This window comes from Rhyacophila brunnea, unplaced genomic scaffold, assembly GCF_057557595.1.
Source record: "Rhyacophila brunnea isolate RB1 unplaced genomic scaffold, BYU_Rbru_1.0 scaffold_18, whole genome shotgun sequence".
In the NCBI taxonomy this organism is placed as follows: Eukaryota; Metazoa; Arthropoda; class Insecta; order Trichoptera; family Rhyacophilidae; genus Rhyacophila; species Rhyacophila brunnea.
Window position 1 is genome coordinate 38,740,259 of NW_028232837.1, and position 60,948 is coordinate 38,801,206.

The window sequence follows — 60,948 nt, forward strand, 5'->3', positions numbered from 1 at the left end:
ATTTATCTTGGACGAATTCTAGGTACCCACTACTTACTAGACATACATACCACTAGTTATATTTTGGTGTCCAGTAACTTGATCCATAATAATAATCAATAATCTTACAATTTAAAAGTACCTATATGTAAATTTTTATTCTCGATTAATCTATCATGGCTTTTAGAATCGTCCATGACGGCCCAATAAGCTCATAACTTTGGAGGCCCACTTGAGCTTTAAACAATATTATATAACTATAAAGATGTTGATAGATAGGATAATTAAAATTATTTCCTATTGTGTGAAAATTTTTAATCTTTGATTTTGTTTTCGTAGAAACGAAATCGTTATTGTTGACCTGTACAGTTGAGGGTCGGACCGACTTGATAATCCCTCTCTTTTTAACTGACATATTGTGGCCATACTCCGATAAAATGTGATCGATACCATGCAGTAAGTGATAGCAAGTAGTTAACTACTTACACTAAGTTATGTACTAACTTAAAATTGTGCACTGACATTTGCTTACGAGGCTAGTGATAGTAAATAATAACGATCTTTAACGAATTGCCTAAACATTTACAGACTCTTGTTGCCAGTATAACAGAATGAGTTAATAAAAATGATACAAGATAACACAAGGCCCAAACGTTGGATCTAACAACGTAAAAAATCTTGTCATTATTGATAGTGTTAACATTTTGTATCTAACAAGAAATCGGGGTCATCAGTTATTTATTCCCCCAGGGTACAGGCAGAGCTAGCATGCCATCGGTGATTACAATTGGAAGAGCATTATATAGTTTTAACAACACTTCTTCGTATATCGATATTATTTTTTTACTTGAGTAAGGTAAGTTTAGATGAACGTTATTTTATAACCTCTCATTATAATGTATATCTTACTACGTCGGTATATTGTATTTTATCACCCTGGTTTAATTTGTTATTTATTTACAAATTGTTTCGTAATAAGTAGGGCCCGGATTTATATGCTAGTGCATGTTTTGTTAGGGTGTAAGCAGTATGCACAGCTATGAGAGTTGCACAGAAATCTGTTTTGAAAGCCACAGAATCCAAAAATAAAATTTTATTGTGCACATAAATGCATATTTGAGACGTTAGAGCATATTTGAGACATTAGTATATATTGCATAAATAAATGCAAATTTTAGAGCTTTTGAATTTATAATTTTAGTTTTTTTTAATTATTTTATCTAAACATAACTAAGTTAGAAAGATGGTTTAGATGCACTTGCATATTTAATGCCATCTCCGAGCTGTGGAGTCAACTCAGGCACTTTTATTTAAAGTTTGCTCAATCACCTCTGTGGACGTTGAGAGGTTGTTTTCCGCATATAAACAAAATACTGACAGATACCTATGCGGAAAAATTTAATGCCAGAGAGCATAATATTGAAAAAAATATTGTTAAAAAAAAAAAATTCGGGCAAAAAACAGAAAATAATATTTACGATTAGTTAAGTGTGTCGTTTTTGTTTTATTTTAAGTTATGTTTGGTTTACATTGCATTTATTATTCAATTATTTGTACTTGTGAAAAAACTATTTTGAAAATTGTAATTGATTAACTTTATATTCATTGTTTGTGTTTTTTTGTTCTGCTATCGTATTATGTTGAAAAAGTACTAACTAGTTATTCGATTTTTTGTCAGTAGTATTGGGTAAAGTGGGTATTTACATTTTTTCCACAAAAAATGTGATTTTAAGTGCATACGTGCATGCATATAATCATGTTTTTTGTTGCATATAAATCCGCTCCCTAGTAATAAGTAATATTATGTAGGAATTGTATTATAATTGTCGTTCATTTTCTTCTTATATGTTATAAGCGTTACAAAATTTCAATGTTCAATGTTCGCTCATATAAATAAACTAATTATTGGAAATATCTATCAAAAAATACACCTATTCGTTTAAATATAAACGTGTTATTCCTATTTTATCACTTTCAATGAATATTGATGTTTCTGGCATCATGTTATTATAATGTCTACATATTAATAAATAAATTCATTGCATTGACCGCCAGTGGTAGGTTGTGCAAATAGTTCCGCGGCCAGTGAAAAGAAAACAAGAAACATCTCTGATTGCATGTGTCGTCCCGGGGGAACTAATCAATTCTCCTCCATGTTCATGCCTTCGTTCAATAAGGCTAAATTACCTATTTACTCCATTTTGCAGAGCAATACGATTGCATCACTTTTATAATACGATCCAGATTGCTTTTTTATTCACGTAACTCCCATTTTATTTTCATCACATTTTCTTATATACGAGTACGCTTGTATAAGAATGTGCTAGGAAGTTTCTTTGGAAGCGTGATTTCCTTTTCATATACATGCATACATAATATCATCATCAATTATCTCCACTACTGAATGGAGGCCTCTGCCTGCTGTATACACATTTCGTTCCTTCTCTTGTATCGCCATGTATCTACTACTGGTCGCTTTAATTATCGCATCTTACTTCTTCTGACACGTCTTCGTCGCCTTTTAAATTCTGATCAAATTGAGGTGCATGTCGCCTACTGTCACGCTGTCGCGGCGACAAATTTAGTCTATGGTTTCGTCATTTTGCAGAATATTTTGAACGATCACTATCTCTGTATATTCACTGAAGAATGACACTGATGAAGAGTGCCAACTATAATGTATTAGTAATTTGAATTATTATTAATTATTCATGCTAATTTCAATTAATTTTAACAGTTTCTACGTGTGCGTACGTTAAAATTACTTGCGAAATGACGTTCATAGATAATATTTTGAACAGAACCCATATAGATTATGCAAAATACATAGTGCCAACCGCTAAAAACAAAAAAACGTGATTTTTACTGATAGTCGAAAAGTGTAGGCATGTAGAAGATGATAAAAACGTTCATTGAGTCATACAGGTGTCGATGCAGTGCAGTTCAACGTGAGGTGGCCTCATTGTTGTTCTGGTGATTTCGGCAGATTTTTCCAACTGAAAATGTTAGTTTAAATGTTAAAATGTGCTACGGGATGGGAGCATCATTTTAAACAAAAAAAAAACGATATTACACACTTTCTTCCCGTAGCGGCAGCTTACTGAGACGTCACGTGATAGTCAGCGACATGCACCATAATATAATTCGTGCTTAAGATATCTCTCTTTGCTGCCATTGGATGACTACAGATTGTCTAGTTTGCTACTACTGATGTGTCTTACGTATAGTATCAATTAATAATATGTCTACCAACTTTGTTTGATCGTTATGCACAACATGTGTCTCTACACGGTACATTACGTAACACCTAATATAAATCTCCACTCTGTGGAGGCCCATAATATGATCTTATTAGGATCGGACATGGTCATAAAAAAGCATTTGAACCTCATTTAAAATTGAAGGTTTTCAATTCTAACCAGCAAGTACTAGAAGAATATAGAAACAATAAAATATGTCATTCATATTATTATAAATGTTATTACTTATACGCTTTTTTGTGTACTTTTCTTGTAAGTGTACAAAAAACTTTAAATTCGATACACAGGTGCTCTAAGCATGGGATCCCCATGCAACCTTATTTTTATTTTTTTAAGTGTTTTATGAGCTTTCTTTTGTAGTGTCCGACGTGAAAGACATGCGCCTAGACTCTTCTCGTCGTTTGGCTTTAAGCATATCATCGATGGTGCAGCTGGATGCGACTATCGAATAGATTTTTACATGTTCCGTAGTTTCCTCAGCGCCACATTCGCAGTTTGAAGGATTATCGATGTATCCCCATTTCATCATAATGTTTATAGTTACGCCATCAATTTTAAGAATTCTTCATGATCGCTTTCACGTATATGTATCCTTTTTTAGGCTGATGCCATGGCATAACGTTCAAGAAGCGTCCTCCAAGGAACACAATCTGAGAAATGAGTAAAGCGATCAAAACGTTCGGTTTATCCATCTACTTTGAACGCTTACTTTTGATCAAAAACGGCATCATATGCAAAAATGGACAATCTGAATAATGTATTCAAAATTAATATAATATTGAATAATGTGGGTTAGTATTTTAAAGGGCACCCACCTACGTACAATCGTTTAATAATTAACATACCCGCCGGTCGATAACACCAACCCTATCCATTTTCATCCATCTAGTATTCAGGTAGTAAAAATTATTCAAGCATTAAGGAATAAATAAAAAGTTTTAAAGAGGTTTTGGTGACGAGAAGGCTTCTAGTTGATAATCGGGCTCAGTGAAAATTTATATTTAACGACTTTAATTTCCCTCGCCGAGCCGAAGGAAAATAAGTCCCGGGGAAATCCCGGTCGGAGGGATGTGTTTAAGCCGATAATTGCCTTTGAGATGCGAATTTGTAAATTTCAAACCTTTTTTGAGAATGAAACTTATTTGCCTGAGGGTGAAATAAAAGTGACATACTTATGCGGATTAGCTGGGCTATCTATGTTAAGTGTGGCCGCTTCAAAAAAAGGTCAACGGTTATTTTACTTAAGGTTCTCATTTCCACCGGTAGAGTTTTAGGAAAACAGTCTCAGTAATATTAAATAAATGGCTTCGCGACTTAAAGGTTTTATTTGAAAATAACGGCCTTCGCGAAATTGCTATCATTCTAGGTACTCAAATACTCACCACATCTGAAATGAAATTTAATTATCTTTAAATGGCAGAAAAGGACTTTATTATAAGTGATATTATATCTTTTAATGTATGTTAATGTGTTCGTTAACATAGGCTAATTAATTATTGGTACACCTCTGCTTCCGTGACTTTCGTAAGGGTCACTTCCCAGTTGCAAGGAGTTGCTTTTCTAAAACCAATGTATCTTATGAAAGGTACCCTGAATAATCGCTAAAAGATATGTATGTCATTATGATCACTTATCTTTTATTATCGTGGCAATCAATATTAATTTACTGATCATATAAAATATTTATATACCGACTATAACAGATTGAAAAAATGCTATAACCATGGATATCTTATAAATAATATAAACCATAATGGCATATTTTCTCAAGTTGTACGATGTAGTAGGTACAATGAAATATGAAATAAATGATATTGATAATATGTGCAAGAGACTTTATCGATACTTAATTATATAGAAACGCTGCTATTAGTAGATATACTATACTATTTAGAGAAATTAATGAAGCCCTTACGTATAGAGTGGAAGAATTAGGTGTTAATAGTAATATCTATAATATTTAATAATATTCCACTGTTTATGTACCTATTATTGAAATCAAAGTTTAAAATTTCCACTAAACTACTTCTATTTTCACTATCAAATAACAAATCAAACTTGCTCCCATGATGAGAAGGACCGGACAGCTAGTGTATTATTAAAATCGTACCAAATCTGAATGATTTCGTATATTATGTTGATACTACGAAAATATATAATAAAAAACATATTATTATATTATTGTAAAACCAATTCAACGAGGATTCAAATCAATGCTTATCAGCTCGGAGTAAGGACAGATTTTTACACAATGCACAACAGCGGCCACTTGAGAATATCAAGATACGTCTGTTATATTTACCATAACTACATAAGTACTTAAGCCAAACTAGTAATTATTTTTGTATACTTCACATATAATACGTTTCTTGTGATACGAGAATGCAACAGCTGGATTTAGGGATAGGTAAAATGGAGAATATCGGACCTACGTGGTTAATGAAACCATTTAGAAAAAGTTTCGTACGAAAGATACTTCAAATCGTACTTTTGTGTTTCAAGCAAGTGGTTGGACATGTTGAGATATTCAATTTTAATATATAGGTACTGATGTTGTAATGTTTTTTTGACATTTTGATAGGCCATTTTCAAACACTTTATATCATCATGCAAAATATGTAAGTACCTATATGCGTTTTCTGTTAATTGCTACTCCCTAATACTATAAATTATATATCATAGTATTATTTCAATGAATTGTTTCGGAAGTTATCAAAATGATACAATCATAATTAGTCGACATTGACACATTGTGTATATATAGTACCTAATACCATTGATAATAAATTATTTTATCAAGAAATATTAGATATAAATAGGTATAACACAGTTGCAGTGCCTACCATTTCTTAACAAGTTGACCTTCCCTAATAGCTCATTGCTTTATCCAATCTGGGAGTTCACACATGAAACTATAATTTGATGTTATAGTAATATGGTAGAAAAAACAAAAAAAACTTAACCTGCGCGCTTGTTAACTGATCTACGTATTTTCTTAAAATCCGATATCACTTCAGTTTTGACGATTATGGATTATAGCTTAAAATTGTTGATTTGTTTTGTATTTAGTGAGTAGGTATATTTCGTGATATTTCACATTAGCTGGTTCCATTGTTTACGGGAAATGACGATTTAACGGGCTTACATATTGAATGTATTAATAGTATGTAAGATATTCATTACGGGTTTTCACAAACACTTCAGATAATCAAAATTTGTTTTTTACTTGATCCTTTACTAATAGGTAAGAAGGTTTTCACATTCTTTTATTATATTAAATTACTATATAAACGAAAATTAGATTTTTTCGATGTCAATGTGCATTTACGATCGGTGAGTGCGCATAGTGCACGAAGAAGGCATACGCCGGGTCGTAAATAATGACTTAAATAGAATACCTAGTACAAAACATAAATCAATTAGAATTTATTGATTAATGTTTTTGCCACTCGTACCCGTTAGATATAGGGACCAGTATACCACGTTTTCCTCTAGAAGGTATATAAGGTACTTTTAAACACTTTTGAACTGATTTTTTGTCCACAAAATCACTTTATATTGAGACGTCACACAACTATCACAACTTACGATGGTTATTGTACATTTTGCATTTTTGTTTATTGTTATTAAATCTTAGTTGATATTATTCTTTTGACTTATTAACTTAAAAATAACAATAATGGATGAAATATAATATTCCTAAAAATTATAATATGGCACATACAATATATAATTGTCAAGCCTCGATAGCGAAGGCTGCGTGACTATCAAATGCACTATGTAAACCTGCTATTAATATTGTTTTAAAAGCACATTGCATGGTTATTTTTTTAAGATTATCCTTTGCTTTGTAATTTTATTCTTGTAAATCCACGGTAAACATAAATTTATATACAATATTGGTATATACTACAGCTGATGATGATACATACTATCGTATGGAAAATAACTCATTTTTAAGTAGGGGACTTTTTGTATTCATCATGCGATTGAAAACAATAAAACCACATTCAAAATTTGTCATTGGTAGGGAACCTTTTTTAATATCTGAGGTAGGTGAATTTTAAACACAGAAAATTTTTCAGTGATGAATTTGCGCTATTTCATAATGTATATAAATCAGTCATTTAATAAATAAGGACAAATATCACCAACAAGTTAGTTCAAGTAAACAACGACTCCCACGTTATCTATACTTAATTAATTGACTTTTTATGCAATAATATGTACCTACCTATATTTTGTAATGTTATTCAATTGAAAATGTCCATTAGGATAAAATCGGTTAAATATCAAAATTATGAAATAAATGTGGAAAAAGTACGAAAGTACATATAAAGTGTTTTAATGAAATATGTATCTAAATAGGTACCAGTCGTTTTATGTGATGAATAGTTCTTTACACTTTATAATATGTAAGTATTTAAATCAAATACATAATATAATCATATATCAGATAATTACTTTTCAATTACAACATTTAAATATAAAAATATAATGCTAATTTTGTCGAATGGCCACCTAATCGGCGCGCCTTTAGCGTACAATGTATTAAATGGGACGGCAGGACTTTTTTAACGTTACACACCTACAAACTTAGCTGTAGAATGAACAAAAATGGAACTACGAACTACCATAGGACGCCATTTTGAAAATTTCATTCGAATGTCAGATTTTGTCCAGTTACGAATCTTGATTGGGTAGTTTTCGACAATGGCTCCATTTTTTTTGTAGTACTTATTCCACTTTTAATCAATAAATTAGGACCGGTTTCGTCCGCCTCAGAGGGACATTTTCAACTGAATCTTCCCTTGTTCAGTTGAAAATGTCCCTCTGATGCGAACGAAACCGGTCCTAATTTATTGATTAAAAGTGGAATAAGTACTACAAAAAAATGCGTTTTATTAAATTAAACAACAATAAATATTAACGTAATACAATGACTAAGTGAAAATCTGAAGCAATATTATATTGCAAAACCTTTAGAAGAATGCAATTACGGCTTACGCAATACATAATATTATAATAGTAGGTTCAAACGAATATTTTCAGGGATGTTTCGCATCTACAGATGTACGCCACTGGTATTTTGAAGATGAAATTTCTTACGATCGATTTGATGAAATTCTTCAATGTCAATAGTTTATAATCAAATAGACCAGTTTGGGCAGAGCATCCTCAAAATACTTAAATATCTAAAGAAATAAACAAGTAGGTATGTGATTTTTTTATCGATATGTAGGTACGGTATTGTTGCTTGGTAATACTAATAGGTATCAATATGATACACTTAGAACATAAAACGGGTCAGCGGACAAAATCTTTCAATATTTGTATTTATATTAGTGGTAGGTACGCAAAAGCTATTCGATATTTAATTATGAAAAAACATATTCTACACGCATTTTATAAAAATGGTTTACCATTACTTACCTGCAATAAAACAAACCATCAATTTTGTAATGCGACCTTTTAAATTACAGTTTGCGAATTTGAATTCGTTTGACGTCGCCCGCACGTCGCGTTAAATTATTGGCAAGACGATTATTTTAATTACAATAATTGCCATCGCACCTGAGCTGCCAGAAAAAACAACTGACTAATTGTAGAAATCCATACTAAGAATCATTTGGGCAAAAGTCTCCTTAGGATATTGGATTCGTCCACCATTTTAATGTGTTTTTTTATGGGTTGACGGTTAAAGACTTGAAAGATCCGGTCTTTAGTGATAACAAAATGTTGATTCGCATTATGAAAAAGGATCGGGCATCATAATGACATAGATATCTTTCCTACAAAGTCTATATATTGCTCACACTCTATATTTGGTATATTTAGAACACTTGAGCCCTAAGCGATAGCGCTCATAGAACGCGTCGAGCGGGCGAAGTCGGCGAATGCAGTGTTTATTCATAACCATAATCACACGTCTCTTCCCGCGCATTACCCTTCACCTATGTAATAAGCGGCCCAAGCAGCACAAAACAATTATTTTTAAAGCGTCTCTCATAACAAAGCAATAAAAATATTATATTATTTCGGGGCCTGTAATAAATATTTACGACGACATTATTCAACCAGCGATAAACTTGACACGCAGTAAAATTAAACAATGATTCTCTGTTATTAAATAATTGCTTTTCGCCCGTCGATCGACGAGGCCTCGAGCGGCGTAATTTTGGTAGCCGTGTTCAATGAATGGACTCCATTGTATTTTCTTTCATTCGTATCGCCGAGAAGCGGTGATTCGCGAAAAAACGATGATTCATGCGGCGGACGCGTATAATGCGTCGTGAAATCCAGTGGGCGCTGGCGTATTTGATTACGTTGTATTTTCGTTGATTTACGCGCCACTTGTAGAAATTTTGCGCGAGCGCCGCACTCGCTGCGTCAATGGGCTTTATGCCTAATAGCTAAATAAGACCGTTTTGATTTCTTTTTTTATTTACTTATATACCTACATAATATATTTTTGTACTACAGATTACAAAATAATTTTGAACGCGTTGTGTTTATTTATTTATAATTATCCGTTATTCACGTCGATGTTTATTAAAATTAATACATTAAGGGGGATGCTTATACTATCAGAGGCGAAAAGAGGCACCTAACGGAAAAATACGAAGCTTGCAATTTGAGACTTTTTTTTGATAATTTACAATTTCAACTGTAGTAATTAATAAATATGTATCTGAAAACACTAAAAAGATTTTTTATTTATTTTTTTAATTTAAAGATAAACTGGCAATTGTAAAAAATGTAATAAAATGTGAATTCGTTGGAGGGTCAAATCTTATTATTACATTATATTTTATGGCCATATTTATTATTAAAATTTAGTTTATTAAGTGTTAGATTTTTTGTCGTTTAGATTTTTGACTAATTCATCGTTTTAATATTTTTTATATTTATTTTAATTTTTATAAAAATATAAATGTGTATAACTTGAAATCCTTATTATTTATATCAAATCGAGCTTCAATATTGGGACCATGCCTAAAATAAAATTTGATATAAATAAAAACGATTTCAAGTTATACACATTTATATTTTTATAAAATCGATGTTTTTTAAAATATATATAAAAAATATTAAAACGATGAATTAGTCAAAAATCTAAACGACAAAAAATCTAAAACTTAATAAACTAAATTTTAATAATAAATATGGCCATAAAATATAATGTAATAATAAGATTTGACCCTGCAACGAATTCACATTTTATTACATTTTTTTTACAATTGCCAGTTTATCTTTAAATTAAAAAATAAATAAAAATCTTTTTAATGTTTTCAGATACATATTTATTAATTAGTACAATTGAAATTGTAAATTATCAAAAAAAAAAACTCAAATTGCAAGCTCCGTATTTTTCCGCTAGGTTCTCTGCTGGCGTACCTCTCCTCCTTAATAAATGATATTCTTTGAAACATATTGTTTTATATCGGCATGAAAATTATGTTATTTTAGGGAATTATAATTTTAATAAAATTTAGTATTTTGTTTCACAACGATATGTATAATATGACGAATAAATTGTAATAATTACAAGACAAAAAGAACTTTTTATATACCACGTTTTTAAATTTTCAACAAATAAGGCAATTGTCGACAAATCATTTTTTTGCTATTTTGCAACAAAGAAACAAATATAGAATACTGAAATGTCATTTTGATTACCATAGTAACGCACTTATATATTAAAAATTAAGTTGCTAGGACCACCCCCTTAGCAACCAATAATAGTGGATTGGATTACGGATTTCTTCCGAAATAACTTTTCATACAAAGCAGAATTAACTGAAAATGAACTCAATTCTACTTAAAGATGGCTAAAAGTATTAAAAGAATGCATTGGCATCGTGTTCTGATATATTATAAAAAAATCAAATGTCTATCTAGTCGGGAAGTTATTTTAAAATCGATTGCAAGATTTGTACTAGATAAACTACTACCGGACAAACAAGAATACGAGCTAAGAAAAACGTGGTAAAATCATCTAAATTATTGAATGTACTAAACATACCAGCAGTTATGAATATGATTATCCACTCTTATCGTCCTATACGCTGAGCTGGATGATCAGATTTATCCAGTGACTGAATTATATTTAAGCTTTAGTCAGCCATTTCCTATTTGAAGTTTTTAACAAACTCTATTTCAATGTTATATAATATACTTACCTTGTTTTGTTCACGTATGCATACAATTATTTTGTTTTTCCTTTCGTTAATACTCAGCGTGCTTATTATATTCATACCATGCTATGCTTTCTGAAATTCTCATTTACTGCGTGTCCATGTTTCGCATGCATGTATGTTTTATAACAATCTCTTATGTATTCATATATTATAATATTATTTTACTGTTTTCATTATATTATCTAGTTTTATCTCAAATGTCGAACGCCTTCTCTTGATCTTGTGAGTACTTTTAATGTTCACTTATGTTAATAAATAGAATAAATTAAATTAAAAATAAATACGGTAAGACTATCCAAAATACGTTGCATTTTAATCACAAGGTCACATTTTTGAAGATACTATTTAGTTGGTCAAAGCACTCGAAACTAAAATTACATAGATCTACGGATAATCAAAATATCGCATCAAGTATACATCCATATTCCATATAATATCTACATAATATAGATACAGGCGAGTCTGTACAAAAAGAATATTTTATATTTATATTAACATCAGTTTCCTAATCATAATATAATATCCAAATACTGCGAAATGATTTTGTTTTCATATACCATGCGATCTTTGTGTGTTTTGAAACAACATCATTAAACTATTGATATACCTATATAAATAGTATTGCGAATTGCAATGATAACAAGATGGTTGTCTGAAATTATTTTCCAAGAATCTTCACTCAGAAATGTATGAACACAACCAATGATGCATCACATTTATATAAGAAAAATGTATAAATCATTTAACATGCCCATTTTGCCACTAACAGATAACTGACATAGTATTGGGGAAAATAGAATAATATCGCTTGAGTCTTAGTATATCGTCTTGAGAACGTAAAAATAAAAATGTGTGTGGAGAGCACACGCTCTATAAACCACCATGTGTGTCGTCATGAATATGTTGGAGAGCTCGAGACAGGGAGAGTCGTATTAAATGGGGTAAGGTGAAAGAAAAGATATACATCAACAAGATCTTGGAAAAGGCTCTACAATCTCATAAAAGAATAATGTATATTAGTTAAACTTCGCAGGCTCCAAGGTGCGGGCGATGCAGCACAAATAGACAGCACAAACATAGACCCCTCCAAACTAACCCGCCCCGCAGCACACTCGGTCTTAACCGAGCGACTAACAGCAATAAATAAATTTAATGATATATAAGATACAAAAAAAAGTAAAACAATGCAGACAAATAAAATGACGTGAAGAGATCTTCACATCCGCAATAAGACGCCGCAATTTTGTTAAATGCAATATAGTTGGACGGCCCGATGGGTCCAACAGCTGGTTGGACCAACTTCTCTTTCCTCTCGGAGCACATTCTTAGGCATAAAGCCCATTGACGCAGCGAGTGGGGCGCTCGCGCAAAATTTCTACAAGTGGCGAGTAAATCGTCGAAAATACAACGTAATCAAATACGCCAGCGCACATTGGATTTGACGACGCCTTGTGCCCGCGTGCCGCATGAGTCACCGTTTTTCGCTTCTCAGCGATACGATTTAACGAAAATACAATGGAGTCCATTCATTGAACACAGCAAGCAAAATCACGCTCCTCGAAGCGTCGTCGATAAGACGGGCGAGAAGCCATTATTAAGAACAGTGTACGCTTTGTTTATTTATTGCGTGTCCAATTATTAATTACAAGCCCGGAGAAATAATATAATATTTTTATTGCTTTGTTATGAGAGACGCTGTAATAATAATTATTAAGTGCTTCTTGGGCCCCTTATTACATAGGTGAAGGGTAATGAGCGGCAAGAGGCGTGTGATTATGGTTATGAATATACGCTTCTTACGCCGACTGCGCCCGCTCGTCCGTCTTGATGGGCTTTATGTCTTAGACATAGATATGACACGAATAGACAGTGCCGGACAGGTCGTAGTTCGATCAGCAGGCCCCGATTCCAGTGGTTGGACGCTGTCAACGGCGATGCTAGAACGGCCGACGCCAGACACCTGGAGGACACTAACCCAGAGGAGATGGAGGAAGATGGAGGAGGAGACTAGGACCCGCCTTCGGTTGTTGGGCCACTTGTGAAGATAAAATAAAAGATATACCTTATGTACAAAACAAATTTTAAATTTGAAAAATAAACTAAAAGAAAATCTCGGAATCGTTTATTTTAACCGGGCCTTAAAAGAATAATAGTTTAATAGATGATATTGATGTTTAACTAATTTAACTGTTTGACAGTTGCGTCGATATTGATGCTTTGGCTCTATGAAATAAATGAATTGTCCATATCAGGAAAGCAATTTTGTTAACTTTTTGAGTTCAGATGTAGGGTCTGTCTATATTCTATAGTGTTGGCTTGTGTGTCTCTGATAATTGCCTTAGGAATCGAGGGCATCCGTTGTTTGTTCCCCCAAGGTGCAGAGCTAACCTGCCATTAGTGATGCCAATTGGGAGGGCAATAACCTTGTTTAATGAAATCGCTTCTGATATTGATGTATTCCACTTACGTGAGGGTGAATTTAGTTGGACGTTGTTTTATAACTTTTTAAGATAGGGTCTATCAATAGTTCACTCTGTGTGCTTCCATCTACTTTTATTACTTATTTTATTACTTATTGTATTACTAACTCACATTTCTCTGTATTTCTATTTTAAAAATTGTTACTATGCTGCTTAAAAAACCCTTATTTTATGTCATGTCATGAACGCTTTGAATTTATAATTTGTTATGTTCATTATATGTATAATAAATAAATTTAATTTGATTTGATTTGAATTTGATTCTATAATCTATAATAATTATCATGTATGCGGGCCGCTTAAATTCAGCCAGAAGCTACAGAGATTACAAAAAACTTAAATAACTTTTCTAGTAAATTAAAAATCTTCTAAATGCTTACTTGCTGCTAGCCCATGACTGATTTTGCTATCATGCCAACCAAGGAATATCTGATGATGCGGGACATTACGAGGTGTAGGTCAGTAATGACTGAAGTTGCAACTGACTCCCACTTGCCGCGCCAAATTATTCTCTTCAAAGATATTATGCAGGTGATGTATGCATAATGTGACCAGTCGTCCCGTTTTCAGGCGGCGTGTCCCGGTGTCCCCGAACACAGCTTCGGGACGTCAAAATGTCCCGTTTTCGAAAAGAAAGAAACTTGTGACCAAGATACAGAAATATTTGATGAGTATTCACTTTTTCTAATTACATTACACCGCAGAAAGTGTCTGAATGGAACACTGGGAATGTTTCAACCGAAAGTCGTTGGGTGGAGTTGTTCAAACACTTTCGCGCCAATAATTTGGATCACAAAAATTTTCGTGTAATTATTGAATATATTTTATGTCTACACGGCACTAATGCACCAGTAGAAAGGGTCTTCTCTCTTATGAATAAGTTGTAGACCGGTGAAAAAACACAGTTGAAAGTAGATGTACTTAATGCAATGTTAATTATTATAAAAGTAAATTCGAAAAAATCCTTGCCAAGAATTTCATTAGTTTTTTAAATCAACACCAGATATAGGTACCTACTAAATTTGTTCTTCTGAAAAATATAACAGATAAATTTTTATGTATCTCTGTGTGTACTTTTCATTAATAAATAAAATAATATGTATTATTAAAAAATATGTAGGAAATCAATCGTTGTATGCGCCTACTCAAACATACCTACCGATAATCTTCAAATAAATAAATAGAATACGTAACCTAATACGACATGAAAAAACATTACTATCTTGTCAATTGAGTTGTATGAAAGTGTGAGGCGCCTAAAATGGATTATGTGTCCCGGTTTGGGGGGGAAAATAAATGGTCACGTTATGTATGCATTACTTGGCGTGTACTTGAATTGTCTCGATGTTTACTAGAAATTGTCACTAACTTGCACTCGAGACGGTCTAATATGACGTAGATAGTAAATGAAAATGACAAACGTTCTCGAGTTGTTTATATATTATACTATTAAACAGAATAATCAAACAAATTTTGGAGTGGATACCATGTCTATATAACTATGTTTATATTTTGGATCCGAGCCCAGATACGGCCAATATCAGTTGTCATTTATAATAACTGAGTACCAATTAACATTTTAACAGGTTGTTAATTTATTCAGTAATATTCTGACATCCATATCATTTTTGGCCAATGCGCCATTTATTATACAGTAGAATATACGTACAAAATACAGTATATTATATTATTACTTATATGCAAGTCAAAATATAATTAATTATTATTACAAAACAAAAATAACAATATAAAATATTTATGACAACTTATTGCTTACATAAAACGCAAAATAAGCTGCATAGGTACTTCGGTCATTTTCCGCAATGCAAAATACGATTTACAACGTAAATAAAGCGGTATTCTTGGCTACGCAACTTCTATACAATATGGCACATTGTTGAGGATGATAGTAATCTGACACGTCTGGTCCCAGGATCAGCGGCAAATAATGCAATCGATTCATTATCAATTTAATAAGGAGCCTCCAAGCCATTCATAAAGTAATTAAATTATAATAAAATCTAAAAAATATTCATATTCCTTATTAATTATTAAATAGTTTTTTTTAATGTCTTGATACAGATTTAGATTACTCAGAATAAACACTTCACTATCATCCAATAATGACGTCCCATATGAGGAGGTTTAGATTAAGGTGAAGGTTTTATAAGGGTTATCAAATTAGTACGACAGAATTTTAACATTTTGACATTAAGATTTGTGTTCAGTATTGTTTGGCAAATCATCATGTAGACGTAGAGAGACACAGTTGTACAGCGTGTAAAAATTGTTAAAACTTATTACAACAATAATAAATCCGTACCTCGAACGTTTCGGGCATTACGTGAAATTGATGGTCAAAATAATCGACCTATGGAAGTTACTGTTCGTAATTTAATTGAAAAATTCGAGTTTTTGTTCGAGTTTGTGATGTAAAAAATCCAACCCGTCAAAAACATAAACGTACTGCCTAAAATATCGATGTTGTGAATCAAAATGTGGATGAAAATCAAGAACAATCGATTACACGTCGTTATCAAGAACTTGGACTTTCTTATAGTAGGTACTACATGGAGTAAGATTCATAAAAAACTTGTATTTGAAGATAATATAAAATATAGTTAACACAACAACTAAATCCAAATGATTATTTGGTGCGTCGAAATTTTGCTGATTAGGCTTTTGAGAGAAAATTGAAACAGACCCACTATTTCATGAAAAAAATATCTTTAGCGATGAAGTTCATTTTTGGTTAAATGGCATCGGAAATAACCGCAATTGTCGCATTTGGAGTCATGAAAACCCACATGCTATTCTTGAAACGCCTTCATATCCACAAAAAATAATAGTTTAGTGTGGTTTACTTGTGGTGTAATTGAAGCATATTTTTTTGAAAACGAAAATGGCAATGCAGTTACTATTAATGAAGATTGAAGAATGCTACAAAAACATGATTAGTGATTTTTTCAGGCATGAATTAAATGATCTTGATCTGGACGATTTATGATTCCAACAAGATGGTGCAACATACCATACAGCTAGTGTCATAATCAACTTATTAAGAGAAACGTTCAGTATATAATATAATATGTCTTTTTTTATAACCCTAAATTAACCGATTTTTTTGTTTCTACGAGAAATAGATTTTAACCGCTTGCTCAACCCATTAGCTTCATACTCTGACCCCAAACACACGTTAAGGTGAAGCCTTTACTGAGCCGTTTTTAAAGAGGCACCTAGCGGGAAAATACGAAGCTTTCAATTTGAGATTTTTTTTGATAATTTACAATTTCAACTGTATTAATTAATAAATATGTATCTGAAAACATTAAAAAGAAAAATATTTTTTATTTTAAGTCAAAGATAAACTTACAATTGTAAAAAATGTAAGTGATACAATGTGAATTTGTTGAATCGGACCGCATGTTATTATTACATATATTTTATGGTCATATTTATTATTAAAATTTAATTTATTAAGTTTTCTAAGCATCGCCTAAGAGATTTTTGACTAATTCATAGTTTGATTATTTTTTATATCTATTTTAAAAAACATCGATTTTTATAAAAATTATAAATGTATAATGTATATAACTTGAAATTTATTTTGAAATTGTAAATTATCAAAAAAAAATCTCAAATTGCAAGCTTCGTATTTTTCCGCTAGGTGCCTCTTTAAAAAAGGCTCAGTGATAGACCCAATATTCGAACCTGGGACCCACGAAATTATAAGCCAACGCATAAACCATTATCGATATAATACTCAATCCACATAACAAGCATCGTAGTATTAGAATTAATTCAAGACTCTCAATCCATTATTTTTGATTACCACAGTCACACTCAAAATAATTATTCTGATTCGTCCAAAGAGGAAAAATTATTACAGAATCATATATCATGACACGATTTTAATTTTGTATGCTATTATAATATAATGAATAATGATATTATACTGGAACAAATTAGAAACATTATTGCAATATTGGTTTGATTGAGATTATGTAGGTAACATAATATTATATACACCGCAAGTTTACATCAGCAAACATCACATACCTAATATGTCGACAGTACAGTCTAGCTTTATTTTATTATTTTTCTAAATGAAATGACGAAAAAGTTAAATTGTATTTCGGGCACGGGGAATGAAACGAATTCAAAGCTTTTGCGGGAGCAGCTTAAAGCTCGGCCGCGAATTAAATGCGAGCGGGGATTACCGGATTTAAGTAATCAATTTATGACTCAATTTTTGTTAATATTACTTACTATCGCTCTTACCATGTGTGTGTACTCTGTGTTTAAAAATAAACTAACCTTACATAAGTTTATACTTTCCTATCATAAAAGAATAATTTTATCATTCATTAGGTAAAAGAAGTCAGAATAAGCTACATGACAGTCAGGAATGGAATCATCCTGGACAGGCATTCATCTAGCAGTGGATTTATCCAGACTAATCATAATAATTATTATTGTTTTCAACTTATGACTTATTCCACAATATTCTTTCAAGCAGACGAAGAAGCAAATCAGTCATGTGGGTCTATTCCATACTTAGCGACCGCTAAAGTGATAAATAATGTCAGTTTATCATATTTATGTATTTAGGTATTATAATTGTTACAATAAGTTAGCCGTCTAAACAGTCAAAACTGTCTATCTCGCTCTAAAGTTAACACAGCCAAGAGAGATGCTGTTAAAACATAGCAATTATTATAACAATTACAACTAATTTATTGTAATTGTTATCTACAATAAGTGCTAATATATCGATACAAACCTACCCTAGATAGCTGCCGTAGAGGCCGAAAACCAGTCTTGCCTATAGAATAGACGCGCTGGTCAGTGTATTGAGTTATATTTTAATTAATATTTTACTTATTAATACAATTAATTATGTGTTTTATCCAATTTAGTAAATTTACCTTTATTTATCCAATTTAGTAAACAAGATCATCATTCATGCGGATTATTGCTAAAACTAAGTTAGGCATTTTTCAAATTATGTCAACGATAAGCTACCAACTTATAATAATGACATTACTAGCATGATTTATAGCTGGCGTCAAAAGTCATCATCTTTATAATATATATGTTTTAAATTTTATATAATATATATATATATATATAAATTATGTTGCTCTTATATACTTATATCTCCAATAATGCTGCTGAATGTTAAGCAAAAACTAGAACAGAATAAACAGTTTTTTTATTTGACTTTCAAGATAGATACGAGGACGGGGGGTACCAACCTATGAATTACATCCTAGTACGTACATACTGTAATTTATATGAAACTAACATACTTATTAGTGCAAATATATATAAAATGAACGACATTATGATCCCGGTGAAATACTCAGTACCTAAATAGGTACTTGAACACCGATTCGATGATAATAGAAACAAAAATCCAATAAAAATAATATAATACTAAACTTGAAGTAGTTGTGGGGTCGTTGACACCCTCGTCCGCTACGTTCAATCCCGATAAATTGAAAAGTTTCACAAAAACATCGTTAGGTAGTTAACGCAGATATGGGTAGGTGGGTGGCCGCTATTGAATATTGATCTCAAGAGTTTTGTCTCGTCTCCAGTCGATCGTATTCGTCAGTCAAACATTGCGCGATGTTATTTATACAAAGGGTAAAGTTATTATTGGCTTTCTTTGCAAGCAATTTACAACGGGGGTGATTTACGGGCGCTAAAAAAGCCTCACAGTTAGTGGTGTGGCGTGATGAATTTACAATGGCTCGCGCGAACCGGTGGATAAAATATCCACTTTACTACCTTACGCCTTCTTCTTCTCCAAATATATCTCTCATTTGGAAGATGTCAACCTACATTAATTTTATTGGAAATGGCGTTCTAAGAAATTTCTTAGGAAATAGCACATTCTTTCAATTTTTAATAAAATATAGTCGAACATTATCTTCTTGGCTACGTGTTAAAACGGTGAACTAACAAACTCCTCCCATTTTCGATTATAGCTTCTCCGGTTAGCGACGATTTATCCACGTGTTAAAACTGTGAACTAAACAAGCTCCTCCTCATTAGTCGACGACAGCGACTTCCGGCGTGTGCCTAAATCTTCTTGTTGAATCCAGACTTAAAGAGATGGGAGCCTTCATATATTATTTTACTATTCTCAGTCTTCCACGGGACCTCACAGGTCATGGCTTACGAAACCAACGACGAAGATAATTCGGCCGCCAACTAGTTTACTTCATGGCTTGTATCGGTTTCTCTCGGCGTTCAGCTATATTTATTTTAGTACCTAGTGTGGACCTGACCCAATACTTATCAAAAGTTTTTTTAGCATCGATACATGATTTTGTCTTGACCTCCCGGGCGGATTCGTTACGAAAAATCGCACAGGCGTAACGAAAAATAATGTCACAAAAGTTGCGCGGCCGCTATAGACGTTGGTCAGCCGCGAACGACGTTTCGGGGATGACGTGTAAATCCGCGCCCCGTAATTTAGTTAGATAATTCTATAATTATTAACAAATTTCAAGCTCTTCTGTATTTTTCTTTTATACTTAAGCAGATACACGTAGTTTAATTTTAACCAAGCTATTTAATATAGTAATATAATATTATTTCAAAAAATTGGTAATTTTATATGTTAAATACCTTTTTCAGAATAAATTATATCATTAACTGAACGTTACTCAATCACATCAAGCAAGCTGTGTTTACACACTTCGGGGTTATTCGAATTACTCCTCAGTCAGTGCGTACTAGCGCTAATGCATTCGAATCCTTTGTAGAACAAGATATGTACCACGGAGACGGGATGGTACACAATTATCCCGGTCAGCGAGAAATAGACGCCATAGTTTTCTTAATTTGCATATAGGTACTAACTATTTTAATGCCCCGGTAATCCGACATTATATTATTACATAATTTATAACAATTGACAGATTTTATAATAATAATAATAAATATATCTATAAAATAGCGACGAGTTGAAAATGATGTATAAAATAAATTATGTATTAAATTGAATCATACAATTAAGTATGTAGGTATATTATTAGATATTAGACGTGGATTTTTGACATAATATGGATGTGGGGATGGTCCCTACAAACCCCTAAGGTAGAGCCGCGCCTGTTAATATCACACAAAAAATATACATGGTCTAACAGCTTACGCCATGATATATTATAATATATTACACCTTGTTCAATCGTAAAAAGATCATACATTTTGAACCTCCACAAAATCCTTATTGTTTTTTTTTTTACGAAAAATGGATGTTAGCCACTTACTCAGCCTATTGGTTCCATTTTTTGGGTCCAAACATAAATTGAAAAACAAGATGTGAATTTTGTCATACCCAGGATTCGATCCCGGGACCCTCGACATTATAAGTCATTATATTTTATAGAATATTATCCATACTTATTACTTCTTTCGACCATGTTCGATCCTAATAGGATCATATGTGCCTCCACAGAGTAGAGGTTTGTATTAACAGATTTTGTTTTTTACGAGAAAATGGATGTCAGCCACTTGCTCAACCTATAGGTCCATACCCTGACAATCACAAATTGAAAAACAATATGTGTACCTACTTGCCAGACGCAGGATTAGAACCTGGGACCCACGGCGTGATAGTCCAACGCTTAAGCCGCGCGGCCACCGTGGGTATAATACATAATACCAATGACATTATTAATGGGCATTCGGCAAACCCGACAAAAAGCATCGGGAATTTATAGCAATATCACCTTTATTGTAATGGCGTTAAAACAGATTATGCCATTCGGCAGACCCGACAAAAAAGTGAGTGTCATTTCTTTTCCAGATGCTGCGTCCATATTAATGTCATTGCATAATACCTACATATATAAATGCACTATAATCGCTTGTATAATATCTTCAATAGGTAACGCGAATGAACAAATTTTAAAAAAATATGTTGAAAATTGCAAAACATTCTTGGTTCATTTAAATTTTCTTATTGTCGGCTTAAATCAATATCGCTGTGAACTACTCACTTTAAAATTGAAAATCTTCTTTTTGGTCGTTCCCTCATGGCTGAGAATCGTGACCACCCCGAAATTCAATCATCTTATGAGCGACCAAGACTCTCTGCCCCTCTCAGTAAATAAGTCTTGCTTTAAATAAATCAGGTATGTAAACCATATCACAGATGAGCCGTAATACGGAGTGACGAAAAAAATTCGTTGCTATGCTGGTTAGAAATCACGCCTGCGTAGTAAGGTTACATTTTCAAAACGTTTTATTTGCGGTATTGAAGTTACAAAACCTCACTTACATGAATACATGATTAATTATTTAGAGAACCGGTTGATGGCGATATATTGTAGAGCAACATTAGGCCCATCTCTGTCAGCTTGCCGATACAGTCTGTGTAAACACGGCAGGTGTTTTGCCTAATGGATCTTCACCATTTAAATTTTTTAATATGCCGCTCGAAAAATCTTTCTCCGGACCCAATTTCGGTATGACGCGAGCCATGAAATATTTTTTTGTTCAGTTCACGAGTCGTTTGTAATAAGCACATAAATTTAATGAGGATTACTGGTACCCACCTAATTCTTATGTTATACGAGTTTTTATAATAAACATCATTTCTGATCTTATCTCGGATGTCGGATAGAATACAATTACTACCTGATTATAACAATATGGATTACTAACACTAATACCCCGTTTACACGTGCATGGATTTACTGCTGACAGTACGTATTATCGCGGTTATAACCAGAAAATATACGTGTAAACATGTATTATCCTGGAGTTGCAAGATTGCATGCATGAATAAAAAAAATCGGAAGCTTCTGAATTTTCATGCGACAGTTGGGATTTTTTCGATCTGCGCTTGAGCAGTGTGGTCAACCAAAAAAACGAACTACACCGCGCAAAGACTCATTTTGAAGTTAACCGATTTTCACTACCTGTCAAATCCTGTCAAATAGTACCATAAAATGACAATATCGCGTCTCGCTTACTCTTGAAGAATACGATTGGAGAGACAGTCCGTACTTTTACGATCATGAATATAATATACTTATAATATATACGTCATCAGTGGCGAAGGGTGGAGGTAGGCTGTTAAGATCCGACATAAATAGTGCACAATAAACTTTGTCAGTCAAAGGTACCTATTTTGTTTTCATTGAACTAAATAATTTACTGATGGTGTTGGTTAGTTTTTTTAACATTCAATTAAACACTGCGAAAACCAAGCCATAATAGATAATTAATAGTAAAAAAATAATCGTCCATCTATAAAATATATAAAGTTACGCCATTAAATCATACATAATTTTAGATTTGTATTACAGATAAAATAATATCTTTTATCTACTATGGTTGTGTTTAGGCAGGGCTAACTGAATTTTAAAAAACTAACCAACAGCATGTGTAATGACTAATCCTAATGTGTATTATTAATTCAACGAAAACAAATAAATATGAATGAAAAGGTGTGCAATATGTTGTCGAATCGCTCATAACAAACTATTATGGGTTGGTTTAGGCAAGTTTTAATTCATTTTTAAAATCTAACCAACACCATCTGTAAATTGTAGCTTAGTTCAATAAAAACAAATATGTACGAATGACTGACAAACATTTATGTTGAATCTTAACAGCCTACCTCCACCCTTCGCCACTGTACATCATATTGCTGATTATCTTAATAGTCCTTTCAATATTTTCAAATTATAGGTACTTCTCATCACAATAATAAAATTGTTAAAATAAGTAAACGACTGAGAAAACTGTGCCTACGTCAATCGCGACAAAAAATAATTAATTAGAACTTTGCCAAAGAAAAGTAATTCCATTTTGAGTACATTTGAAGGAATAATTAAATTGCTATTTCACGACATTTTAATTTAATATTTGTACATCACTACTATGTAGGTATAAGTACTTACGTAAAATAGGTACTTTTTTCGGATTTAAAAAATGTTTGGAAATTCATTCGTGCGAATTTTTCCAGTTTTTGGCGAAAGAAAAAATTCGAAGCTGTTTTATTGATTTGTATCCTCTCTGGCAAGTATTATGGATGGATCCATCAAAATACGTCAAAATACATCACGAAACTACCGCCAAATACATCATAATATTACTCCCCTTTGAGGTAGCATGTTTTTACGATTTTCAGTATGAAAACCAGATCGTAAAATAACCACAAGAGTTATAAGTAATATATGCCCTTCTGGTTGGATACCTGCTTATCCACATTTTCACCTTACAGAAACGTATTTTTAATTCACAGAAAATTATCGGTAGGTAGCTGCTTACATATTATTCTCCTATAGCTAATTTTAAATGATTCATAAGGGACAGTAAAGTACTACTGCGTAAGTACCGAATGCCGTAGGCTACCGGCTCACAGGCTACCGGCTCACATAACCGTCAAAGTATATTGAAATTGAAGTATCTCTCTAACATTTTTATTTTATATTCAAAATGCCTACCGCAAACTAAATGCCGAACCTATAGAAAGCTTGAAAGTGCTTTCGTCAGAAGTGTTGGTACTTGTTAGGCTTAAATCGCTAAGCTATGGGGGTCTTTTTATTGAAAGAGAAAATTTCTATACAGAAACGCCGCGGATAAAACAGATACCTATCATGATAAATGAATACAGAATAAATAGAGGGCAAAAGTTTTTTCTCGCAAGCCTCGTTGACTTTGAATATTTTCCTTGCCCCCCTCTCCCGCTTTGTGTAATTTATATTGACCGAGGGCCTCCTGGAAAAACGGCAGGCGGGGGCGGGGGTGGGGGTTGGAAATATAAATAATGGTGGTAGGCGGATTTATGAGAAGGGTCGGCCAAACTGAAATGTTCATTTTTAATCTCACCCTTGCCTAATCCTTTATTTCAAACCGTTTCAAATACTTACCTACTACTTTGTGAAAGCACTTCAAAGTTTTTTTTATTTTATCAGACAAACAATTGGAGAATCCGACTAAGTAGGAATGTTTGATTTTTCTTTATGGGTGTGATGTTTTGAAAAACGTGCCAAATACCTACACAATAAAGATTTTCATGGGCCCTACGCCAGTGGCGAAGAACTTATCGTGTAAGATTTTCGTTCCCCATCCCAGGGTTGATGAAATCATTTAACTATGAATAAAAATATGTTTTATTTAGAGAGAGATTCAAGAGAGAAGAGAGAATATATAAAATAATATATATAGATTTTTGAGTTTCCACCGTGTGTCCTTCTTCCTTCTTTCCTCGACGTTTCGGGCTCGTTGCAGAGGCCATTATCAAGAGATGATATGTGATGATAATGATAATAGATAGACCTTGATAATGGCCTCTGCAACGAGCCCGAAACGTCGAAGGACGAAGGAAGGACACACGGTGGAAACCCAAAAATCTACTACGATGGAAAACAACCGTTAAAGCCTCAAACATTATATTATAATACATTTTTTTTTTAAAAAAAACATACCTAAGTACAATTTTATACAGAAAAACGATTTTTTTATTAAACAGTATTTTTGTCGACTTATGCGTGGTGTAAATGAGAACTCTGCCATTCTTAGTGGTATTGACTTGAGTGTCCCTGATAACTATCTTAGAAATCGGAAGCATCAGTTGTTTGTTCTTCCAAGGTGCAGAAGTACCTAACCTACCATTGGTGATGCCAATTGAGAGAGCAATAACTCTGTTCACGCAAATTGTTTAGGATGTTGATATATTCCACCTACGTGAGGATGAGTATAGGTGGGAGTTATTTTATAAATTCTTAAAATAGGGTCCACTTGGCTCATTCGGTGTGCTTCCATGCTTTACAATTTTTATTATTTTTGTACCTTTTACTTTACTTTTCATACTGTTTTTGTGTTACTGCATATATTTATTTCTTCTTTACACTATTTAATACTATTTCTTTGTTTTTAAATGTCATGTTATGAACGTCTTAAATTTATAATTATTTGTAATGTTCACGGTATGTTTTTTAAATTCTTTGTAAAAAGTATTTAATTTAATTAAATGGGCTAACGTTAAATAATATGCGTTATTGGAAATGAGTCATGACCAAGTACTTAAAAACCATTTTAATAATACCACGGTTCAAAAATTCTGGTCGAAGTTATACATTGACCAAGAATCAAGTCAATTGAAAGAATTGGCAACAATTATTGCTTTATTAATATTGTCGATTTTTCCTACTACTGTAGGTATACTGTGAAAGATCATTCAGTGTAATGCACTTCATAAAAAACAAATATCGAAAAAAGTTGACAAATGTAAACTTAGAAGCAGCCATGCGGCTCGCATTGGAAAAAAGGAGTATTGAGGAATTTTCATTTGCATTATTTTTAAATAAATAGATAATATGTACTAAAATGTTCAAATTGTCTATAAATAAATTGATCCATTTTTTTAGTAAATAAAATTTAGCTTTAATTTTTTCAATCACAACAAAAGTGAAATTTGGTGCGGCCACCAGGCGTTTACATAGAACTGTCAATGTCATCTGTGCAGCCACAGTTAAATTTCACGTGAGAACCACTGCTCTAGAGGCAGAATCTGAACCCTGCTATAAAATAGAATTTATTTATAATTTACATTTTAAGTATTTTGAATTACCAATAAGTATCTTATTAATAAACTATTTTTTTTTTTAACGAATAAGACAAGATTTCAGAAAAAAGTGGTTTATTAAAATTATTGTATGTTATAAAAATTAAATAATGGAGTAATCCGTGACGTCGGTTAGTAATTAAGAAATTAATTGACACCTACCTTAATTTTATACCAAAACCGATAGCCAACCTTATAACGCAATTCGATAAGCATTTCATGTAACAATAATTTTAAGTGTGTATAAGTGTGTACAATAGTGAGTTCTCACCTTATTACATATTTTTTATGGATTCTCTCTAACGAAGGCATCAAAAAGATTTTTGAATAATTTCATACTTTAAATAAATATTATATCTAAGTAATTTAAGTACATTGATTTTTCTAAAAAATAAAAATGTCCATAATTTAAATTTCTCTTTATTTGGTTGGCTTCGCTATACCTTGATCTCGGCGCATATAATTATGAATGCACGTCAAATCGTGAGTTTAAAAATACAGAGTTCCATCTTGTCTATGTATGCAAATTGTATGTAAGGAAAAGTGGAAAGTGACCCTAGTATCTAATACATGTCCATCTAATTAAAAATAATGTATATACTCCTGAGAGGGCATAATATATGATTATCTGGGACACTTGTAGCCTACGTGACACGCGAACAATTAGAAAATGGACAAACTGGCCATCCCGATGAAAAGGTTACGCGTCTTAGGAACATTATAAAATTTGATTTTTTCCTGTCAATATTTCGAATTTAACTCTTTTTTTATATTCACATTGTTGCATTTACAGGCTCAACAGGTGTAGAAAAAAAAAATTACCTACCATATCCGCTTCGCTGACTTTTATGACAATAAACAATTCAATTAACAATTCGCCCGTCCCATTGCGTCCGTGCATTGTAGTGAAAGGAATAACGTGTGAATTTAATCCAGCCGCAGCATTCGAACATGCAACACGCAGATTTAGAGGTAGACGATTCTATCTAGTGCTTCACTGCAGACAATAGAATATACGATGGTCGCACACACAAGCTCAGCGGGGCTGCAACTTTGTAAGTGTGATTAGTTGAGATTCAAAAAACACAATATGTTTGTACGGCCTCACACAGCATCGACACAACATTCTTTAAGACGGATACTTTTGCATTCATGTTGCTGAAGTATTTAATTCAAAAATTACACCATAATTATTGTCACCGCTAACACTAGCTAGCGCGTAAATAGGTTTTAGGTCAAGTGGTTGCCGCTTCGGCCTGTCGGATCGCACAGAGCACGAAAATAACATATCATAATGAAATAACATTGTAGGTTGGAAAATAACCTTCCAACAATTTGAAACATTGTAATGGTATATTACTAATGGATGAATGTAAGTACCCGATATTTACATCTGTTTCTCATTTTCCTTAAACTCCAATACAAAACCGTTGTTTCTTCATCTGAGGTACAATGACGTTTAATCTGTTTGAATATTTTGATACTTGTTTTTTGATGTTTCAAATGAATTGATTAAGTCGCAATCTGTATCTGTGGGAGTGACTGCAACTTTATTGGTATTTCTCAGAGTTCGGATATAATTGTCGAGTGGAACATCTGTGTACTGGGCACTTTACTGTGAGAGTTAACATCCAAGAGTCTCGTACCAGTATATTCTGAATAATGTCAATTAGAAACATAGGTATAAAATAAAAAAACAATTTCATTTGTGTTGTTTATTAATAATCCTAAGTCAAAATACTGTAATTGACTAGGTATGTGGTATGTAATATATCTAGATGTAAACGATACCTACTATAACTTATACATAACAGTGATCTAATGAACAATACAGCTATTTTTTTTCCATTGTATGTATTATTTAATATTTTAATAATCCCTAATATAGGGCGAGCTTTTTTCCATATATATTATATATTGTTTTCAAAGACCACAGCCTCTCATACGATATACTTTGGTCGACCGTTGTCCAATTTTCATAACAAGTATATATCTTTGCCAGCCAATAATAACAATAAGGATTTATTTTCACAAACAACAAATTGAACCAAATATATTGGACTTCTGAGGTAGTGTTTTAAATAGAATTATTAACGTTAAATCAATTCACTATTGAAAACTATATGAAATTATCCATAATTTATTGGTGACACAAATAACTGTAAAAATGCATATTATATGGTTTCTTAAGACTTAATTTTTCATTTACTCAATTCAAACTTTCATGGTGGGACAAACATATTTCTTTTCAATTGCAAGGAAAGAGTGTTTAATTGATATTTTTGTAACTTTGCTATTATAATCAAAATCGTATAGAGAAAAATGTGTAAATAATTAAATATTTTAATAATTTATATATCAGCATCTGCTATCTAAATTCGAAAGAATAACGGTGAAGCTATGCAACCTGGAATACGCCGATGACGCTGTCCTATTCGACAACTAAATCGAGGGCATTCAAAACTCATTGCATGACAACTAGTCTCGTGTTGGTTTGAAAATCAACGTGAAGAAAACCAACATTTTATGCAATACCATCTGTCCTGATCCAGATTTCCCTCTGATTAGAGAGGGGCAAAACATTGAGAGTCGACATGTTCAAATACCTGGGGTACACATCACGGAAGATGGCATTTTTCAGAGAGCTCGCTATCTGAATGGGAATGGCTGGAGCAACATTCAACTCGATGCAGAATCTCACGATTGTACTTGGACTAAATTCCGCCGATTCAACGCTTGCATTCTGACGGTGCTGCTTACAGTATTGAATCAATGGTTCCTTACGAAGGCTCAGAGCAACCGTATACTGAGCATTGAAAACAGATGTTTGTGATGGATACTTGGTGTGGGGTGCTATGGCTTTAGGAGGAACGAGGACATAAGAGAACGCACAAAGCAACCTCTCATCACGCTTAGAATGAAGAGACGACATTGGACTTGCCTCGAATCCGGCGTCATAGAGTGTATACGGCTGAGCTACGAGATGCTGGTTTGACATGGAATGATACAAGGAGACTGGCGAGCGACAGGGATTCTTGGAGGCTCCTTGTGGACGTTGGGACGTTGTGGACCTTGTGCTCCCAACTAAAGGGTGGATATGGCCAAAGAAGAAGAATTTTTAAATTGGAGATTCCACTGCTCATTTTTGGCTGTGCATAATACGGGGAAATTTTATCTTTTACACTTATGAGTTATATTATTGTGATATTTTTTAGTGATTCATTATAATATTATGCATGGTTATCTTAGTATGACATAAATACATCACATTAAATAATTACTATGTAATACATACCAGTACATTCAAAATGCACAATACACAGTATGTTGTTATCGAAACACACAAAACTAATATAAACGATACTATTTATCTCAATTTAGAATTAGATGTTTGTGTTATTTAAACAGATCCTGCTGCATATGTTTAGAAAGTGGTGATTTTATTTCTAAAGACAATCAATTGGTTCTCAACTAATGTTGGTTTCTATAATCTTTCAATGAGGTGGTATATAAATAATATTAATATGCCTAATTCCGACCGAGACACATCTGTTCATAAAAAAATATAAAAATGCACGTCTGCCCCAGCACAAATGTCCATGCACAATCTTATGTTTCAAATTGTACATGTGCACCTAAAATTATTGCTATCAAATTAAATGTAACTCGGTCAGTCTACGTTATACAAATTTACACACTTCAATCAACATTCCACAATACCACACATCAGTATTTTTGTACAAGTTTCCATATAAGGCGGAATACAAAAAAAGTGAGCATAAGCGATGGTGCCCACAGACGCGTCGGGCGCGCGAAGTCGGCGAATGCAGTGTTTATTCATAACCATAATCACACGTCTCTTCCCGCGCATTACCCTTCACCTATGTTATAAGCGGCCCAAGCAGCACAAAATAAATATTATTACAGCGCCTCTCATAACAAAGCAATAAAAATATTATATTATTTCGGGGCTTGTAATTAAAATTTACGATGACATTATTCAACCAGCGATAAACTGAACACGCAATAAAATAAAACAATGACTTCTCTGTAATTAAATAATTGCTTTCCGCCCGTCGATCGACGATGCCTCGCGCAGCATGTTTTTGCTCGCTGTGTTCAATGAATGGACTCATTGTATTTTCTTTCATTCGTATCGCCGAGAAGCGGTGATTCGCGAAAAAACGATGATTCATGCGGCGCGCGCGTATAATGCGTCGCCATATCCAGTGGGCGCTGGCGTATTTGATTACGTTGTATTTTCAATGATTTATGCGCCACTTGTAGAAATTTTGCGCGAGTGCGGCGCCCGACGCGTTCTGTGGGCACCATCGCTAATATGTATGAAAACAATTCAAGTATTTCAGTACAAATGTTTATTAACAGTTTTTACATAATTTTCATTTATTCACGGAAAGATGTAACTCGGTCTGGATTTGGCTTTTGGCATGTTTTGGCATGGCTTAAGCGTTGGACTATCACGCCGTGGGTCCCAGGTTTGAATCCTGGGTCTGGCAAGTACACATTTGTTTTCAATTTGTGTTTGTCAGGGTATGGACCTAATAGGTTGAGCAAGCGGCTGACATCCATTTCTCGTATAAAACAAAATCTGTTAATACAAACCTCTACTCTGTGGAGGCCTATATGATCCTATTAGGATCGGACATGGTCGAAAGAAAAAGAATGTTTTATAGCAATAGTGAAAAACACTAATGCCATTGATGTATTAACTTCAAATACATTTACTAGAAACCGACAATCACTAAATCATAAGTTTTCTTTATAAATGCTAAGCAGCTAAGCTATCAACAATTTACAGGGTGTCTGGACAAACTATGTATAATTACGTGCCGAGTTATTCCTCCAATGTCACATACATATAACTATAAGGCCTTCTACACACGTAGATACTAATAAGCGACACGACTTGTCGGTCATTGACGTCACAAACCGGTCAATAACTGACGGATACCGCACCGAGCTATTCTTTATTGATTCAAATCATAAACAGGTAAACTATAACAGTCTGTGTAAAATATCCGGAAATGATGTATTTCGCAACTCCTGTCACAAATTTTATAATCAATTGTTCACTAATTTTTTGACATTTTAGGGGGTTCAGTTTGTAACTAATAACCAGACTACTGTGTTGCCAGTGATATATCACAAATGTGTTGCAAACTGTTTACAAACTAGTCGTGTCACGAGCGAACCCCTATTGAGACATTAGAAACTACCCACTAGTAAGTCGGTAATTTATATTTCAGTTGTGCCTCGTTTGAGTACCTCCGTGGGAAAGTCTTATTGAATGTTGCTCGAATGCCAATGCAAGTTGAAAATATCATTCAGATTTGTTACAGGATTGCGAAAAACTTGCTTTATCATTCCGATACCTACGTTAATACGGAAACAACTCAAAAAAGCATTATTATCATTAAGACGATCCTCGCAATTTAAAACCTCAGAGGGAAATATGTATTTTTTATTTGGTTCCGAATAGCCTTTTTTTCTTTTTTTATTAAGCTAATAGTATATTAATGATGGCAAATGAAAATTTACAATTGATAATTAACCGATCCAGATGTTCTTGAATGGGATTAAAACCATGATTAGTTCCAAAAAGGGTCAATTTTATGACACATTCAACATTTCCCTATCAGTGGTGGGACTGGACGCATTAACATTAATTAACTTGCCGGTTCTAGTAAACGTCATAATTTCTGAATAAACTATTTGTGTATATTTTCTAAACAATATACCTATATCATTTAAGTGTGAAAATGTTCACGATAATCTCTTGAAACATGTTGATTTGGTAAGTTTTTACAAATATTTATCATTCCGTTCCTATTTCATATTTTTTAAGGGATTTATTTTATTCCAAAAATAGCTGGCATTAAATTGGATACGTAGTGTATAATTAAATTCAACTTGTATTCTCTCATGCCCTGAAAACTTCTAATACTGAATGCATGTAAGACTCCTTCTATCAGAGTCCAAATTCTTTGGGTGTAAAGGAGTGAAAGCTGTGGGATATCTAAAAGATATGTAATATATAATTAATGTAACATGATTATAATTGTGGACTAAGTGTTTTACACAGTACTTTTGATTATTTCTGAGGATACTCCACATCTGCAGCATCAATGAACTGCACTCCACTGATCCCTATACATTTGTAGTACTTATTCTACTAAAATCGGTTTTAAAACCGATAAATAACCAATATGTGTACAGTTTAGTAACAGTGCCTATAAAAGTGTATGAGAAATGCAGTTTGATGTGCAAAAGATAATATCTGATCTGTTTAAAAATTACAGCCATTTTAACAATCTGTTAGATCTGCTAGTAAGTAGTATCAAACGAATTATAAGCAACAATAATTTCTGACAACATTGCATTCTGACTGTCGACCGCTTGTTATTTACCTTTAATTCTCACTGGAGCACTGAGTCCAATCATGTTTTGCCAAATATAATATAAATTACAGCAAAATATAATAATTGGCTAATATTCGAGATTCGAGTTTTGGGTGATGGTAAGTAAGTATGTGTACAGCTTCACATTCCAAATAGTGAAATTAATTGAGACCCGTTTTGGAAAAATAGCGATAGCTTGAAATCTTTGTTTTAAAATAACAGCTATTAAGTAAATACTGCCAGCTCCAAAACCAAAGTCATGATTCATGGTGCATGATGCACGTCACCACTCGTAGACTTCTATTGCCATCAGTTGTCAAGATTAAATATTGAGTTTTAGCTTGGAATGTAGATTATAGACAAATGTACGTAAAAACAACGCTCTTTTTCCAGAGAAAGGCCCAATTATATAATGTCACAAATCAGTCTACATGGACAGATTACATAGAATAAAACATTGTCAGAAGTAACTTAATCTCAGTAAAGTTTTAGATGCCCGGTTACTTTATCAATATCGCCGACAGAAGCCGGACCGACACCCAAAACAGTCTTACTGTTTGGAGCGATCTGCGTGCGACCCGCGTCTCGAATGAGTGACGTGGTGAGCCCCGCCTTTTTGGCGTTCTCGTAAACGTCCATTAGCTCTCTCTCCGACTCCACTTTGAGAGCAATCTTGGCCTGGCCGGTGTACTCCCACGCCTGCAGCGCCGCCTCGTCGTTCTTGATGGCCTTGGCGTATACTCCGACCGCCGCGTGAGCGCACTGCGCCGCCACTTTGCCTTTTCCCATCTTCAGATCGTTTCTGACGACCAACACCAGCTTGTACTCTTCATCATTTTTGGGTTTGTATTTCTGGAAAATAATTTTAAAACCCTGTTGAAATATGTTAACCAATCTGCAGTCAATGAGACATCTACGATTTTACCCTTTAGGTATAGGTATAAGCGGTCAGCTTTTAGACAAAAAAATATGATGAAAATGGTTTCATGAAGAATTGTGATTAGATGTGATATGACTACAATAAGTAATTATGGTAAATATACAGTACTGTTATCAAAAAAATACTTGAACAGCCCAAAACCAAAATGAATCTTTGTTACAAAAATTTATACAATTACAATGAATTAATACTATAATATAATACGAGTTGAAGTTATTCGATTGGCCGAAGTGTATCTTTGTACCTATATCTTTATATTTACCGTAATATTGCTGGTGTATATTTTTTGTCTAAAGCAAGGGAAAAAATTGATGCCGATCTAGAGTTAACTTGTAATAAATTGAAGAAGTAGCGATCAAAATAAATCAGACTTATTCAAAACCAATTAATACATTGGACGCTAAAGACGGGCCTAGCGCGTAACGATTAGGTGGCCATTCAATATAATTAGCATGCTATTTAAATGTGGTAATTAATAAGTAATTATCTAGTCAGCAGTCAATGTGTTAACTCATTCACTGCTGACCAGTTAATTATCACAGCTCGGTCAATGCTAAAGACAGGCCGGGCGTGTAGCAATTAGCATAATTAAATGTGGTAATTAACTGGTCAGCAGTGAATGTATAAGTATCTAATGGCCACACGCCAGGCGTGTTCTTAGCAATGTGTCAAGTAAATAATTACAGAAACTATTTTTGATTTTTGATCGGTTCGGCTAATCGGGACCCAAAACTCTTTATGCAGTCCATCTTTTTATAAACTTATTAAGAAACAAAAAATATCATGTCAACGGGAACCGACAGAGTTCTGTTAAATATGATCGCTACTCCTCAATTATCATAATATTTTCAAACACTCAATTTGTCATGCCAGAGATGCCTGATTCGGAATATACTCGTTTTGAAGAAAATGAAATAAATCTAATGCAATTTGATATCTAATGAATAAATAAATCTAATACAAGACGACATCAAGCGTTGGGTGCATTTTAGCCAGACTATCGGTAAGTGTTGTGCACCAAACATTAAAAATTAAATCCTGATGAGCCACATACCCACACGTTTGGGTATTGTGGTGGTGTACTCGGTTTAATGTCCGTCTCGCGAGAAGAAATAGGTTTGGGAAGGCCCCTGTTCAGCAACCTATCGAGAATGCCTGTCAATACCTATATAGGAAAAATGTCATGCTTACTCAATATAAAACCATTATACCTATTCAATTGAAATTTATGATAAATATGATTACAGATCTACGCATAGAAAACAGCCTGATTGAAAACGTATGTGCCACGATCTAAACATCAAAACACAATAAAATTAAATCAAGCACACAAAATCGACATTTTCAAGTTTCTATTTTACCAAGACTTTCAGATGTATGTGGAATAATAAAAATAATCAGTAAATTTACCTTTCCTTCTTTTTTGTTGCCTTTCGCAACTGTTGGAATAGATACTCGGTTAAAAGATTTTCTTAGTGAAAATAAGGTAAAGCCTAGACAAACTCCTGCGGCTAATCCAGTGATAAATGATGAATTTATCTCCATCATTAATTATGTCACTATATTTTTAGTGGAAACAACTATGTGACTACAACATAACCTAAAATCCCTCCAATGCTCCAATGCGGATTTGTGAAATGTCACCGGCGGCAAAGGCAAACAGATTCGACAGAATATGCAAAAACATCAAAGTGTTGCCAGTACATAAAATGAGGGTCAAAAACTCAAAAATAACATTCTCTTAATTGCGTTTTGCGACCGAGTTTACCATATTCAAAAATATTAAAACAGAGCTTCGAGCAAATTTTAATCTCTTTGGCTTTTAAGAATGTTTTTCATGCAGTGTCTAACATAGGTACATACTAGGTAATTAATAGAGCATGTACACGTGCATGGATTTACTGTCAGCAATAGTGCTTATTTTAAAATATCGTGACAATAATTTACTGTTTACATTCAACAAGAGTAAGCGAGACGCGATGTTGTCATTTTATAGTACTATTTGACAGGACGTATTGAAAATCGGTTAACCTCAAAATGAGTATTTCGTTTTTTTACCGGCAGGTTCACCATTATCGTTCTACTGCGCAGGCGCAGATCTTACTTGCGCAACAACAATTAAGAAGCTTCCAAATTTGTTTGATTCATGCACGCAATCTTGCCAACTTTACTATAGGATAATACATGTTTCCCCATTTCATACATGTGCACAGTAAATCCATGCACGTATAAACGGGGTATAATTCTAGATTAAATCATTTCAGGAAAGTAGGTAAATAGTACCTAATATTCTTTTGACATTATTTATCTAAAATATATAAAAATAATAACACTATTTTTATTCTGAAAGGGGTAGATACCTATTTAACATAATGTAAAACTATGTAGGTAGGTACCCCTATCGCTATTAATAAAAATTATATTAATATAAGTAACTTGATGCATAGGTACCTAATGAATAAAATATGAGAAACTCGAATAGGTAGGTATGTACCTACTAATGACTAAACCCCACCACTCGGTATTAATTATTGTAGTTTTTTAGGTATTTTGCATCACATGTTGAAACAAAAGGTATTTCTTCCTAGTACCTACCCTATTATTATTATTTCTGATTATTGTATTTTTAATCTAGCGACCATAGAGTCCGAATTTAATAGGGGCTCCGAAGATTGCCAAACGTTCCAATCAATTATTGTATCGAATCACATGCAAATAATTTACACGTTGAATTATCATTATCCACCTTAGATTATAAAAAAATATTATCCACATTATCTTGAATTCAAAAAATAATTTACGAAACACCATTACTTGGTCAACATTTTTTTTACACTTTCTCTACCGTCAGCAAAGTGTTATACGTAGATACTAATTTTCTTACTAGACTTTATTCAACACAATGTCATCTTTCGAATAAAAAAAGTTATGTACCAGTTAACATTATGTAGGTAGGTACAGAATATTGTGCTAGATAGATCTAGGGGGGGTGTACACATTATGCCAGACACATACGTTTATAGAGGGCAGGTGTGCACTGGAGCCGGTTTGGTGTTGTTCACGCACTCACGCACTGGTAAACGGACGCTACACTTTTGATGGATGATATTATTATTATATGAGGTTGATGAATGATGATGATAAGTTCAGTATGGATGATATAAACACGACGTTCACTCAAACCGTAACAGATTTAGTGCAACGAAGGTCGAACAAATACATTTTGTATTAATCACTCTTATCCTAGCGATATATTTAACAAACCTACGCGCTCGGCTGTCTTGGAGTAACTTAACTTTCATCACGGTCGATCATAACCCGTGATTGGTGGTCACGTGGTAATATTACTTTTATGCTTCATAATATGTCCAAGGTGTCAGTGTTGAAGACATGTAAAATAAATAATATTAATACGTGGAACATTTAATTAAGTACTAATTAGATAATACTTAGGTAGGTACCCATATAAAATGAGAAAGTTCTTGAAATTGAATGAGCAAAACAATTTGTTTAATCATGTTACCATTAAAAAGGTCCAATATGTTTTTATTTGCACACCCACCGTTGAAAAACCACTGGCGTGGGTAGCTGGTGGTTGTCATGGTAATAATATTAATCTGTCCGTCAATTGTATGTACAAGACAAAGATAATTTTGATACAACATTTTATTTTTTTAAATAATAATAGTAGGAACTCATAATAAATCATTAGTATGTTTGATATCACAAAATGTACCGACATTACACCGATGGCTCCACTTCCCCACTCCTCGCCGGAGGAAGCGGCCGAAGAACTTTGGAAATCGAAACAGATTTCCAGTCTAGTCAAGTAGGTACCGATTTACCACTATGTTAACCAGTGACCTTTCAAATGCATTTCTCATGTTATCAGACCTGATAGGTACCAAATTGTTTACTGCAAGCTATATTATTATAATATAGGTACAGTATAACTCCTATTTTACGTTTTTTAAGGGACTGAAGAAAAAGAACATTTAAATTTTATGTTTCTAAAAAAATAACGTTTTATTAAAAACAACATTCAATTAAAATTTTTATTGAAAAATCGTTCGAATGTCACGACCCAATCATTGTCAAGTGCGCGTAAGGCCATCCTCCCACGGCGTAACTGAAATCTGATGGAACTGGTTTGTGAAAGAGCTCATAAACTGACCAATGTGATGCTTCGCACACGGCGCTACTGAAACCCAGTTGAAATAATAATCACATAACCTCAAACTGTCAAACTCAACTATCAACCGTGTTGTACAAAAACTGACAACACGGGCGCTGCAGCGTTTACATAAGGTTATTTTGATTTTCCAATTAATATTTAACCAATTTTGGTAAGAAAATATGATTTTTCACCGAAATCTAATGATGTTGGTACCACTGTTTTACGGTGACTGGAAACTTCAGAGACCGCGCGACTAGCATGTCGCATCTCTTCGCGACCGTTTTGAAGCTGAGAGATTCCAGTCTCGCCGTCAGCGAGCCGCCATTGAAATATATTAGCTAGATATTGGCTGGAATTTTAGTTTCAGTTCCGACGGACATAAGTTGTGCCGTGGGAGGATGGCCTAACTCGCATATTTTGAATATTTCCGACGTAAATCGCGGAAAAGAAAAACGTAAATGTGGGTATTAAATGTACTGAAATTCATCGGGACTGAAAAAAATACACGCAATTGCCGGGAAAACGTGAATTCCGGGCACGTAAAAACGAGGTTATACTGTATTTATATTCACGGTGGCCGCGCGGCTTAAGCGTTGGACTATAACGCCGTGGGTCCCAGGTTCGAATCCTGGGTCTGGCAAGTACACATATTGTTTTTCAATTTGTGTGTGAGTCAGGGTATGGACATAATAGGTTGAGCAAGTGGCTGACACCCATTTCTCGTAAAAAACAAAATCTGTTAATACAATCCTCTACTCTGTGGAGGCCCATATGATCCTATAAGGATCGGACTGGCCGAAAAAAAATATTTATTTATTTGAGAATACAAAACATTGTAGACATAACAAATCTAAATTCAAGGCGTACACAACATGAGATTTACATTATAAGTCAAACACTACCCTTACAAGAGAGAAGAAGAGAATATAGAAAAAAATATATATAATATAAACATAAACAATAATAATAACAAAAAAAAACAAAACCTACTTAGGTACAATTTAATACAGAAAAATATATTTTTTGAAAACAAAAAAACATACAATTTTATACAGAAAAATACAGTTTCGAAAACGGACGAAGGGAGCGCATTTACTAATCTTGCATCTCTCGCTAATGATGCCTGATAGGCTTGATACGAGGAAACGGTTCCAATCCAGAATAAATCATGGCTGCGACCACGTATGTAGTTGACAGGTGCATATAAATTCAAATTCATTAGGACACCAGGATTGGAAACCATCCCTTGCGATAACAGGCAAAAGTGTTTCAAGAGGAGAAGACGAGATTCAAGAGAGTGAAAAGTAAGCATGCCTTGTAGAAAAGCAGGCGGAAAATAATCATCTGACGAATTATCGAAAGGAAAAAAGTCAGGTATTTTAATTGATTACAATAATCTGGTAGGAAGTTTCCGGTATGGGATTCAGCAGGGCGCGAAGGAGGTCTGGAGACGGAGAGGGCGCGGGTTTCAGCTGCCGAGGCGGACGAAATGCTGGCCGCCACGAAGGCGTCTCAGGCTGAACATAGGGAGAACTTAGACGGCAGATGGAAAGCCCTCGCTAATAAGCAAAATATGCTCAGACATTCTTTGATCAAATTCAATAAGGTACGGATATAATCAATACAAGGGTCTTTCGTCTTTATCATTATGTAAATACAATACCCACAGAAAGTAGCAGGTATTAATAATCTTATTGTGTTACGTTTAAGTTTGTGTGCGAAAACCAGAATAAGCGAGAGCGAGCAGCGCAAAAGCTCGAAGGCGACAGAAAAGCTCACGCCGAGCAGTGTCAGGAGGTCACACACTCGAAGGCGGAATTGTTAGAACTGGGCAATGTTTGCTCCAACATGGAACAATATTTGCAGAAGCATACCATCTATGAGGTGAGACGTTTACCTATAGTATTTTGTAATATTATGCATAGTCACATATTAAGTTTTACGGATAGTACCAACTACCAACCCTTTTACTGGACGGCAGAACGACAACAAAAATTAACAGTGCCTTATTCGCTGGATCTCATGAAATTTGTCATAGCGACCAATCCTGTACATCAGCGTTTTCCAAATGATGGGTCGCGACCCGGCACCGGCATAAATTTATTGTGATTTTCTCTAAACCTGAATAAACTTCTCATTCATAAATTCTTTGGTTTTAGTTTGATTTCCTACATTATTGTAAATGCTTCTTTATTTATATGAAAACTGTATTGACATTCAAATCAGTTTTATTAATTTACCTATATGCCAGCATAGGCGATTTAAAAAATTGTGGCTAACGAAGGAGAAGTATAAAAATTGTTGGGCCACGGGGAAAAGGGTTTGGGAAACACTGTAAATGTAGATGGCTACAAGAGCGATTTATAGAGTGAGGAGAGATAATAAATATGGTGGCATATTGATCAACTTTGACGTCTTTGCAATAATTAATTGATCTTGTGACATTAATATACCCACTCGTCATATAATATACCTACCTGCCTTGATAAGTACCTATATCAAATCGTTTAGCATAATATTATCATTATTAATTTTATCGTATCGTAAGATAGGGGCATCGAAACATAAATCATACAATTATTAAATTATACCTACCACTTTCTACGATCTTAAATGCTAATTAAATAAATAAGAGTTTTTTTTCAATTTCATTATTACCTAATATTCATTTTTAGTCAAAAGTTTTTTTTTAATCGGTTAAGTACATTTTCATTTAAGCACACATTTTAATGAAGGCATATTATGTATATAATATATTTTTAAAAATTCAATACAAAAAGGTTGTAGGCACTTACCTATGTTTATTTTATTTTTATTTTGTATTAAGTACTAATTTGAATAGTTATAAATAAAATTGTGGTATCCATGTTATGATCCGCCTAGAGGGGATACCTAGAATGGGAATATATTTTTCTAACTAACTACTCATAGGTATTGATTTTTTTTTTAAATATTTTTTTAACTGTAACCTAGAACCAAACCGAAAATTATGAGTTCTAATAGATCTTATTAGAAAGCAAATGTAAAGTTTTTCAATGTGCGTTTGGAGTCTGAGTACGGACCAACTAGGTTGAGAGTGTGGCTAACATCGTACATACATACATACATCATATAAAATAATGTAAATTATGAAAGTACTTAGATACCTAATAAGTAACCACCTTTAGTTTTGATTAAGGGAACTCTAGTAAACCTTCAAGAACATTTTGTTATAATAAAAATGTAGGTCTCACAGAACAAATGTTCAATGATTTTATTATCAATCAAGAATGTGAAAATTAGTGGCGTCCCGTGAGAGTAGGCAGGTCATGCGTTACTTAACAAATTAGGACAGAAATCTCTTCATATTTGACTTTGATTATATGTTCCGTGGACGTACCTCACTAAGTAGGTAGGTAAGTATTTATATTAATATACCTACAAATATTTTCTATTTGTTGTTTCAGAATTATTTGCAGTCAGTCGTGGACACATACAAAGAGTTTCATCAACCGTCCGATATAATTAATCGATTCGAAGCTTTGAGTATGTTTTTAATTCCTACCTGATTTTTCAATTGATATTCGTATGTACCTAAATAATTCCCCAGGAACCTAAATCCGATGGCATCATCGATAGTAGCAGCCGTTGATGCACAGCTGGATCTCCATCCGTAGTTTTACCCGTTATTCTCAGCCCAGCACGTACAAAATAATAATTATTATTATTATGTCATTATAGATTTTTCAATTTGGCTAATCCTACAAATGCCTTAAATAAATAACAATAAATTTAAGCCTCTTATTAACACTTTGATTAATGTAACATGTGATTAAAGGTTAGATTCCTAACATGTATGCATAAAAATGCAATGCTTAATAATAATTATCTACTACTATTTTTAATTATTTTTCAAAAAAAGTATCCAGTATTCGGTACAGTTCCCCTACCTCTCTATTTTTAAATAACAAGCCAAAAATAAATATGCATCTCTCCACATACTTTTCCATGAGCATGCACCCGATAAAGTTTATAGTTAAGTAGGTATAATGAAAAGTGGATTTGCAGTGTTATTGTAAAATGATGAATATTGCAGCGAACACGAAAAATAATCTGTCCATCCGACAGGAGCGCGACCTGTCGCAGCTGCAGGAAACTTGCGCTGAAATGTCGCGGCTCACTGACAGCAAGAAACTTCACATCCTGGGACTCAACAATCACCTGGCCGGACTAAGGGTAAGCGATCAACTTTCATTTCACTTTAATATTTATTTTGTATTAAAATTCCTAACTGTAATGTCAGTGTAGATGGGATGGATGTTGTAAAATTTCAATTTACTTACGTTCCATTTTTTACGTAAGTGGAACTTATCATATCAATCGAGAATTGGTGTATTTATGTACTCAACAGAAAAATGTACATAATACAACTATTTGGAATAATAGCTGATCTAAAATCTTAAGCGTTGGACTATCACGTCGTGGGTCTCAGGTTCGAATCCTGGGTCTGATAAGTACCCTAAGTCAGGGTATGGACCTAATAGGTTGAACAAGTGGCTGACATCCATTTCTCGTAAAAACAAAACCTGTTAATACAAACCTCTACCCTGTGGAGGCCCATATGATCCTATTAGGATCGGACATGGTCGGGAAAAAGATGTTATACATACCTAAGTTTATAGAAGAACCAATGAATATACTATCTTCTTAGTGTATCAGACCATATTTTTTGTAATATATTTAATTTTTACTAATCTTGGTAAGTACCCGATTCATTCATTTAAGCCAGTGGTGCACAACTTGTTTGAAAGAAAGGCCAATTTATCCATTTTCTATTTTTTCACGGGCCGCAGTGGGTTAAAATGTTAAAAAATAATGGTATATTATACTAGACAAGACATACATCTTATTATTTTAAATTTAGTAATTACATATCAGCTACATATTCCAGTCTCCAAATGTATTTGCACGATAGAACTTAATATATAGGAAATTAGAATTTTTCAATTTAATTTAATTATTCGATACAATTTTGGTGATGAAGTACTTGTCATTTTGGGCCGTAACAAATGCTACTTTAGGCCGCGGTTTATGCATCACTGATTTAAGCCATCGAATACCGAAATAAGTTTAGTAGTTTTTGCATCATTGTCAAGTTCAATATGGAATTTCTTTTTCTGGAATTTCTTTTTTTGCAGATTTTTACATTTATTGTATACAATATACAATATGTGGATAAATTAATATAATTAATAATAATATAATTAATAATTAATAAATTAATATAATATAATTTATCTATTTCTTGGTTACGGTCACCAGTTACGGTACGACAACGCTGTGAATGAATCTAAGAAGTGGGAAATGGTGCTTAGCAGGGTGAAGGAGACGACTGCCACAAAACAACTCGAGCTCTGTCGCGTCAAGGACAGTTTGAGAGCCATGTACCTTTCAATTTGTAAGCAAAAAGGTATGCCTTGTTTCCCAATCTAATCTTATTTCGATATAAAAAAGACAATCAGTGCCGATTTACATTATTAATTGCTTTATTTGAGGGACTTTACAAGCCTTGCAGAAGATTTCTGTTCCTGTGATAATAACCCCCCTTTCTTAATTTATTATACTTATTACATATTAAACCTAGTTTCGAATAAGATGAGTACATTATTATTATCAAATTTGCGTAATATGTGAGATACATTTTGTGTGTGTTTTTTTAATAAAGGTGTTGAAGCATCGGCAGACGTCCACGACTACGACAGTCAACTAGTTATGGTGATGCGGGCGCTCATAGAGCTGAGAAATATTGTGAAAGTCGCTAAACTGAAAGCTTCACAGAATACTGCTTTGTTGGACTAGATCTAAAATCCTCAATAACAAACTTTACTATTAATAATTGTAGGTATTATTATAGCATTACGTATTACGAACTTGCTATGTTTTTTTATAACAGACAGAATTGATATAAAAATATTATACTTTATAAATTATGACGGTGTTGTTTTATTTTTGTTAAGTCATATATATATATATAATAAGCATATTATTTGCATTGTGTTATTTATGTGATGATTTAGTTACTGACTTTGTAACATAAGAGGCCAGGAAAGTTTTTATAATGGTTGAGTGTTGAGACTATTAATTAATACCTACCTAGTGTATTTATGATTAAAAGTAGGTGTATATTAAATAGGTTAATACTAAGGAAAATTATTTTATTTACATGTACAATAATAGTATAGTAAAAATGGTGTGAAAATAACAAATCTGTGTATTACTAAATGGTACAAACCAAATGTGCCAGAAATATCAACCAAATAGGACCTCAGCTCTTGTGATTTGGGTAAGTGCGTTGTATTATAATAATATTTTATGGATTCGCTTTTTAAATCAAAATTTAATTTTGTATATTTTAGTGGTATATATTTTGTTAGTAATATAACTATACAACACATTTCTTAGATGTTGGAGTCATGAAAGGATGATAAAAAAGACTGTAAAAAGGAAAACAACCAGTCAGGTTCTGTTTGAGATTCTTCTAAGCTTTTAATGACTTCTCCACCATATTTGTTTTGGACCTGCTTTTCTTGTGCTCTTTGGGCATTTTAATTTTGGGTGTCGGGTTAACCGTTGTCACCAATTTACCTTTGCTCCTACTCTCCTCTATTTTCTTCATTCTTTCCTGAAATGATAATCAAAAAAGATTACTTTGATTTAATAGATAGTCATTCAATCTCCATGATTTGAATGATGAAAATATTATAATATAATTAGGTATAATAAGTCTGAGACTTCCTTATGCTAATGGTGCCAGGCTATGAACAGACACAGCAGACGAATCTGATCACGAATAGGCATTTAACATGACTGAGGAATGTAGGTACCTACTTCAGATATCGCCCGAGGATTGAGAGTGCGACACCCCACGCCCATGCGGCACAACCTCACGGATACCGAACGTGACGCTGAACCAAAGGACGTGGCGTGACCCAATGCCTGCTATATATTCCGATACTGCAGCTTGGTAGGATGAGTGGAGTAAATACCTAACTAGCATTATACTTACAGTCTTCACCGACTTTTAAATATAATATGCAAATATTTGGATACCTATATCATAGTTTCGTTCGTACTACAATCCTCTTTTTTCAACATTTTTATTGTCAAGGTATCTATTTCCACGCCATGCTTAGAATACGTTCCATATCTTATTAGATTCTGTACGTAAGCCATACATATGGATATATTATATTATAGTTAGGTACGTATGTATTATATTATAAAACCACAATAGTGTAACAGTACATGTTATAATTGTTTTTTTCGTAATTATTTAATCGAAAATCAATGGCAACGTTGCAACGGTTTACATAATAATATTAACTTGATATTATTATGAATGGTTTGTCCCGAAAATGTTTCTCCCTGCTGAATTCCGATACAAACTTACCGCATAGTACGAGCAGTTGATGACGTCGAGAGTTTTCCTTTCAATCGTTTTCAAATACAGCATGACATTGTAAATATTGACTTGGGCATTTGTTCCCAGTAGCCTCAGAATCGGCGCCGCATTACATTGCATCATTCTAGTAACAATAATACATATTTTTTATGAAGCATACTACTATTATGTAAACACGAAAGAAATTATTTTTAAATCTTGAAATTCCTGCTGGTTCAAACTACTTTTTTATTCAAATTAGATTTAAGAATGTAGCATTCTTAACACCTTCGTTAATTCAAAATCACACAAAATTACGAATGACATTTATCGAGGATACGTGATCAGTCGTCTGAGAACACCAACAAAGACCACTCCAAACCAACCGCCCCGCACCACACTCGGTCTTAATCGAGCGTGACACAAGGTCCTATGTTTGGATGTGAAGCATCAGCAGTTTTTTACGCCTGGTAATGTCTTATAAATGCAGATACCTAAGTACTGAGGTCGTCACGCTCTCAAGTGAGCTTTGGCTGAGTTTACTGAATTGACTTAATTTAATAAAAAGTGCAGTGGGTAAACAATTAAAAAAAAATGATAATAAAAATCGCCAACTCGCTTGCCATGTTGTTACTTCGAATGTCAGAATCGAATTGAGCTATAATAGTGCATGCATCTCCTCAAGACAAGTCCTAAAACGTCTAAACTTGCTTCAATGCACTTTTTATTGTATTTCATACTAGGATATAGGTAGATACTCGCATTAATAATAATAACTTATAATGAACGTTCGCGCAGACATATTTTTGAAGTTATACTACTTTTGGGGCGTTTGGTAGAGAGTGAAATTGAGAGCTGCGCGCGGACACCGTTACAAAAGTGCGCGACTGTATGAAGTTAGCTGCGAATCAGTCAGCTGTATACAAACGCAAGTTTGATAGTAGAATTGTTCCGGTAACGAATCTATTATTGTCGGCCATTTGCAATTCCTTACATAAACAAACGATTAAACGTCAGAGTGACAGCTGTTACTTTCAAAATAAAAAACATCGAGAAATAATTCTATAAGTTAAAGTGTATAGGAATAAACCAATGGCGCTCCAATTAGATGCCCTTTTTCTTGTGTTTGTAATTTAGCAAGATAATTAAGAGCTAGTCGAAGAATCCAGGTTAACACAATTTTTGTTTAGTTACGCCAAAGAAGTATAACTTCTAACGCGCGTAAAGTACACGCTACCGATTTTTTTTTTTAAATAGATGTTACTGAAATAAGTACCCATAACGAAAAATTATATAAAACTTAGTATGTACTTAGAATAATCTATTTACTTTTTAAGTAGATAGGTAATGTTAACATAATTATACCTACCTATATTAGAAATCAAAATAATCGTCATAAAAATGCATTCAATTATTCTGGCCACTTTCCTTCTTTCTAGCTATGAGAGCGCATACATATAAGTACCAGAAAGGACTATCCACAGAACAGATAATACATATAATACCGATAAGCTATATTCAATACGCCGCATGTTAATGCAGGGTTTCTGAACGTGTGAGTGTCCTACGAAAATGAAGCACGCATTATGCACGTGCAATAGTGTGTGTAATACACCAACATTAAATGGGCGTAAATGCATAAACCGAGAGCAGTTTTAAGTATTCGACGTACAACGTATTCTTGACAAGTGTGTAAGTTTAACCTGGATTCTTCCTTACTCGAGTCGGTTACCTGCTATCGCCTTACCCGTTGGGTATTTCAGTTCCCATTATTTCTGGGTTCCCTAGGACTATCGAACTACGCTATCGTACAATCGTACTTAGATACATAAATACCTGTCGGAACTAATATTATGCTAATAATAATTAGTTGAGCGGTAGGTAGTGTTTACACAAATAGATCTTGAATCCCGATCATGAAAGTATCGAGTCTGTGCTGAGCCGTCTCCGAAGCGAGCCTTAAGCCGTCCGCGATCTTCTTCTGTGAGTGGAACTCTTCAATGAGGCCTTCCGAAGACTCCTGTTCGGTTTTCTCTCGCTCCTCGTTCAGGATTCGCATTTCATCTGACATAACAGAATTAATTATTATTAGGTACCAGTTAAAGATTGGCTAATTATAATACGAGTACGTACGGTAAGTATATAATTTCATTAAAAACATCCAAGAAAACTTTTATTAATGACTATACTATTTATCATTGACACTCGTGGTGGCGTAGTGGCAGAGCATCGGCTTCTGAGGCCATGGGTTGTGGTTTCTAATTCCACGCCCGGAAAATTCACATGCCGTTTTTTTTTCCAATATGAACTGGATATAAAATAAGGACTCAAAGGTCTGGGTTGGGAGGCTAAGACCCGATCCTCGTGAAAATATATTATATACTTATGCCACATAGTTCCACTTAGGTGCAACATTTTTAATTTACCATAATATATTTTACTTTCATTGCACTCAACAAAGAGGTTTAGGTAAGTACCTATAATAAAAGAGAAAAGACATGTACGTACAACGCACATCGATTACATATTATTATATAATATTTTGGTATTGAGTAAAAAAAAAAGTAAGTACGTATATTATTAATAATAATACGATTAAGCATATAAATTGTAAAAGAATTACAAAGGTACGAAAATATATCTTTCCTTAGTTACACATTGTATTGCTTTAATGTTCATAATGTCATCCAACATGTAAAATACCACCCCCAACCCCCTTGCGACATCTAGTATAAACAAAACAGCTGCTGTATTAGCTTTCTGCATCTCCATACTAATATTCCGCTGCCTCAAATACTCACCCGAACGACACTCACCAGTTTGCTTTCCGCTAAATGACGCCCGTATCTGTTTTAGTGTAATATGTTTTAACTATTATAGTTTGGTTTAAGCAGGCCTTAATGAATTTAAAAAAAAAATGAACCATTGAAGTTAATCCCTCCAAACCAAAACCCGCCACGTTGACACTCGGTCTTAATCGAGCGTATCACGTGGCCCTACATTGGCGATGTGAAGCATCTAGTTCAGTTTTAGGCCGGGAATGCCCTAGGAGAAGATATCCAGGACTAAGGTCGCTACGCTCAAAGTGAGCTCTGACTGATTTAAACTAGTAACTTTCTAAAAAATGAACCAACAATATGCGTAATATGCATTCTTAATCCAACGAAAACATTTAAGAATGAATGAAAAAGCGTATGTACACAATTATGTCGTATCGTTTGGTTTAGGTAGGGTTCAATCGATTTTTAAAAAACTAACCAATACCATCTGTAAATTGTAGTCTTAATTCAATTAAAACAACTACTTATGAGTTCTTTCGACCATATTCGATCCTAATAGGATCATATGGGCCTCCACATAGTAGAGGTTTGTATTAAAAGATTTTGTTTTTTACGAGAAATTGATGTCAGCCACTTGCTCAACCTATTAGGTCCATACCCTGACCGACACACGTTGAAAAACAGTTTGTGTACTTGCCAGACCCAGGATTCGAACCTGAGACCCACGGCGTTATAGTCCAACGCTTAAGCCGCGCGGCCACCGTGGGGGTATGTATGACTAGCAAAGTATAATGTGCACTATTTATGGCGGATTTTAACAGCTTACCTCTACCCTTCGCTTCGCTACTAATGCTATAGATAGATTTTTTAGTTCAGTATTTTACCGGCACGTTGATTTACAGCGCCGGTTACAACATTACAACATTCTCGTACATAATGTAGGGATTTCAATAACTGGATAAAATGAAATATTCGGATGAGAGTGTTGGCTATTTTATATAAAAATATCGTCGGTGTAAAAAACAATATGTAGGTACTTCACTAGGTTTGTTGTGTAAAACGGCGAATGTTTATCTTCACAGGAAAGTATTTAAAAACGATAATAGAAAGGGTGAATATCCACTTAGTATTACGAATGAAAATCGAATGTGACATATTAGGCCTTTTAAAATATTATATTATAATGCCTATTATAAAGACAGTAGGTACCTATTCTTTCTAAGCTTTATTATAAGCTTGTTTGACATGTATAATCGTCCACAGGTAATTAATAAATAAATGTCATAAGTTAAAAATTCTCCTCCTGTAAAATACTCGTAGCATTTTGGGTAATTCGCCCTTTTTACAAAACGACGAATGAAAATATTGAGACGTGTCGCGTAATTTCACTTCTATCATTCTCTACATAATATGTCACATGTTTTTCTTAGAAGCTTTCGTGCAATCTAATTAGGTGTGTGTACCAATATTGATCTTGAGTTCGCCAACGCAATTAGCCAGGGCCTCGAGCTCCTGGTTGACGACGTTCACGTAGTTAAACAACGCGTAATTCTCTTCGTCTTGCTTTGTGAATTTCGCTATCAAGCGCTCCAAGTCGGTTTCGTCCGCAAAATCCTAAAACATAATTAAATTAGCACTCACAGTATATTTCATTTATAGCCATTTTATTATACTCGTGAAGAAGTGATAAGTACTTACCAGTGGCGAACGGTGGAGGTAGGCTGTTAAGATCCAAAATAAATAGTGCACACTAAAATTTCTCAGGCAAACATATTTTTGTTTTCATTCAACTGATGCTACAATGTGTTGATAGTGTTTGTTAGTTTTTAAAATTCAATTAAACCCTGCCTAATATAAGCCATAGTAGATAATAGTCAAACAATGTTCGTTTATCCATAAAATATCTAAAATCATACCATGAAACCATATTATATTGTTAGTTATTTTATAGATAGAAGAATATTTTTTATCGATTATGGTTTGGTTGGGCAGGACTTGATGAATTTTAAAAAACTAACCAACACTATCAATTCTGTAATAATATATGTAAGTACTTATTCTTAATTCAACTAAAACAAATAAGTATGACTGGAAAAAGTGTGCACTATTTTTGTCGGATCGCCCACAGCATATATAAACTATTATGGTTTGGTTTAGGCAGGCTTTTATTGATTTTTTTTTAAACTAACCAGGACCATCTATAAATTGTAGTTTTATTTCAATAAAAACAAATTCGAATGACTGACAAAGTTTAATGTGCACTATTTGTGTCGGGTCTTATCAGCCTACCCCCACCCTTCGCTATTGGTATTTTATTATTTGTTATTTATTATTTAAGCATTATTAAATTATTAAATGATGTATAGGTACCTACCTACTATCGACTGACGGTGCTTGATGGAAATTTATTTCAAATTCTAATTTTTCTTAAAATGAAATTATCATAGGTATCATAGGTATAGGTATTTACATCACGATTAGTTACTTTTCATTGTTTGTATAATTTAACTGGTCATTTCGAAAACTCCATAACTTATACAAATTAGAAAAATATTTTTGTTTGGGATTTTTATAATATCCATTCTCTTCTGAAACAGCTCAAGTGTGAATATTATGCAACCCAGTTAGTTACGTACCTATCAATTCGAAATCGAAAACAACATACATGCACTATTATCAGCTTCATTTTATTTATCAGCAGAAAAAGGATCTAATTATTATCATATACCAATCAGTCTATGACAGTCTTACCAGTGTGTTTGAGATTGTAATCTTGTTTATTACAGTTTAGGTGATATTTTGAAACAATGCAGACTGCTTCCAATTGCATATATAATATCTTAAATAAAGCAGTAACTACCTAGTAGGCTCATATTATTATGTAGTACCTATTTTATCGTAATGTTACGTAAATCCATATTATCCATGGGAAATACTGCATTTTTTATGACGTCTTTAGAGAGTAGGTAATCAAACCACGGGAGCATTGTATCTAGACTATGGATTAAAATATTCATGATTATGAAACTATATTTATTTTAAAATCGCTTTATAAAAGGTAGGTACGTCAAAACAGTAATAAATATCTGAAATAATTACACAACACTATTTCAGAAAGTGGAGGTTGATATATGTAGTCCATTGACATATGCTCCAATATCGCAAACAAAAATTATTGACAGCAGAATTAACACAGTTTTTGTCTTCGTACCTGGCGAACCTTTATTTTCAATGTATGAGTGTGTGTATGTATTTTTTAATCTATGCAAGTACTGTTTCAAAAATAGTTCGATTTATTTCCGCGTTAGCAGCATATGTCGATAAAGTCTTGTCAAATATTCATTTTATTTACAATCGATTCGTTAATATACAAAAATACAAGATTAAATTTAAATAACTGGCCTAAAAATTATTAAATAATATTTTTAATAGAAACGCTAAGCGTTTTTTGCGATAAATTACGTCTGAACCGAGATGTTTCGATTTTAATTGCATGCTTTCTAACCTCTAAATCGATGTTTTTTAAATTTGAAAAAAAAGATATAAGGATATAATAAATTCCAATTAACGTTTAGCGTTTCCCTAGGTAATAGATTTACGTACATTTTTATCGTAATTTTGATAATAAATCTTATGTCATTCATTCTTACCACCCGATAGAAATGTACCGAATTTGACACGTATTTTTGGTATATAGAACTCCACGATACATCTCAATTTTTTATTTTATTTTTCTCATTACTTTTGAATATATATTTACCGATTAATAAACTTTTCTAGCTATTTTTCGATAACAACTTTACCTAGAGACATCACCTTAAACAGCACAATTACTGTTTAAAGTTCGAAAATGCTCTATCGAATCTACAAAATTGATGGGTTCTCAATTATAATTATATGTACTACATATATTATAGTATAATGACAATTCTAACCAACAAAAAACTTGTAATGAATTCATTTTTGCCGACTCTTTATGTCATGTGTCAAACTGACAGGAGGTGGACGGCCGCCATGTTTCATTTTAGTGCGCATTCCTGTGCGCATCTCATTTTTTATAGCTTTCTTATTCGGCCGATAAACCGCCTACTGCGTTGAATGCGGTTCAAAGGTGTATAAATACGGCAGTTAAAAATAGTTCCATCACTTTCAACCCACAAAGCATATTCCGGTGGCTCTGTCCCAATAAATTTCAAAAATTATATGACTAGACTTAGAGACCTAGACTTGACTAGTATTAGAAAAACTTATTTTCTTATCATGAAGAGTCTATCCCCTTTTATGAGGCAATTTTCCAGTGGCAAACCACATAAACTGGAAATGATGATTAATTGATTTTTTATCTGTTATCTGAAAGCCTTGCTTTAATTAAAAAGTGACTATTTTGTATACGCACTAAATTTCTATAAAACCACGTTTGTGTAACTATCTACTAAAAAAATTAAAATAATATGATGTATTTTGTATAACAAAGAATTAAAATAGATTTATATAAATAAATAAATGTAGAAATAGGTAGTATTTTTTTGAAATACGCCATTTCTATTGGCATTTCATTCCAGCAAAAGAAATGGCGTATTTCAAAAAAAATACTACGTTATTCTTAGGTCAATAATTATTATAAAAAAATCATTATTCGTAGGATGTTTATCACATTCGAATGGTCAAAGACATAGCTTATAATCAGTATCTTTAGAATTATCTTCAAATGTCTTAATCGTGCACATTTTTGAATAATAAAATGCCTAATTCTTGTCGAATTTGGGATCACAGAGATTAAAAATATATTTTTTTATCGTAAATATTTCACTATACAATGGTAACAATTTTACTAATGGTTTTATAAACACGTTTAAAAATTAATAAATCTAAAAAATCTTAATCTAACACCACTGCACATGGACGTACCTACCTACTGAACTATGACTATTCTAAAACATTAGATCAAGAGGTTTAAAAGAATACTATTTTATGTAATAAAAATACTTTATGCAGTCATCAAATGATTAAACAAATATAAAGGATAATAAGGCTACAAAATTATTTAAATAGATTATCTACAACGTTTAAGGAATGTCCAGGTTTATGCTTTGAAGATATCATAAAATCTCCATTTTGACCTACGTGGCGCACGTGAGCCCTTAAAGAAATGCAAACTCTATCATTGAAAGATGATATTGTTATGATATCGAAGTGTACAATTATTATGTAACGCAGGGATTCCCAAACTTTTTCTATAATGGAACACTTCGCAAACCCGGAAATTTTAACGGAACACTAAGTTTATTTTGTAGGTTATTTATTAGCGCAGCTAACCATTCTGCCAATTTTGGCAACTGTCGTTAAACTGACAAGACTTGTCAGCCGGTCAATTAAAAACAATATACCCTTCTTTTTCATGCGCACAGTGTGAGAAAAGATGGTCCTCCGTCTGTACCTAGATCATGGCCCCCACATCCCGAAGCGGGCCCCCACGCTAGGATCTTTAGCGTACCCCATACTTATCGCTAAAGTTAAAGGCAATGTGACGATCTACAGTTGCATATTCCAAATGGTGTTCGAGGTAAAATTAAGAGTATTATTAACGATTTTTTTACTCACTTTTATGTTGATATGCACAATTATGGATATGTCAAATATCGACAATAATCAAAAATTGTAAGTATGGCAAAACCACATATTATTAAATGTTAGTACCTATGCTTGAAGTGAAACAGCGCCGCAGGCGACGTTTTTTGACTATTAGTGCATGTTTGTGTGTTGTTTATCACACTTGGCTGGTCGATCTCTCACGCCGGGCCCCCCGTAAGCCCAGGCCCCCAGGCTAGAGGCCTGTCAGTCTCCCCCTTGTGGGAGCCATGACCTATCTAGATACTTGAAGTCATACACATCCAATGGAGATTGATCATCACTCGGCTTTCAATGTGAAGTAGATTCTTTACTTATTTTACTTCTACTTAGTAGAAGATCTTTAAATGTGTTACAGTGTAAACCTTTCCAAATGGTCGCGGAACACCTATTCAGGTTCGGCGGAACACTGGTGTTCCGCGGAACATAGTTTGGGAAACCTTGAATTGTAACGAATGAGCGAATTACGGATCTTTTTTAGGCACTAAATTTTGATTTTCTGAAAACAAACCGATTTAACTCTGGAGTCAAAAATTAAGTACCATAAAATCCCGGTAAAACCTGAAATAATGCGGTCTCGGTTCAAATTAATTTTACCATAAAATGGTTACGTTGCAAACCTTTACAATTCCTCAATTTAAGCTTATTAAACTATTTTCTACATAATAAAAACAGTAACACACTGGAGAATAAAAGGGTATGTACTCACCTGTATCTGTCGCAAAATATCCTTGTACCTTTCCTGAGTCGCGACATCCCTGTCTTTCTGCGCTCGCTTCTTGGCGACTTCTTTGGCCTCCAGCTCCGCCATCACTCTCACCGAGCCTTTCACAGCCAGGAATTGCTGCAGCTTCGAGTCGTGGTCGAGCTGCCTCTGAAGCTCGCCCATTTCCTATCGTAAGTGATCAGAGTAGTTTAATAAAAATTTGACCGTCACCACGCGTCTCCTCATCTCATAGATTCGGTACAACTCGTTTCAAGTCGTACGAGACGTTGAAATTTTTAAAAAGTTTGAAGAAGAGATAGTTAATAAATGCTAAAGGTTGCTTCAGATGATGGCAACGATAAAGATGGGCAAATTTTGCATAATATCCGATGACACGATCATTCATATCTACAAACACATATCATGTCCAACACGAGAAGCAACAGATACGATATTTTTGATAGTATTAGATTGATAGGCAGTCACAAAAGATCGCATCAAAGCACTTAGGAGGCATAACTAGGCACAATCGACATTATGAGAGAAACGGATTTACGTGGTTGTGTTCAATCTGGTCGAATTGGGCGCGCTCTTTGATGGCCTGCAGTTTGTGGCACCACTCCTCGCGCTGGTCGTACAGCATCGTCGATTGCTCCACCAGCTCCATCATCAAGTTTTTGCCGCTGGTGAGACTGTTTACGGTCTTCGCCCACACTATGTTGAAGTGAGCCCTTTAAAAAACATCTGTCATTTTTGTGTTACTATTGTATGTATATTCAATGTTTTGTTTATGGCATTTTAGGTCGGTTTTTTTAAATATCCTCAATACTAATACACAACGGGTACCGTGAAATGATAAAAATTAAAAACTACTGACAGTAGGTATTATTTTTTTAAATTATTATTCGCACTCTTCCCTGGTTTCCATCTACCATGGTTTCCAGCAACCAGAAAGAGTGGCCGGTTGCCATAACCATGTTGCCGGCGAAAGATCAACAGTTGTAAGGGGTTTTGGATCCGTGTATGTAATAACACTGATAATATTCATAAATTAATAGGCAGCTATAATTGGTAATTAGTTCAACAAAAAAGTTTACAACAATCTTACTTAACAAGTCACATATAATTATTGATAACAAATCTTAACAATTAGTGTCATATTGTGTATCAACGATTTCAGTAGTCCGAAGTACCGGTGGGTAGAAAGTCGCACTCTCTCTAGATAAAGAGATCTCCGTAACAATTTCTCAAGAATTTGTCATACTTAATTATTAATGTTAACCCCCTACGAATAATTTAATATCCATAATGTTCTTGTATTCATAATAATAAATCTAACTCAGCGCAGAGAAGAAAGTAGTGTCAAGCACTATTTTTTCTTGTTTTTACTGCAAAATAATGGTGTGGTCCAAGTACCCGAAAACCCCTTCACTATAATCCCAAAATGAGGAACTCCCTCAGCATCCTCACACGGGATCCAGCTAGGAGGAATATCAGAACCTGTACCATTTAGACTACAGAACACACCTATTTACTGTCATTGAGCGTACCACAAACTTTATTAGTAGGCACTAATTTAATCACCGATTTTATTGTGGGTATATTTCGTTAATACTTTTTAAGCTTTTAATTTATTCACCTTCTCAGCAGGGCTCGAAATGGAACGGAACGCACCGGAGCGCCGTTTCGGATCGTGAAATTTGTAAAATTATCGCTCCGTCTCGTGGAAAAAATATGTTGACCATCTGAGCTAGATACGCCATAGAATAGAAAATCTGACACACTTATTTTTATAAAATACACATACGATTTGATGACTATGTAAATATCTTCAGAAAATTTGTCGAGCGCTCCGGTTCGCAAACTTTTCCATTTCGAGCGCTACTTCTCAGTGACAATGGAATTAAAATAATGCCTGTCGATGGACTTGTTTTCACGGCCTTATAACTAATTAATCGGCGGCCTTCGTAGTATATTGCGTAAGGTGCCAGCCTTTCATGCGGCCTCCTCGGGAACGATCCTGATGAGGTCATAATTTTATATGATTTTCTCAAAGGATGGGTGTTTGTGATTGTTTCACTCATATTACTAAATACGCTACTATCGGGTCTCATAGCATATTTTACTATTAAAAAAAGAATAAGGATAATATCATTAGTATCTACTCGCTACTCTCACTACTATGGCGGAATTATTGCGAGTAGTAATTACTAATGGTTAGCACTAAGCCCATGTCAACAAGGCAACAAACAGGTACAAATAGGTAAGTACATTGATTAATTTCTTCAAAATTATTTTTATCATTATAATAACTAATATTAGTTAGTTTGGTATTAGTTATTAGAATTAGATTACCTCTCTCGAAGAAGATGATCGATTTCTTGTCTCATCTTGAAGTTTCTGGCATTGACGGTGTTAAACCTCTTGGTGGCCACGTCCAGGCGATTCTCCAATTGCCCGACCCTCTGCTGACTTTGTGCCACTCCTTCCATTGCCTAATAACACTAATTATTATTGACATGCTGCCTTTTGTTTGCATGTACATACCTACCTAGCACCTACATTAGTATTCCTAAGTGAAAGATATACCTACATGTACCTACATATTTACAGTAGGTGCGTAAGTATACCATAATTATTATAAGTATATTAAGATATGTACACAATTAGTTTTATAATATGGCATTAATAATACCATAAACCAAAGGTGTTAAATAAAACCTTCCGGTATAGAGATGGAGCCGAAACGTGACAAAAGTGACCAATAATTTTCATCAACCACGGCAAAGACAACGAGAATTTTTTATATACAAAAATGCAGGTATGAAAAAATATACAAAAATCAGAATGTAGGTCAATCTTATATTGCCTTGAGTGATTTTTTGTAGATAAATCATATAAGGCTCCATCTGGACATCTTTCGCACAAACCTGCTTATTTGTCAATACGACTTAAAATTATTTATACATTAGGTACTCGTACATTATATTATTCGATTTTTTTCATTTCATTCCACAAACTACCAAAATAAATGCCGAAAACCATCTTGATAATAACACATCCTCTTTATATATTATGTTTACCTCTTTTTCTGTAGTCTGCTGAGATCTGAGCAGGATAACTTCCTTCTCGAGCTGTTTTGAGAGATAGGTCATCTCTCCCAGCTGGAAACGCTCAGTGGATATCTCGTTGGCGCATCTCTCCTGTTCCGATAGCAGTTCGGACATCTCATTTCCGATGAACACGTCCTTCTTCAGGTTCGACTCACAAGTCGAGACCTTCGCACACAAAATTATAAATCACGCGCACACTCCTATTTACTACTCACTAACCGTTCTTAATAAAGTAATTTCTTCTTACGTAGATATCAATCACCTATGTAAATAATAAGTACTTAATAACTACGTCTAATTTATGAAGTAATTATATGAGGTAGGTATATAACTTATGAAGGCATAGCTAAAGGTTTTATCGAGACGAATTCTCGAAATCAAAATGATTATTTTCTCGAGATTCACGATAAATCAACATTATTACGAAATTATCTTTTTCTGCCAGTTTATTTTTATTTTTTAGATTTTTCGGCCAACAAATTTTAATATATTATAAATTTCTTCAGGTCTTACCGACAAAGTTAACAAGTTGAGAGTTTTTTTAACCTCTCTTAATTTAATTGTGTTCAGAGAGACGGTCGATAAAAAATCGTATAAATTTTAAATGCAACATAATAAACTTGTAGCGTTTTTTGGCACAATATTAAAAATGTAAAGCTGGTCGAGGATTTTTTTTAGCCGAGAAATCAAATTTTCATTATAACTTAGCTTAGTGACAATTTCTCGATTTTCTGAGATTCTCATTGATGATTTGAAATGAAATGAGAATTCCTAAAATTTCGGAAAATTTGTGTCTCGAGATATGAGATTGGGCTTTTTTGATTATATCTCGAAAATTCTCGAACTGAGATATCTCGATCATAAACTCGAGTCATAACTATTGACAAATTTGAATTTATTTGTGAAATTGTTATGCTTCAGTGATATTATTTAACTATTGTAAAATTAAATTAATTTGACTAATTGTAATAAGTAATTGCTTTGAAGCAATAAGGCACTGTTGTTTTTAGGTCCGAACATTTAATTAAAGCTTTGATAATTATGATAATTGTATTTTTAGGTGCCGTTTTAATAATATAATCCCAATATTGTATTTAAATAATATATATGCATGGTATATTAATAGTCATGAGTGATACATATATCTAAAGATTTTAATAAATAAAGTCACATAACTTGAAAATATCTCAGATATCTCCACTAGAAAAAATCATATTTGAAAAAAAACACGATGTTCGACGGGATTTGAACCCTTATAACCACTGGTATCACTCCAACTGTGATCGTGAATAGTTATCTGAGGTGTTTCCAAGTTATGTATGTTCGATATATGGAATGTTACATTCTCAAAATCTTGTGAATTGTTCGTTGAATATAAGAAGTGGTTTATTAAAATAAAGTTGAATTTTTTAATAGTTTATGAAATAACCACATTTACTTTTGGTTTTTCGGGAATTTTGAAGCCTCTGCAAATGAGAGGCTCTGAGGCAGGCGTTAATTTCGTCTGTTAGATAATCCACTATAGATACTGGTTTGTCTCACCTTCAAATCGAGCATGATTTGATCATATTCTTTTGTTAGACACTGGAGAAGTTGTCTTTGTTTCCTCAGTTTCGGTTTGACGGCGCCGCACATCGTCACCCTCTCCATTTCCATGATACGGTACTGGAAAACACAACAATTAGGTATTGTAGAATATTACTTCAATGGCGCCAGAGATGTAATTTCACAGGCTCCAGATAGCAGATGAGAAGCTTCTACTTAGGAAAGATATCGAAGCTTGGACGACGATAAGTCGCATATGAATCATTATATACCTACCTAAGAAGTATACATATTATATTATTTACAGCAGAAAATGAGGTCGTGTATATGTATTAACTGTTTTTTTGGAGGAACAGTTGTTAACCATTTGTACAACCTATTTAATTCTGCACTAGATGAAATATACATTTTTTAATTTTACATTCTAATTTTATTGACTCATATTTCTATTGTGCATAATTATGTAGATACCTACAAATTTCAATTCATAATAATATGTTTTTTAATCTGACAGTTTTAACATTAACAAGGTCACTTGGGTGTTTCTAATGGTCAATGCGCCTAGGCAAGATACATTTTTTTTTAAATACCTACATATTATATTTTAGTAGAAAAGGATTTACTTCACCTGGCGCTGAAGTCGAGCCAGTTCATCTTCTGCTATTTTATCCAGATCGGTTTCTTCACCACCAAGATTTCCAACCATCTTTACTTTTGAGAGGAATATTATCCGACCAAATAACTCGTAAATGTAGGTTCTACACCTTACGACAAAATCAACAGAAGCTTTTTGAAGATATTATTACATATATCTACTCTATAACTTACTATAACCTAATATCAAAATACTCACTGATATAATCAGGTAACGTCAATTCAATAAACATGTAGGTATCTCCCATGGTTACAGTCATATTATGTTAAATCAATAATTTAAGAGATTATGTGGCCAGATAGCCACACTTTGTTTACAAATTTGAATTAATATTTTATAGAATAAAGTCAAACCATGTTTCTTATATTGCTGAACTCAGGCCCGTATTGAGACTTTTTATAAAACCTAAAATAAACAACGAAGGATATCCCAAAATATTATAGAATGTGTCCGACGATTTCATAGTACCTAGGAACATATTTCATCATTGAAATAATATATAGTCACTATTATCTGGCATTTCTTCAGAATCCACATCCATCCACACTTAGGTTAGGTTAGGTTAGGTTAGGTTAGCCAGACGTCCTGTACCTATTTACAGTGACGTCCAGAGACAAAATGCCGCCCCATTTTTTATACAGTATTTTTTATCATTCTTTCTTCACAATATCTAAGAAATGTGTTGTACCTATGGATACAATAAAACATACAAAATTAAATTTATAAATATTTTTTTCCCAAAAGTGGGGTTTTTTTTGACGTTGGTAATACAGTAGTTTCTTACACGTCATTTTTGCGATACATTAATTTTCTCTGTCTAGATTAGTTAAGGGCGATCCGTGTCGCTTTTCTTCTTCGCAAAACTTGACAAAATTTTGTAATGGTATTTTTAGCCTGAGATCATAAAGATTTAAGCATTATTAAATCGATGTCTGGTCACCAAGGACGTCGAAAGGCAACGGAAGTAAACTAGACATCCCGAACCCGATAAAAAATACAGTCCCGTTAAGCCCTCTATGTTAATTAATACATTTTGTTTCCAACTAG

At 33.6% G+C, this 60,948-nt stretch overlaps 3 protein-coding genes across 3 annotated transcripts; 1 reads left to right on the plus strand and 2 right to left on the minus strand.

The window, feature by feature from the left end:
• Positions 1–30,882: 30,882 nt before the first annotated feature.
• LOC147073490 (peptidyl-tRNA hydrolase 2, mitochondrial-like) lies at positions 30,883–35,516 on the minus strand. The gene is made up of 2 exons (XM_085945028.1): positions 35,288–35,516; positions 30,883–33,789 (listed from the first exon to the last, which is right to left on the minus strand). Exons 1-2 carry the CDS (start codon positions 35,423–35,425, stop codon positions 33,415–33,417), a joined length of 513 nt encoding a protein of 170 aa, XP_085801154.1. The 5' UTR covers positions 35,426–35,516; the 3' UTR covers positions 30,883–33,414.
• Positions 35,517–37,626: 2,110 nt separating this feature from the next.
• Positions 37,627–43,981, plus strand: LOC147073491 (coiled-coil domain-containing protein 42 homolog). The gene is made up of 7 exons (XM_085945261.1): positions 37,627–37,706; positions 39,459–39,660; positions 39,765–39,938; positions 41,501–41,579; positions 42,130–42,269; positions 43,356–43,503; positions 43,759–43,981. The coding sequence occupies exons 1-7, from the start codon at positions 37,627–37,629 to the stop codon at positions 43,890–43,892; spliced, it is 957 nt and encodes a 318-aa protein (XP_085801387.1). The 3' UTR covers positions 43,893–43,981.
• Positions 43,982–44,571: 590 nt separating this feature from the next.
• On the minus strand, positions 44,572–59,952 carry LOC147073492 (coiled-coil domain-containing protein 63-like). Its single transcript, XM_085945262.1, has 10 exons — positions 59,875–59,952; positions 59,244–59,366; positions 57,672–57,866; positions 56,944–57,083; positions 55,145–55,319; positions 54,592–54,774; positions 49,718–49,868; positions 47,367–47,538; positions 45,484–45,619; positions 44,572–44,715 (listed from the first exon to the last, which is right to left on the minus strand). The coding sequence occupies exons 1-10, from the start codon at positions 59,950–59,952 to the stop codon at positions 44,572–44,574; spliced, it is 1,497 nt and encodes a 498-aa protein (XP_085801388.1).
• Between the last annotated feature and the right edge of the window lie 996 nt (positions 59,953–60,948).

What these genes read in the sequence shown, in the direction of transcription:
- LOC147073490 (XM_085945028.1), bottom strand. Translation starts at nt 35,425, where the DNA reads ATGATGGAGATAAATTCATCATTTATCACTGGATTAGCCGCAGGAGTT. An exon ending in GCAACAAAAAAGAAGGAAAG is followed by an intron (nt 33,790 to 35,287) that starts GTAAATTTACTG and finishes ATTATTTTCCAG; the next exon opens with AAATACAAACCCAAAAATGA.
- LOC147073491 (XM_085945261.1), top strand. Translation starts at nt 37,627, where the DNA reads ATGGCTCCACTTCCCCACTCCTCGCCGGAGGAAGCGGCCGAAGAACTT. An exon ending in CTTTGATCAAATTCAATAAG is followed by an intron (nt 39,661 to 39,764) that starts GTACGGATATAA and finishes GTTACGTTTAAG; the next exon opens with TTTGTGTGCGAAAACCAGAA. An exon ending in TAATCGATTCGAAGCTTTGA is followed by an intron (nt 41,580 to 42,129) that starts GTATGTTTTTAA and finishes TGAATATTGCAG; the next exon opens with CGAACACGAAAAATAATCTG.
- LOC147073492 (XM_085945262.1), bottom strand. Translation starts at nt 59,952, where the DNA reads ATGGTTGGAAATCTTGGTGGTGAAGAAACCGATCTGGATAAAATAGCA. An exon ending in AAATCATGCTCGATTTGAAG is followed by an intron (nt 57,867 to 59,243) that starts GTGAGACAAACC and finishes TTGTGTGCGAAG; the next exon opens with GTCTCGACTTGTGAGTCGAA. An exon ending in ACCAGATTGAACACAACCAC is followed by an intron (nt 54,775 to 55,144) that starts GTAAATCCGTTT and finishes CACTTACGATAG; the next exon opens with GAAATGGGCGAGCTTCAGAG.